Source organism: Carettochelys insculpta, chromosome 14, assembly GCF_033958435.1.
Source record: "Carettochelys insculpta isolate YL-2023 chromosome 14, ASM3395843v1, whole genome shotgun sequence".
Taxonomy (NCBI): domain Eukaryota; kingdom Metazoa; phylum Chordata; order Testudines; family Carettochelyidae; genus Carettochelys; species Carettochelys insculpta.
Genome location: NC_134150.1, coordinates 6,455,299 through 6,516,246, shown reverse-complemented (window position 1 = coordinate 6,516,246; position 60,948 = coordinate 6,455,299). Strand labels below are relative to the sequence as shown.

The 60,948-nt window shown below is 46.3% G+C and overlaps 2 protein-coding genes and 1 long non-coding RNA gene across 3 annotated transcripts; 1 reads left to right on the top strand and 2 right to left on the bottom strand.

Moving 5' to 3' along the window:
- Positions 1 to 370: 370 nt before the first annotated feature.
- Positions 371 to 42,087, bottom strand: HSF4 (heat shock transcription factor 4). The gene is made up of 13 exons (XM_075008389.1): positions 41,925 to 42,087; positions 29,238 to 29,346; positions 26,609 to 26,736; positions 26,002 to 26,126; positions 24,959 to 25,034; positions 22,543 to 22,607; positions 15,961 to 16,060; positions 12,256 to 12,380; positions 10,657 to 10,881; positions 6,672 to 6,777; positions 5,575 to 5,640; positions 3,622 to 3,709; positions 371 to 1,777 (listed from the first exon to the last, which is right to left on the bottom strand). Exons 1-13 carry the CDS (start codon positions 42,084 to 42,086, stop codon positions 1,590 to 1,592), a joined length of 1,563 nt encoding a protein of 520 aa, XP_074864490.1. The 5' UTR covers position 42,087; the 3' UTR covers positions 371 to 1,589.
- A 2,980-nt stretch (positions 42,088 to 45,067) lies between these two features.
- On the bottom strand, positions 45,068 to 51,450 carry FBXL8 (F-box and leucine rich repeat protein 8). Its single transcript, XM_075008388.1, has 3 exons — positions 51,350 to 51,450; positions 47,848 to 48,078; positions 45,068 to 46,057 (listed from the first exon to the last, which is right to left on the bottom strand). Exons 2-3 carry the CDS (start codon positions 48,009 to 48,011, stop codon positions 45,082 to 45,084), a joined length of 1,140 nt encoding a protein of 379 aa, XP_074864489.1. The 5' UTR covers positions 48,012 to 48,078; positions 51,350 to 51,450; the 3' UTR covers positions 45,068 to 45,081.
- A 422-nt stretch (positions 51,451 to 51,872) lies between these two features.
- LOC142020564 (uncharacterized) lies at positions 51,873 to 56,897 on the top strand. Its single transcript, XR_012647443.1, has 2 exons — positions 51,873 to 52,986; positions 55,908 to 56,897. It is a non-coding gene; the product is annotated as an uncharacterized LOC142020564 (long non-coding RNA).
- Positions 56,898 to 60,948: the final 4,051 nt, after the last annotated feature.

The following is a 60,948-nucleotide window of genomic DNA, read 5'->3' as shown; positions in this document are numbered from 1 at the left end:
ATGAGAGTGGCTAAGCATGTACAAGTTATGAAAACACGACTGAAAAAACAAAATTCTATCCAGCCCTTTCTCCTATTTTATCTACTGTTCTATATAGGTTATTATACTGCCCTCATCACGATACAGTAAACTTTGTCATATCTGGCCTTCTATTACCCTGAACTCTCAAATAACCGGCATTTTAACCAGAAGGAAATGTTAGTTACATTTTAGCTCAGGGGTCGGCAACCTGCAGCTCTTTAAGGAGTCTGTTGCAACTCTGAGCACTGCTGCCTCCGACTCCTCTTGTAGCTCCCTGCCCTGCTGCTGCTGAAATAAGGGAACTATATGTAATTGGTTTAACAGCTGGCAGGGCGGCAGGAAGGGATCCGGTCGTTAAACCAATTAAATGTAGTTCCATTATTTAAGCAGCAGCAGGGCAGGGAGCCGCCCGTGCTGCGGGGGGGATGCTAAACCCGCAGGAGAGAGTCTGCTCCTGTTGGAGCCACATGGCCCCCACTGAGGAGGCAGCGGCCGCAGGGGAGCAGCAGCAGCACGCGCAGCTGGAGGAGTTCTTGGGCTGAGGTGAGTTAACCTGAGGGATGGGGGGCAGATTTGGGGGCTGAGAGGAGTTAAGCCTGCAAACGGGGAGCGGGTTTGTGGCTCAAGAGGGGTAGAGCCTGGGAATGGGGGGGCGCATGAGGGATTAGTGCGAACATTGCTCCTGTCTGCTTAAGAGCCTGTTCCAGGTGCAGAACTTTCCTTGTCCTCATTTGCTCTCCAACGTAACTAACTTTCCAACTGGTGCAAATCATTGTGTGTGCACTGTTCTTAAAACGGGTTACAAAAAGTGTAGTTTGACGTTATTTATTAAGGACTGTCTCCTATTCATGTGCATTGTGGCTCCTGAAGTATTGATGTTGTAACTCGACTTGAAAAAATGACTCCTCTCGCTATTTTGGTTGCAGACTCCTGGTACAGTGAAATTACAAATAAATACCACAAATACAGTGTAAGCTACAGTGTACAATACTACTGTTGTTGGTACATAAAGTTCTCTGCATACATTTTTGTTTGTTTCTTAATATCTAATCTTGTTTTTCTGTAGTGTTATGCATTGCTAGGTGCACCTCTCTAGTATCTAGAATATTTGAATACCCGGCAACCTCCTGGTCTCAGGGCTGCCGGATATGAAAGAGTTTACTGTAGTATCTGAGTGCTTTCCAGAATTACATTAAGTGATGCGACTAACATCTGTCATATGTGGTTCATTCTTCCTCATCCTCTTCCCTGGTGGGGAGGAAAGAATTCTGTGTACAGTGGAGTGTTGTGGTTTGGTAGGTAGTTTGTTTCTTGAGCAAAAAGACTGCCCATTGTAAATTTTATCCAGTGTAAACACTGAAAAACGGGTAAGGATTGGGCAGCGCAAACAGTTATGGTGGCTGACTTTTCCATCGATCAATCAAAAAAGCCCACCAAAAATGAGCAACAACACTCTTTCACAGGTTCCTGAGTCATGAGTTCCTGTTGTTCGTCTACCTCCAGACCTGCAGAGGCTTTGTAGGGAATAAAAAGACACAATTGTCCTGGAAAGCTAAGTAGATCACTTGTTACTTTAGGTTGGAGAGCTCAGGTTGGATGGGTTGTTCTCCTTGGAGACCCACAGCGGACAGATAGCAAGCCATATTTTCAGATGGAAGATAAAGAGCTGCACTTTCAGGTAGGTTTATAATACGCTCGAAGCCTGCTTCACAACCAGTGAGAAACTGCTGGATGCTTTCAAGAATGACATCGATCCCTAGGAATGTAGAGAAAGAATGGAAAACACGATTACCAATGGGCAAACTACTTGTCCTCATCAACTAAGTGCTAGATCCTAGGAAGCGCTAAAGTTCAGGACTTTGCAGGAAGTGCTTGGAAACTTTCACGTTTGGAAATGGGACAGACCGAAAGTGCTTTAAAGTTAGTAGGAGTCTTTCTATTTGCCTCACTGGGCTTTGTATCATACGTCAATAGCTGAGATGCATGGGAATAAGTGAATACAAATGGCCTGAGACCTTCCAGAAGTGGGTAAGAGCAGCTGTTCTCCCCCACTTATATGTGGCTTCAGGGATTTTTCCATCTCTTCCACTGGCGGTACCCACCAGTTCCAATTTTAGCCCTATGTCATCCTTGCTATGCTCACATGGATATGAGCACAACAGGGATCTTGCAAAGAAGCAGCTAGAATCATCAGACCTTGCCAGGGCAGACATGCATGTTTCATGTAGCACCATCCTAGCATGCCAAGGAATTCTGTCTTCAGCACCTCTGGTTTTTAATGTATTTATTGCACACAGAAGCTCCTGGGCTGAGACTTGAAGTCCGTGATCCATACAAAAGAGCTTTGTAAATGGGGGTGGAGGGGGCAGTACCAGGAAACCACAAGGCTCTGTTTAGAGCAGGAAACAGACTGTTTTAAAATGCTCTAGCTCGTGGATTTCAATTAACACACCTCATGCACCACTAAGCACCTAGCATGGCATTGTGGTTGACCAGCTAGTACATTTTTAAAACCTTGTCTACAGTAGGTTCTCAGTGGACATTTCAAACTCATTTTTAAAACCTCTTTCTACTCTAGGTAAGGCACCAGGCTTTCGTACACAGGGAAGATTTTTCAATATAACGTAAGGTATGAATTTAAATCAGTATAGCTGTGCTAGTACAGATGCCCTATGTGGACAATGACTCTGTTTGAAGAGTGCCTTTATTGTGGTCTATTTTATGATCATAAGGAACAAATTTAAACTAAAGTGAAAAAGCCATTCTAATTCCAGAATATGAGTGTCCACATGATGGGGTTATATTGATATGTCTATACACTTTCCCAGGTAGGCAAGCCCTAAGACAGAAAGAAATGTTACAACACAGACAGCAGCGATGCAAGCACTGTGACATTGCTGAACCATTGTGACTCAATCCTCTTCTGGGAAGACCAGCTTTAGCAATAAACCAGAACTGAATTTCCATAGCCATTCTAGGGGTGGCCTCTCCAAAACTCCTATCAAGGGTTTAACGGAGTGGTTTATTCAAATGGAAGCATGTCTCTACTAGTTGAGAGGACAGATAAACTGGTCTACATTTCACCTAGGTGACCACATAGCAATCAGATGGCAATGAACAATCAAAAGGAGACTGTGGCACATACTGGCAGAAACCATAGATGTTTGCAGTACTATAGACATGTTGGTTCTGGGACAATGGAGAGACAGGATGGATGAGGTAACATCTTTTACTGCAACAAATTCTGTTGGACAGGGAGGAAGCTTGCAAGCTTACACAGAGCTCTCCTTCGGCTGGTCTCTCACCCACTTTGTTTCACAAAAGATGTTAGCAGGAGTGGATAGAGGTGAGTCACATTTAAATCTTGGCACATCTCCAGCACAGCCTGTTCCATATAGTAGCTAACTTAAACTGTCACTCTTAAACCATCATTGAGTAATAACCACTAAACCAAAACACAAGTTAACATTTCTATAATAAGCCTCTGGTCTGCTAAATGGTCGGTACTGGATATTTCACCTAGATATTAAAAATGCTTAACCATTAGTTTCTTTACTGAATTCCCATTCCTGTGTTCTCATAAGTAGCTATTGCTGGTACCTGGGGAGGAGGTGTTAAAATGAACATTTAACACTTTAGGAGATAGCTCATTTACATTCTTCTCCAGATCCACCATGAGACGCTGCATCTTGATGCAAAAATACAAACTACAATGTACAGTTATACAAAGACAGAGAGATGGTTAGAATTAGGCTGTTTATGAAGATCAGTGTCTCATTCCTATAGCAAATAACAACACAGAGAATTGATACAAGTAATACAACGTATTATCACTGTCCCGCTAATCCATCCTGCTGGCGTCTGTTCTAATAAGCAAAATGATGTGCACAAGAGGAATCTCTAGCAAACTGTCGTGCTCCAGTCTATCTAAACCAGGGGTGGAAAATCTCTGGCCCACACACCAGATCCAGCTTCTATTTAATTTGATCTGGCTCCTGGCAAGTCACCATGCTCTGGGCCAGAAGCCCCGAGCCTTGGCACCCCTGCATGGGGATAGAATGCAGGTGCCAGCACTCCAAGCCCTTCCCACTATAGGCAGGGCTAGATTAAGAAAGGGGTTTAAGTGATGCAGCTCTCCGGACTCCAAAAAAAGCAGATCTTTTTGCCAAGCCTCCTTAGCCCGGGGCCCTGGGCTACAGCCCTTAAAGCCCCTTCGCGTTATCTGTTCCTGCCTGGTGGGGGCAGGAGGGAGCAGGGAGGGGTGGCAATGGCTCCATGTGCTTCCCCCCACCAAAGGGGAGATGCCCAGATAAGTACCCTGCACCCCAACCCCTTGCCTCAGCCCTGAGCCACCTCCCACACCTTAACTCCCTCCCGCATCCTGCACTGCAAACGCCTGCCCCAGCCCTGACCCTCTTCCTGCATGCTAAGTCCCTCCCAGACCCCTTACTCCCAGCCCCTGCTCCAAGCCCCCTCCCGTACCCGAACTCATTTCTAGACCTCACACCCCAACCCTAAGCCCGCATCTTAACTCCCACTCAGATCCTACACGCTCACTCCATCTCCTGTCCTGAGCCCCTTCCTGCTCTCCAAACCCCTTGGCCCAAGCGTGGAGCCCCCACCTGTACCCCAAATGCCTCATCCCAAACCTCCTCCAGAGCCTAACCCCCCGCCGTTGGTGCCCTCATCCTTTCCTATTCCCACCCTCCTGCCTCAACCTAGAGCCCCTGCCTGAACTCTGAACCCCTTTGTATTTGGCCCCACCCCAGGGTCTAGGGGGCCCCACAAAATCTAATAGCGCCAGACCTTGAGAGGAGTCAATCTGACCCTGACTACAGGTGAGTTGAGTGAGGTTTCTCTTTTTTTCTCCTTGTGTGTGGCCCCGACTGATTTTTCTGAGGGTCAGTGGCCCTGGACAGAAAAAATATTCCCCACCCCAGACGTAAACCTCAGGTTATCTAGAGTTGGTTTCCATACCTGGCAAACCTACCCAGCACCAAATATGAGATATCCTTGAAGAAGCTTTATTAATAACTATTCTAAATACTACTACTAATAATAATCATAATAATAATTTACTTGTGGTAGTTTTCTCCCTCCTCTTCCACTTTACTCCATGTAGAATATGAGGCCAATGGTGATTGCTTCTTACAGCCAATTAGGAAGATGTGATTATCCTGCTCTTTTTTATTATCCACTCTTTTCAGACTAACTTTATAAGGAGAAAAATGATACCTCCAAAGATGGGGCCACATAAAAAGCAATTCAGATTCCAGCATGCTGCATTTTCATTATCCGAATCAGCTCGCCAAATGAGCTCAGATTTCTTTTAAGTTGGAAATAGGTTCAGATCTAATTTGGGTCACATGTTAAGAGTATCAGCAATCTCAATTTCAGCCCTGGTAGATGCTTATCCACTGTAAAATAAATTCTCCTCTCTCTCCCATAAAACAATGATTCATTCACCACCACTGTACCAGCTCTTTTAATATGAAATGCTGCTTCATAGCTACAGTATTGTTTTCACACAGACGCAAAAACCTCATCTCTTACCGGTGAAAAACTGGCTTCCGTGTCAGTCAGATTCCATTCACTCCCTGAAATATTTGGATTGAAGACCTGCTGGAAATGAGACATTTATTTTCCTGGTAAAATTAAAAGGATTCTACAGTGACTTGATTAATTTCCTTTTCTGAAGAACTGTCCTTAGACTTTGTAGCTTAGGGCAAGGTTTCCAGAAGAGGCCAGAAACCAACGACTCATGATGTGACACTTAATTTAGGATACTATGCTCTTTTGAAAATCAGGCCATTGATGACACGTTCTGATTTACTCACAAAGAGAAGACAAAAGTTATATTTTTGGCAGAAAAATTCCTATGAAGGAACAGTCAGAAGAATAAACAACAATCACTTAATCTTTCCATGACAATCAAAGGAAGTCACAAGTTCAAACACCTGTCAAGATTCAGCTCTACGAGCATAAAAGTGACCTCTTATTCTTATTTATCTACACATTTATTATAAGGATAAATAGGGCACATCAATTTAAGAAATCAATTTTCTTCTGACAAGGGTATTCGTTCCCTATATATGGAACTATCGGACCCTGCAAATAAAACATGAAGTATACAGGGTATGTATGAAACTCCATTGCAATAAAACTCCAATTTGCAATTAAAAATGTCCAGGAGTCCTAGACCGGTCAAAACCCTGATAGAGATAATGTGGCCTCAGCAGCATTTTTAGAAAATGGAGGCAAAGGTAAAAGTGTAATTGGTCCAGACATAATCTAATTGTATGAGGCTGGACAATGCAGATGGAAAATACCATGAAAGGAGAACAGCAATGAAGAATAGTATGAAAGAATAGTATTAAAATGATGTTTGATCTTATGACCTTTATCTCAGCTAAATGAATTGTGTTGTGATATAAGACCTTGGTATATTTGCCTTCACTAGAAATGAAAATGTATGACAAAGTCTGAAGGTGCTCAAAGTCACTGTTGTTGGAGTGCTCTGCAGAGGTGCCTGTATATACAAAGCTAGATAATAGATAAGGGGCCAGTAGATGTGCACAAGAATATGCCTAGAAAAACTATGAACAGGAAAGGTGACTGTCAGACCCAGAAAGTGAGCTCTTAGTACTCACATCCAAAACACTGGCAGGTTCCAGATTATACTGCTGGCTCCTCAGGAGCAGCTGCAGGCCCTCTAAACCAAAATCAGGGCCATCCAGTGGGTCAGAAATGTCTGTTCTGAGACAAGAGAAAAGGAACATTTGCCACAAATATGACAGAGACTCATTTATGTACAAAATACAACTTAGCAACTTCCCAGGCTAAAGCACATGACCAAATTTCATCTGGGAACTCGATGGACCATACTCACCCCTAGGTTATAGCCATTTTTCATGGACTCACCCCAGAAGCACGACCCAGCAGAATGGGGAGAAGACTATTGTGACAGTAAGCCGTGCAAAACTGTTGTGTGCCTCCTAAGGATCCCATGTGTCCGGGAATATATAAATTGGTCACATTCTCTCTGTGGCTCCCTCACACTGAGCTTCTAAGGACTCTCTGGCGAAATTAAAGCCACCTTTTCTGGAGGAAATGCTGAGGGAGGAACAGGTGATCGTACCCCTCCTGCCTGGCTCTGGGATACGTATAAGAGGGGGAGCTGTGTTAGTCTGTATCCACAAACACAACGAGAAGTCCTGTGGCACTTTATAGACTAACAGATTTAAGGATACTCTGGGATACAGCCTCTCTGGTTCTGAAGTCGCTGCAATACACACCTTTCTAGACCAGGCTCAGTTAATCTGATCCAAGGAGCTTTAACGCTGGTGCCTAACTGGTATTCAGGGAAAGGGCCCATGATAGAAAGAGTTTTACAACCCAACAGAGAGCGACACTCTGTGAAGGAGGGGACAGGAACAAGCAGCCAAAATTACGGACTGCCGCACTCCATACCTGCCCCTCCCACCGTCCCGTCCTCCTCAGACCGCTCCCCCTCCTAATCACCCTCTCCCCCCAAACAGCATGGCATTACCAAGGCATTGGCTACCACCACATTGTGCTCTCTACTGCTGTCTTCTCAGTCTTCCTCCACTGTGTGTCTGGTCTATCTATTTAGATTGTGAACTCCTCACAGCACAGCTCCATTCTTGGTCAGCCCTTAAATAAACATGATTTGCAAGAAAAGTACTATAGATCATCAGTGATTATTAGTCCTTGCACCAGTGGGGGGGCACCCTGCGGCCCACGGGGCACACGCTGCCCACTGGGGTTCTACCTGCAGCCCTGTCTGCTTTCCTCCCTCATGCACCTCTGGAGCCCAGCATCCCCTCCTCCCCCTCTCCCTCCCCAGCTCTTTCAGTGCGACACAAACCTGCTGATTCGCGCTCCATCCTCGCTCCTCCCGACCCTCCCAGAGCTTGAACAGCCGCGAACCAGCTATTCAGGCCTGTCCAACTCAGGGTGGGAGAGGGAGGGAGGATGGATCAGCAGCGTTTGTGGGACTCCGGAAGTGCTGGGAGGTCAGGGGAGGAGCAGAGAAGAAGGGGGCACCAGTGCCTGAGAGGCATGTGGGAGAGGAGGGCAGTGGGGGTGAACAGGCCGCACGCAGTCCACTGAGATGAAGGAGAGCCATTGCTGCCCATCGCTGCCTGACTTAAAAGTTCTGTAGAATACAACAGGTTTAGTTTAAAGCACAAGTGTTCTAGAGAAACCATTCTACAGGCCTACAGCACTTAAAAGAAAATTAGTTCTTCTATTAGCCATTTTAACTGCCCTCAAGGATTCCGTAGCACGGATTTGATTTTCTATTATATTCTAAAAATTTGCGCTCCCCGCCGCGATTTCTGTTAAATTCTATTGGACTTTTCAATACAAAACCCCAGAGAAAGGTCCCCCTTTGCAGCCATTCCTGCTCTATTCGCAGGCACCATAAAGAACCAGGTTTCCATGGGTGTCACCAGAAGCAAATGTCTGAACCTTTTGGGAAAAAAGCCTGACTTGTTAGTTTGGGCGAGTCTGCCCATTTGTGTGCCATATAAGAGAGAAGACAAATAGGCTGTAATGCATTTTGATTAGGGGGAAACGAACCGAACAGATTACAAGAAGGAACAAAATTCCAAAAGAGAGATGAAATAAGGGGACATTGTATATTGCAAGAAAACACATAGGCCAAATGGCATAATTAGGTTAGGTACACAGCGTGTGGCAGACAAAATTACTGAGAGGAATGACAGGATAGTTCCGTCTCTAAAATGATTTCCTTGTGCATTGTTTTTACACTGGAGTTATACTACAATTTTAATGGTATGTAAGGTATCACTGGAGATATTTAAGAGCAGGTTAGATAGACATCTGTCAGGACTGGTCTAGATGGTGCTTGGTCCTCCCATAAGGGCAGGGGACTGGACGCGATGACGTCTCGAGGTCCCTTCCAGTTCTAGTGTTCTATGATTCTAAGAGGGTAAATGACTTCACTAAAAACATTCTGAGACAGATTCTAAATTTGAATGTATATTAGTAGCTAATGGAATCTCCAGTGGCAGCCTTATGCGTCTATCTAAGGGCAGAATTTGAGATTTTTCATTAAGAGGAGCCATAGAGTTGGCAGAATGTGTTAAAATGGGATCAATACAAGGAAATGGTGAGTGTCCTCAGAGGCATCAGATTTTATGGAGATGCTTGTTTGCAGCAGTGGGTCAGACTCCTCTCTCTCGAGGATCCTCTGAAATAAGCAAGTTACAACAGGGATTTACTTAACCTTCTCTCTTCCCCTTTTCCATGACAGCCTCAGTTCAGCTCACCCCCGATAAAAAATTTCTCCTCTGGAACTTCCCAAGTCAGCTTGGATTCACTCAGAACCCTTGCTCCTTTCTGTTCTGGCTACCATGTGGTTGTCAGACACGCTAGCAGAGCAATTCTTCCGCTACTGGTTAAACATGCTGTGTATTCAACCATATAATATCACTGCAGTTGAGATAAAAGCCAGAAACGCTTATGGACCATATACAGCAGCTCTTACAAGGGAGCTTTGCAGGACCTCCCCTCTGTCTGATCCAGGAAGAGCTGTGCTAATGCCCTCTCAGCAGGGTTCCAGCCTCTGTGTATCCGCCAGGCCTCATAAATTAATCTGTAATGGGTCCAAGATTCTCAGTGATCCTTCAGGGTTTGGGAACAGAGCTGCATTCCTTTATACCTGGACCTCTTGGGTTCATTAACACACAGAGCTTTGTTCTCCATTCCATTAACAATAGGGTTACTTCATTGTTTCGAAATGTGTTTAAAAACTGCTTTTGAGTAATAGTGCGTGATCATTAATAGTCTCTTCCCAATAAAGGATAAAAGACCAATGAACAGATCTTCAGTCCCTTTCATAAAAGCATTTAGCTCTAGTCAGAGACGGACAGCGATTAAAGCCTGCCTGGGAACTTGTGCTTTACTAACACACGCACTTGCAGGAAATCAGAACCAATGGATGAAGGGACTGAGTACATGGTACCCAAAGGCCTCATCTGAATAATGACCTATGGCCAACAAAGAGTGACTTGTGAGCACTGACTTGTGTGCCAGGGCATGGACAGATGTTCCTGGATGCTTGAAATGTGATAGATTAGGAGATGAGAGGAGTTCAAAGTGAAGGGAGAAGAACCCACATGAGTTCACAGAGCTGGAGAAAGCAGAGAAAAAAAGAAGACATAACTGGCAGCTCTTTGCTAATGAAACATTTTCCCCATGATTTAAACCTGTGTCTGATGGGGGCTTTTTGTCATATCTTATCAGACATATTCCCTACTATGACCTAAGAGGCTAAAATGTGCACAGCTTGCTGTGGGCGGCCAGTGTTGTGTTTCACTGGTTTTAGCACGGTCTGCTGGCTCTGAAGCCCTTTGCAGCACAGAGCCTGCACTGCTACAGTTGTTATTAGTGACCATGATGTTCTTCAGCCACAAGCCATTTCCTGAAATCGGACTGCGACCTCTCAAGTACAGAAGAACCAAGGGACATCTGGAATAATCCTGAGCCCACCAACTGGACAGGAGGCAGTGTGTACTGAGCCACCTTACAGTTCTCCCAGGGTCATCCTATGCAATTGAAGGTGAATGGCTGCTGTCCTCCCCTCACCTGTTAAGAGGTTCCCTTCTGCCTCTTCTTTCAGCTTGCTGTGAACTTGCAGACTGTGATGCCTCGCAGCTCCCTCTGCCTTCTAAAACAGACTGAACCATTGCAACTGGAAGCACAGGGGGTTCAGCACAGGCACTACAGCCAGGCAGAGGGACATCTGGCTCAGATGTGGCCTTCGCTCCAGGGCTAACTGGTTCTTCCTTGATCAGCATGTGGCATTTTGCCCTGAACCAAAGAAAAATGTCAGCACCACACTCCCACGTAGGAGCACCAAGGGTTTGCTATTTGCGGGAACTGGAAGGACTGTAATATTTATTCCCCTCCGCACACGCACACCCACACCCACACTCCGTGTCCAGCTGCAACAGAGCTGGACACATGACCTGTGTCTACACCCATTCTTAAAATTTTAATTTTGGGCCCAGGAAAAGACTCCCATCGACTTCAGTGGGCTTCAGAATAAGCACCCACTTCCCTCCGAGATTCTTCCTCCTTGTGCATGCACTTTGCTCTTCTTATTCCCTCTGACAAAGAAAATGGCGTGGCCACTTTTAATCGATGGCTGCTGTCAAAGGCACAACCTCATGCAAGACAAGCTGTGGCAGAAGGAAAACACCACCTGGAGAGTCTTAGATTTCAACTGTCTGAGGAAGGGAAGTGCGCTGACATTTCACTTAGCCTCCCGCGAATGTGGAAAATACTACAGGCTATCCACCCGAGTGGTCCTAACCAGTGCTTCTGCCCTGGCTATGCCACTGGTGCCCCAAGACTTCTTGTTGTTCTGTGAGACTGTACGCTTTACTTTTCACTTCTGCATCAAACACGGAGACCACGCCGCTAAAAGGATTAAAGGAATCCTGGATGATTCTGGAGTCTGCTTCTTTACTGTTCCTGAATTACCCTCCTGTCTCAAATGCTCCTGATATCATCCCTTGTCTACAAGCAAGCGTGATAAAGGCATATTATAATTCCCGGAGATGTAGGACCAGCTAGAAGAACCCATGGGTTCAAGTTGCAGGAGAGGGCCATTAACACCAGTGGGACATGAATCTCTAAGGACTGTCCTGCATTAAGGTTATTACTACAATTGAAAATAGCCACAGAAGGCCAGATTGTCTGATGTCATAACTCCATTCGCTTTAACAGAGCTATGGCAGAGGGAGCTCTGTCCCGCTGGGTACTCTATGGCTATGTCTATGCCAGCCCCAAACTTCAAAATGGCCATGCAAATGGCCATTTCGAAGTTTACTAATGAAGCGCTGAAATACATATTCAGCGCCTCATTAGCATGCGGGTGGCCGCGGCACTTCGAAATTGCTGTGTCCCATGGATGTCACCTTCTCTACACATGTAGGCCGTGTCTACACTAGCCCCAAACTTACCATGGAGGGCAAGAGGACCTGACTACCAGAGAATGTCTAACTTCTTGGATAAGTATGTACTCAGGGAAGCTACACATCCCAAAGCTAAGGTTGCCATGGCTAGGCTTTATTTTTAGCACAGTGGCTAGTGTAGGTATGTCTTCCTGAGCTAGAAATTACTCCCAGAGCCCAAAATACAGACACACTTTTAGGTTATAATCACTATAAACTCCTTTACCTGTCACCCTCTGGAGGAGAGTGAAGCAACACCACATTAGGTGGCAATGCTTCAGTCACATCTGATATGACTGGCCCTCCAACAACAGCAGGACTGGTTAAGCAAGAGGAAGGTTCTGTAGATGGCTGAAAAAGAACATAGGGGACGATTGGTTGGCGATACACCAGGAAGAATTAAGAAGTTCGTCATGTCAGTTATACATTGATTCGTCCAAGGGCAAAGATGGGTTAACGTGCTTGGAATGGGAATTGTGGCTGATCTCCACCAAACTCCTGGAACAAACTGCCTTGTGGAACCCAGCAGTCCAAGAAAGAATAGGGCATTTTGATCTCCCAGACCATCGCCCTGAGGTGGGACAGCGACACAGCTTCTCCTATAGGGGTCAGTAGCTAATCTGGTCCTTATCACCAGGCGTTGTCCCACTGAATTCAATGGATCTATGTTTGGTATTAAGCACTATCTCTGGTGGTAGCAATTTGCAGGATTGGGCCTTATGTGTAAATCCTGCTACTGTCACTTGTGAGAACAATTCTCTTGCAGCCAATGCGACAGCTGGCAGAACTACTCACATGAGAAGGGTGTGTACCGCATAGTAATCCCTCAGACCCCTCGCCCATCCACACAACCATGACAATACATCTACGAAATAACTATCCAGTTGGGATGATAGTTCCAAGGTGGTTTTAAGGTAGGCAGAATCGGATTACCTACAATTAAGTCTTCCCGAGACTCCCCTTATCTTCCTGGTGGTTGAAGGATCCATGAGATCTTTAAATCACTGCTGGGACCTTATTTTTATACCACAGATGAAAGACGAACAACTCAGCATAAGCCTGTTTTTTTTCCGGTCTCTGCGCACCGCACGCACCGTATGGGAATTCACCTTGTTAAACCAAATATCATCCATGGCAGGGGTGTCCAATACACTCACCACTCACCACATGTGGTGAACAGGACACCACGTTGCGGCGAATCGGGGTTGGCCAACCCAGGGCTCTTGAGTCGCATGAGGCCCTTGGAGCCTTTAAATGCAGCTCCTCCTCAGAGCTGCACACAGAGAGTGCTGCCCGCCTGCTCCACGCACACCCCCCGCCACTGCTGAGTGGGAGAAGTGTGTGGCTGCAGCAGCGCTGGTGAGTCACTGGCATTGAATGAGAATGGGGGAGAGGGGCTGGGAGTGCCTGGCTCTGGGGCAGCGGGAGAGCATTTATTTAGAGTGGGGGAAACGGGGGGGTCCTGGGGTTGCCTGGCTCTAGAAAGATTTGTACAGTATAATGTGGCGAATGTGGAAAGACCACAAGCACAAGTGTGGCGATCTCTGAATTCCTGCTGGACGCTGCTGAGCTATGGAATCCATGCTGGGCAGGGTAACTAAAGAAATCACAGGCTACATAGTGATGATGCTCTGGACGTTTGCAAGGCTATTGTTTTCTCACATGGCCATGAAGCCTCACTTTCTAGCTGCTCCATCTACAACACGCTCCTGTCCTGGGGTTCTCCTGACCTGGGGAGCTAGGAAGAGGCTAGAGGCTGCCTGTCAATATGTAGGACTGCTTTAGATGGGATCACAGAATCACAAAATAGTAGGGCTGGAAGGGACCTCAGGAGGTCATGTAGTCCAGCCCCCTGCTTCAAGCAGGATCAACCCCTACAAAGTCATCCCAGCCAGGACCTTGTCCAGCTGGGACTTAAAAACCTCAAGGGATGGAGAATCCACCACCTCTCTAGGATCTTTATATTAAAGTCCACAGATGGGACTTTGGGACTTGTGCTCCCTAGAAACCTTAGGCAGGGTGGGAGACTCAATGATTAAAGGTAGATTACCAACTAAGAGGACTCTAACTACACAGATCTAACTCAGAACATAGTTCTGCAGGCCATTCACGGCCACAGACCTGGCTAGAATGACGCCTAGGTGTGCTCCAGCTGTCTCTCCTTCTCCTGCCCTCACGATCCTATAAAGAGTAATCAGGGACTACAGGCTGAGACTTTCATGTCTGGCAAACCCTTCTCTGGCAACATCCCTCGTCCAGCAAGGCCATGGATGTTGCTGGAACAGAGAGCACCTGCTGACAGGAAGCACCTGTGGCAGCGACTCCCAGTCGTAGCCCGTTCTGGGGAGCCCCAGGGGCACCTCCAGGGCAGGAAGGCAGGTCTGGGAGCCCGGCTGGGGTTGTGGAACCCCACTGTGGGAAGCCCAGCCCTGTGGCAGGCAGGTAGGCAGGCAGCCCTGCCAGCAGTCCCAGAGCCACAGAGACCCCTGGCAGGCAGGGGGAGCCAGCAGCCCCAAGGCAGGGAGCCAGCTGAGGGGACAGCCCTGCTGGCAGCCTTGCAGCTACCCCCACAGGGATTCCCAACCTATGGGTCGTGATTAGATTTGGTAACAGTCACCAGCTGGGCAGCTCTGAGCCACATGTGACTCTTAAAGGAGCCATTTGTGGCTCTGCTGCCGCTCAGTCCTTCGCCTCCCAGTCCCTGTTGTGCTGAAATGAAACTCAGCTTAATTGACGTAATGGTCGGCAGCAGTGATCCAGCCATTAAACCAATTAAATTGAGTCCCATTTCAGTGCAACAGGGCAGGGAACTGTCTGTGCTGCAGGTGGGGGATGGGACCTGGAGGGCTGAGGGGAGCCACGAAGAGTGGGTGGCGGCAGCGGCCCAGCAAAAGAGTAACAGAGGGCAGCAGCAGTGTGCAGAACTCATGTGAGGTGGTGGGGGGCAGGGGGCTGAAAGGAGTTTAAGCCGGGGGGGGGGGGGCGTGTTCTTCTCCTTTTGATAGGGAGTCAGCTGGGGCATGGAGCCTGCTTGCAGCCCCAGCCAGGCCATGGGAGACCCAACCCCCAGCAGTGAGGAGGCAGCTGGAGTGAGGAATCTCACTGGCAGCCCCACAGCCATTGGCTGGGGCAGAGACCTGCAGACCCGTGGCAGGAAGTCCCCCGCCTGACAGCCCCATAAAGAGAAGCAGTCACAGGGACCCCGGCTGCGGCTAAGGGAGACCTGCAGCCCCACAGCAGGGAGCCAAGGGAACCCGGCGGGCAGCCCAACACCAGCAGGACCCCAGCCAGGGCCAGGAGAACCCTGCAGCCCCATGGAGCTGGCTGGTGTGGGAAGCCCCACTGGCAGCCCTGCAAGGCCTGGCAGGGCCAGGCCAGGGGAGCCCTGAACCCTCCATGGCAGGGAGCCGGCTGGTGCTGGGAGCACCTCCCTGCAGCCTTCAGGACCCCATCTGGGGTGGGAGAAACCAGCAAGCCCATGGTGGAGTCCACCAAGAGCGCCCCCCAACTCCAGGCAGTCTGGAGGCCTGACCTCCCTTCCTCCAGCAAACACCCTCGTTCGGGACCACTCAGGTCCCAAGGGTGCCAGACGAGGGACATACAACCTGTAGTGGCCAGAGCCTCTACCCCTACTACAGCAAGAGCCCCGTCATGTTCTCCTCCAGCCAGGCAACAGCAGGAAAGGACAACCAGAGAGTGCAATGGGCACTGTTCTGCTGCAGAGCAACAAAGGCACAGATAAATACAATGTAACTTTGCAAATCTCTCTCTCCAGCAAAGCTTATAGGCCACATTGGCAAAACATTTACTCTCATTAACCTGAGCTAACAGTTCATGCACAGAAAGATCGCCTTTCCCATAACAGATAAGGACAAACCAGGACAAAAAGAAGGAGTGGAAACAAGGGTCCGCGTTTTAGAAGCAAACCTACCGACTGAATGAAATAGGAATCATGAAGGGGATCCACAGACAAATGTTGGCTGAACTTCGATACTTGTGGAGCTGAGCTTCCATCATCTAGCATCAGAGGTCTGTGATGAGGAGAAAAGATACTTTGTCTCAGCCTTGTGTTAACTGTCTGCCACCTAATTACAAGTGCAAGAAGCGCTTCAATCAATGGTTGACATCACTTGGTAGCTTTTAAATGTTTGTGCCTTATTTATTTCTGATGACCAGTGCTCTCCTGCCTTGTGTCATGGGCAGTGAATTGAAAAGACTGTGTAATAATCACTTTGAATAGATCACCAAGCACCGGGGACCTTTCATGTCCATGCAGAGGAACAGCATCTTGCTTTTCCAGGTCTAGTCTGAAAGATCACCATGGGGTAAATAATGCAGAACTCTATTTATATCCCCAGAAGAGAGAACATCTGAAAAACTCCTGCCAGGATTAGAAATTGCAGTTCTAGGCACATCATACATGAGGCTTGAACCACCAAATTATCCACCCTCTTTGTTTTCCTTTGCACGGTCTGCAACATCTAACATGCAGCTGACGAAGTGGGTCTTTGCTCACGAAAGCTTATGCTCCAAAAAAATCTGTTAGTCTATAAAGTGCCACAGGACCTCTCGTTGTTTTTGCAGCTACAGACTAACTGGGCTCCCCCTCGGATATCTGCAATATCTGTGATTTTAAGCATTTAAATGAAGTGCTGGGAGGGGTTATATGACTCACACTCGAGAAAACCTATTACCTCAGCAACACTGTTAAAGGGAAGTTCAATATGAGTGAAGGCCCTGGCAAGCTCTCAGCGACACCCAGCCATCTGATGGGGACCGTCAAGAGCAGCTTTTGCCCTCTCACCAGAGGATTGAAAAGAAAGTTTCTGTTAACTGATATGGCTGGTTTACTGGTGGCCACATAGCCTAGTGGTGAGGTCACTGACTGAGCAGGCCAGAAAAGGAGGGCACTGGCCCCCTGGCCTGGGAATTCCAAACCTCTTCCTAGTCAAGTCCTTACATTTGGGGCATGGCCCCTAGAGTCCAAATATCCCTTGGTTGGAGCTTCTTAATCGGTTCCCCCTTTTCCCAGAGGGTAAGGTGGGGCTCACTTGCTTGACAGACTATAGTTCGTGTCCTTAGACTGCTGAACAGGGCTCCTGCCTCCTTGCCAGTCAGCCCCCAGACTGAACCAGGCTCCTTCCTTTTCTCCTGCTTCAGGCCGGGCATGGGTTGTAGGTAAAGCAGGGCGGGGCTAGCTGGGACATCTTTAACCCCTGGGACATCAGGCCCTCCCTTCTCCACTCCCTCACACTTGCCCATTAGATTTAATTGTTTTTTTCTACATTCTGTGCTCAGTTTTAGGGTCTCATCCCCATTCTGCCCAGACATGCAATGCAATCCAGTGCCCAAGTATTTCAATAAACCACATTTCTGTTCAGTCAGACTGGAGTCTAAATTCACTACAGTCCCATCAGTTACACATACACATTTCACACAGAAAGGTCTGATTGGAAATCATGTCTCTATTAATGAAAGGAATAGAGAACATTATTAGAACATGTGGGAATGCAAATGTCCAGATGAAGTGCAATCTTTTCTCAGTGTGCCACAACGTGTATTTCAGAAGGTATTTTCATTAAGCGCTGTACATTATCCAGGAAAAGAATTTCATAGAGTCTCATCAATGGCAGAATTTCAGCCTACCTGATTATACTGCATATTGCCTGTTAAAGAGATTACCATGAAGGGAACATTTTGAACTGCGCTGTTTTCTTTGGGATGACCTTGGCATTTTACTTAACCTTAATTTGGGAGAATTTGGGCTTAACGTCAACTGCCATAGCCCCATCCTAAGTTAATCTTCCATTCTTTATAGTGCACAGTAGCCAGGCCCCTGTACACAGATGCCACTCAGGAATTATGTCAAAAGCGACAAGCGGGCTGAGGACCCATCTGAAAATCAGATCTCTTTACAGGGTCTCAAGCTGTGACCCTGAAAACTGAGGTGATCAACACCACTGGACCCTTTTGAAAATTCTGGCCAAATTGACCTCCCCTGGGTACTAGGATATTGCCTTCCCCACGACAGTATTTAAGCACGCCACAATTATTTAGCCTCACACTACCCCTGTGAAATCGGCAATTATCACCCCTTTGTGCAGCTGGGGAACTGAGGCACAGAGAAATTAAGTCACTTGCTTGAGGCCACACAGAATGTTTGTGGCAGAGCAAGGAACCAACTCTCCTAACCACAAAGACACCCATCCTTCCTCCTCTAAGAGCTTCATGTCTTTCTTTAGATTCTGAGTGCAACAGGTCTTGGGAAGTCTTTGTTCTCCCTCCTGTGCAGCTTAAAAGAGTCAGCGCTTACTAATAGGGACAAATAATAAATGAGGAAAAGGACAGTGGGCAACTGGAAGTCCAAGTGGAAAGCTTTCTCAGGCAGACCCCAGTGGTTTTACTCTGGAAAAAACAATGGGGGATGTTTCAAATTGGTATATGGAACAAGTGACTATTTCAGGAAACCTTAGCACATTAATTTTTAAAAAGCAGCCAAGCATATTAATGTCCTTGAAAAACAGAATCTGATGCTGAATGGCAGACAGCTGAGTTTGCAAGGGGTCAGTAATCCTCCTCACAATGAAGCGGCCTATAGATCTAACTTCATAGGTTAGCCCATTCTTTCTGCATCCTCTTGTCATGCCATTTCCCCATCATTGCTAGTCAGTGGAGCTGACAGCCTTGTGATTCCCCTGGGTAAGGTGAGGGGTGGACGGGGTGGGGGGGGGAGTTCCACACTCCCAGAAGGGGTGGGGCCTTGGGCAAAGGAAGAGGGGTTTGGCAGTCAGCCCTGAGCACTGCTAAGAGCGTGCCATGCGGCACCCTCCCCACCATTCCTGCAGCCCTCATGCGCTTGGAGGATGCCACGGCAGCATTTCAGCAGCAATTTAAAGAGCCCAGATACCCAGATGTCACCACTGTTGTAGTAGCAGCGGTGGCAACAGCTGGACAAAAGAATTTGCCATACCAGGGGAGGTCAATGTTGTCTAGCACATTACCAACACCTCCACTGCTTGCAGGCTCTTAGAAGACACTTAGGGGTACATAACAGCTAAATAACAGCACAGAACACTGACAACCAGGACTGGGGGCTGTAAACAAACTTTATGGCACCACAAGAAATTTGGCCACGCCCATGATAAACAGTCACTGGGCTAACTAAAGTCACGCCAGATTGTGGAATTTGCTGGACAGGAGAGTTCCAGATTAGAGAGGCTCAACCTGTCCTTAAAACAGACGAACAAAAAAACAAACCAAGTCTTGCCTGGCTTCTTCCTCTCACTTTCTTGCTTTAAAGAGAAACTGGCTCTAGTCCTCCCAGAGCAGCAGATTGGTTTGCCACGAACATAGAAAGCCTACAGCTAGGGGTGGGGCCAAGGGGGCCTGGCAATTCACAGGGGCCACTGCTGCTGTAGTGGGGGCTCCCTTTAAATTGCTGCCAAAGCCCCACACAGTGCGCTCCAGGCAGCGCTAAGGGCTGGAAGAGGGGGTGCCACTACGGTGCACTCTGGGCAGGGGTAAGGACTGGCTGCCCTTGGCCCTGCCAGCTCCATCTGCCCTAAGCCCGCCCCACCAGCCCCCCTCCCACTCCTTGCCCAGGAGCTGACAGAGGTTGTTGGCTCCCCTGCCCATTATATTTAGCAACAAGTGTGCCTTTATCTCTGTGTATCTTCATGCACCAGCAAGTTTGTAAGCTTTGTAAATAATATTATTTTCAAGCCGGAGAGGACGTTCCAGGTCAGGGGTGGGGAACGTTTTTGGGTCGGGGGACATGCGAGTGAGAAGCGAAAAAGCAAAGTAAAACAAAACCTCACAGATGTGCCCCCAGCTGAAAAGCAGAAGCAGGAGACATTCACCTCACTCCCCCCAAGCTCCACCCCAGAGCCCAAGGGGATGTAAGGCCTGGGGTAGGGTCAAAAAGGAGAAGTTCAATGCACAGGAGGGGACTTCTTGGGAGTGGGCTGAGGTGGAGATGTGGGGTCTTGGCAGGTGGTAGGGTGCAGGAGTGGGCTGGGAGAGAGGCTGTGGGGTCTGGGAGGGACATAGGTGCAGGGTGGGGTCTGTGCGGGACAGAGGGTGTAGGAGCAGGGTGGAGATGAGAGGTCTGGGTGGAAGGGAGGATGCAGGAGTAGGCTGGGGTGGAAGGCAATGCAGGAGCAAGGCAGGAGGGTGCAGGGTCTGGCAGGAAGAGGCAGGAGATGGGGGCATGGGCACCTATCTGGCACGGCTCTGGTGGGAGGGGGAACAGAATGCACATTGGTCTGCAGGGCTCTCCATGCTTCAGCAAAGTGCCCCCACCAGCTCTCCCACTGGCTGCAATTCAGCCAATGGGAGCAACGGGGCTCGCTGCAGGCACGGAGTGCTGCCCTGTCGCTTGCGAGCTGCTTCATCTCCCAGCTACACACAGGGGAAGGGAAGCTGACAGGCTGGATCCAGCCTGTGGGCTGTAGGTTCCGCACCCCTGTTCTAGTGGCGATGGTCAGCGTCTGACTTCAATAGCACTACAGCATCCGCGTTTTGCCTGGCCTTGGTGCAGAATATGCAATTAGTTTCCCAGACCTGAAGCAGAGCTCTGAACATTCCTAAACTTGTCTCTTTCACCAACAGAAGCTGATCCAATAAAAGATATCACCTCACCCACCTTATCTGTCTAATACCCTGGGAAACATCCCCACACCCACACTGGGAGGAGGCGTAAGTGTTTACCGCCGGGCTCAATATTTTATTAATTCTAAGGCAGACTCCATGACGTTATGGCCAGCTAACTGCAGCTTGAACCCCTAATTAGGCTGATTGCCAGAGTGGCTGAACCACATTCCCGGGCCTGCTTTTAAGCCCAGCAATAGCGGTAAGGCAGTAGCTGTCCAACATTTAGGCTGTGTCTACACTAAGCAAAGCGAGTCAACTGCAGACACGCAACTCTAGCTCCGGCAATTGCATAGCTAGAACTGACCGATCTCCACTTGGCTACTTGGCTTTCCCTACTGAACAAGCTCAATAGACGAGTTTCCCCCGTCGACCTCCCTTACTCCTCACACCCCATGAGGAGTACAGGGGTTGACTGCCACCCCTGAGAGATTGATTTTGTGTGTCCCTACTAGACATGCAAAATCGAACCTGAGCAGGTCAATCTCCCAGGCTAGAGCAGACGTAGCCTGACACTTGCAGCTGCAGCCACTCCTGTGCCTGCCTTGTTCTTAGACTTGCCCCACCAGCATTTCTGCTTTGTTTTCAGTCCTGCAGCGATTTCGTTCCTGCTCTGCTTCAGTCTGGCTCCCCGACTTGGTTCTTAACCCGTAGGTCCGGCTCTGACCACAAGGCCTGACTGTCCACGCTCAAGTCCATGACACATTCAGGATGCTTTCATTTACGACCCACAGCAAGCTACCAAGCAGGGAGTGGAGACTCTTCTCGTGAGCCAGGAAACATCACTCCTTGTTCCTTCAGTTCATCCTAATACACAGACGTGCTTCTTCTCGCGTCCAAATGCTACACTGCAGCTACCATAGATCAAAGATCGCCTCATCAAATGGAGATGAGATAAAACTGGAAGACAGGATCCACCTACCCATGAATTTGGAAAAGGCTGCATTTGGATCGGGATCCAAACTTGACAGCTCAGGCCCATTTCTCATCTTACCCAGACAGCATGGCATAGACTGAGCCAGGCTTACACCAAGCCTGAGAACACAGACATACACGGTACAAGGGACCAGTTCTCCACTAACACTAATAGCTGAGAACTGGTGCATCAGATTCTCCTCTTACTTACTCCCCTGATACTGTGGTGTACCTAAACTGGCTTCAGTAGCCCTATTCCAGATTTATACTGGTTCAAGTTAGAGCGAAGTCAGGTCAAAGCTGTATCAGCCCATCACTGTGGTATCCTTGCACTCTGAGTGAAATTCACCCCAGTGAAGGTGGTCAGTGGTGCCCCATTTAAGACCATTTAAGATAAGGCCTGAGTTTCAGCCCTTGCACCAGGGTGAATTTTATGCTAATACCACACGGTTATTGCCGAGCATCTATTACGACAATAAAGAGCAAAGATCACAAGATGTGCGTGTCATCCGCGACCTCCACACAACAGTAATTTACCCTTAAAATGAAAGCTTTAGAAGCAGAATCAGTAACCACATGCAACCAGAAAGATTTTATGTTCATTTAATTTCAGTGACCCTATTTTAATTGCCTGTTTTGGTTGCTCCCACTGATGTCAATGAGAAAATGTCCATTGGCATCAAAGGGAGCTGGATCAGGCCCTCAGTTAGTTAGTTTTCCCTCTTTCAAATAAAGGTCAGAGCAAGCTGACATGGTGGTTCTCTAAAGGCCTCTGAATGAGGAATGTCAGCAGGTCTGACTCAGCCATTCTGCCCCTTTCATTTGTTATCACCATGGTGCTTGAGTCAGGTGACTTCCCACCCCACGCTGAGCTGAGCTGAGCTGGGGTTTTTAATGAAGTGTGAGCATTATCCAGCCGCGTGTGTGTGCGCAACACAAGGGTACGTACAGTTTTCTCTTTATCCCAGCACCGCTCGGGTTTGATTGGAGCTGGCCAAACAGAAACTGAATCAGCTGTTAGGAGAGATCAGAGTCAGGTGTTAATCAGCAGTGGTTCAGCATTCCATGCTCCACAGCACCTTTCATATAATGTATATCCCCCACCCCCATTTTACTAACACACCCTTCCCCCCACAAATGGGATCTGCCAGGCAGAATATAGAATCATAGAAATAGTGGGCTGGAAGGGTCTTGCGTGAGGTAGGACCAAGAAGACCAGCCCTCACAGGGGTGATGGGGATCCCCCATCCTCCTTGGAAGCATATTCCAGAATTGAAAGTACCCTTAGAGTTAGAAAGATTTTCCTAGCATGGGATGGAATATCCAAATCAGACTGTACGAAATGACTTAGCCTGAAAAGGTTCAGGAGCAACCCACACACTTAAAACCAATGGGTCTAATTCTCAGTGAGTGTTTCTGTGTGTTCTCTTTGCATGCATACGACCAGATACGCATAAACAAGGCGAGCTACCCACCACGTGCATACACAGTCCCCAACTAGCCCCATCGTAATCAGGAATATTTTGCAAACAGATACATAATCATATGTGCATCAATGTGCACAGATCTGCTTGACCAGAATCAATCTCTGTTTAAGGTAATGGGCTATTTACAGATTAAAAGGCAATACCCTCTGGGTAGTCCTGGACTGGGCGTCTTGGCCATTTCTGCTGGATTTTTTTTAACTGAAAATCAACATTTAAGGACACCAACCATAAAGCCAAAAAGCTTTTGTAGAGAGAAATCCTTCCTCAGACAACAGCTGACTCAAGCCTCACACAACACTTTCACTGTGGGTCTAGTACAGACCGGGTATTTGTCTCAACTCCTGCATCCAATGTCTACCCATTTCTTGTAGTACAGAAAAGAAAGCAGTGAAAATGCAATGACTGTGTGTGGAGCTTTCACTGTGTCATTGTGTTCAAACATGACTCCATTTTGGAAGCTGGGGAATCACGGTGGGCTTTGCTGTTTCATTTACATGCTGTCCCATAAGTGCTTTGGGGAGCCTCCCTTCCCCCCAGGGAGGCTACATAAGAACACACACGCTGGGTCAGACCATAGGTCCTTCAAGCCCAGTATCTTATCTTCCAACAGTGGGTCAATGCCAGGTGCCACAGAGGGAATGAACGGAACAGGTACTCATCAAGTGATCAATTCCCTGTCACCCATTTCCAGCCTCTTTCAAACAGAGGCTAGGGACACCATCCGTGCCCATCCTGGCTAATAGCCATCAATGGACCTATCCCCCATGAATTCATCTAGTTCTTTTTTAAACTCTACTATAGTTCAGGCCTTCACAATATTCTCCAGCAAGGAGTTCCACAGGTTAACTGTGCGTTGTGTGAAAAAATATTTCCTATTATTTGTTTTAAACCTGCTGACTATGAATTTCATTTGGTGACCCCTAGTTCTGGTGTTGTGATAAGGAGTAAATAACAATTCCTTATTTATTTTCTCCACACTAGTCATGATTTTACATGCCTCTATCATATCCCCCCCCAATCATCTTTTTTCCGAGCTAAAAAGTCTCAGGCTTATTAACCTCTCCTCATATGGCAGACGGTCCACATCCTGAATCATTTTTATTGCCCTTTTCTGAACGTTTTCCAATTCCAATGTATCGTTTTTGAGATGGGGCGACCACATTGATACACAGTATTCCAGATATGTACCATGGATTTATATAAAGGTAATATGACACTTGTGCGTGTAAGCACTCACACGTAGGAGGAAGGGTTGCACAACCTAGGAATGTACAGCCTTTGTGGCAATTTTACAGCAAATTACACAAAGTGCTAGGGAGAAACTGGGCAAGCCCAAAAGTCTATAGCCCAAGGTATTAATGATGGGGAACACCTCTGTGCAAAATAGAAAATGCAAAAAATTTCTCCGTCTTCTTCCCAGTGAAACCAGTGAGAGCTGTGCCACTGGTTTCAATGTAAGCAGGATCAGGGTCAGATTGCCTGTGAGTTACATACAAATACTGTGCCCTAAAGTCACTGGCCTCACTAAGGAGCAATACAAATTCATAATATGAAGGATTTTACCCTTCTTTCTACATGGGCACAGAGCTAGATGTTGAGTCTGAACTTTCCCAGTGCTACCCTGGGCTGCCTGGTTGTACAACCAGATAAAGACGAAGACAGTACAAATATCCATCTGTCAGGCAGAACTTGTTAGCACCCAGGTCAATGATATGCAATGCAATTAGGAAAGAGGGAAAATGCACACGACAATGAGAAATTGAAAATATAATTTAGGATCTGGACAGGAACAGGAGACAGAACTGCATCTATCTGAGAGTTTGCAACACACAGTCCAATACTTTACAGACAACTGAGCCGAGCTGGTCTGATCTCTACCTTGTGGATCACTTTCTGTTGCTGAGAATGATTCTGCCTGAGAGATACAACTTCCCGCCAGAGGACTTCATTCTGTCTGAAAGAGAAAGAGAAACATCCTCTGAACACACAGACATCTCCATCCACAGGCCCTGAATTTGCTACCATGGCACACAGGGCTGCTGACTCTGTGTGATTTTATCTTGAAATATTTTATATTTTTCTTAAAACCCCAGACACTGGAGTCATGATAATCTGAGAGTCTCAACCTTTGCGTTACACATATATATTTAAAATAAATATATATTTAAAATTTTCATGGCTGCAGAGAAAGCATGAAGATACAACATTTCAAAGGCTCAGCAAACATAAGGCACATAAGAAGACTCCAAAATAATCTGTGGTTTCTGACTGGCTTGAGCTGGCAATACTGTACTTCTTTCCACTTCAACTGAAAAGGCACTCCTGTAAATTCAATCCCTCGCAACCCTGAGGAGATATTGTTAAAGGACATATACAGCGGGCCTCTCAGATTGTGCCTCAAAATCCTATTGCCCACATACACCTATCTTGTATGAAAACACAGGTTTTATATGAGCCATTTTATAGGTATTCTTGAAAATTTGGCATCAAGGATCCTCTTTTGAATGCTAAGAACAAGTGAGTACAGCACAGAGGCACCATCTTTAGCTAATGCTCCTGTGCCCTCATTCTCAATGCCACAGCACAAGACAAATTACAGATGGAGCTGACTGAGTAAGTCATTGGGAAAATTGGACTATTCCTCATTATTTGTGATGTGTGATTTTAATTCATTTAAAATTTGCATTAAAGTTCCTCCTTATATAAAGACAAATTCAAAACAGAAAGGAAGACCAAAACCCAATATTATCTCACTGAACACAAAACAAATATTTTCAGTACAGAAAAGATTCATTTGAAAGGTCACACTGGATTTGAATGATATAATCCCCAGAAGTCCAAAGATCTTATAAATACTCCCCAAGATTTGCAACTGTGTTACGAAGCAGAAGTGGCGCAGAACCTGAATACGATCAACTCACTGCTTCATGTCCTGCATTTGACACTCCATGTTCTCCTGCTGACTTCTCAGAATCTGGACTTCATAGAGCAACCTGCTGAGATCCTCCTGGCGCATCTTCGTTTCCTCGCTTTTCACAACAGACACCTGACAAGTGCACATGAAGCAGCATTTACTATAAGATGCTGGGCACAAGAATAAGAGCTCTGTGACAGTTTCTAACTAGGAATATCAGCTAATAAATGATGATATATTAGAAAAGGAGATGCAGTTTTAAGAGTCCAGTGTGGCCCCCGGGAGGGGGATAGAGGCTGAAGAACATGAAGAATACCTTATTAGTGAGGCTAGGGACTAGCATCCTAGTAGATGTGATGGAAGTCTCATCACTGGAGTTATTTAAAACTGAATTGGACAAAAAAGGTACTGCGAGGATCAACGCAGCACTAGTGCCAAGGAAACAAACATCCCTAACATCAGCATTTCTAGAAAGTGGGGTTAGCTAATTTTGTAAGTTTTCTAGCAGCCTTCCAACACCCTGCCCATTTCTTTAATGACATCCTTAGACTCCATGAATATCATCCCCTCCCCTGCCCCCAGGAGAGGATGCACATCTGTCACTCAATTCCCACCTTCCTTTTGATGTGTTCCAAGAGGTGTTCATGGCCTTGTAGGAAATAGAGATGCTGGAACTCAGTGTCATCACGTTCAGGCTTGACAAGACCACCCTGCTCTATATTTACCACTTTCCTGAAGCCATCTAAATGTAAACAGAACTGGTGAGAGTCACATAGATCATACAGGTTGGGAAGAACAAAGAATCCCAATATATGAATTAACTTCCCTCCACTTATTTTAAAGTGCAGTTCCCTTTTCCCTGCTTCTAATCTTTGCCTGAATGTTATGTTAGCTGTTCTAAAAATGCTGCAAGGCACAAGCAATTCATTGCTTAGCTCACATGGTCCTTCACATGCCAGTGGGACAGTCAAGCCTGAGACATTAATGTGTCTAGACGAGTATGTCTCAAACCCAAAACTGGAGGCACCTGATGCTAGCACAGTAGTACAGTCTCAAGAGTAGACCCCAAATTACGCGAAGGTTGTGTTCGAGGACGACCATGCATATCTCAAATTTTGTGCAAGTAAGGAGGAGCTGGAAACCAGGTGTCCTAGCTCCTAGTTCCCCTCTGCTTGCAGGAGCTGGGAAACTGACCAGCACTGCTACACTGGTCAGTTTCCCTGCTTTTGTGAGTAGCAGGCAGCCCAGAGCCTGGCTGTGGGCTGGCCACCTCTCACAGGAGAGGGGAAACTGACCAGCTGCTGCACGGGTCAGTTTCTCCACTCCTGTCAGTGGTGGCAGCCAAGAGTCAGGCTCCCATCCCTGACAGGAGTTGGGAAACCGGTCCTATCAGTGGCGGCAGCCTGACTCTTGCTGCCCCTGACAGGAGCAGGGAGGTGGCTGACCCTGATAGGAGCAGGGAAACTGATCCTGTCAGGGGCAGCAGCCACTCCTTGCATTGGCGGCATCTCAGCTGCTGCCACTGACAGGAGTTGGAAAACCTTGTGTCAGCGGCGGCAGCCAAGTTGGTTGCCACCCTTGACAGGAGTCAGGAAACTGAACAGTACACAGCAGCGCTGGTCAGTTTTTCCTCACTCCTGTGAGTAGCATGGAGATGGCACCTGGATCTGGGCTGTGTGGAACACTGAGTTTCATATCTGAGTCTTGTATCTTATAGTAAGGATACGTCTACACTAGGAGATTAGGTCAAACAGAAGCGAGTCGGAATAGCTCTGTGGAAGCTTGCAATGCCAGACAGCTACTGGTTAGTGGGCAATCAGTTCAGAACAAGCAAATCTACAGTAGGGTCTGCTGTCATCCAAATAGCCAAGGGAATTGATGCCCTTCTGCTATGAAGGAGACTGACTCTGGAAAATGTGCAGGACATAGTGGATGGTTTTGCCGCAGTGTGGTTCCCTAACTGTGGTGGGGCAATAGAAGAAATGCACATCCTTGTCTTGGCACCAGACCACCTTGCCAGGGTTCATAAACTGCAAAGGGTATTGTTCCATGGTGTTGCAGGGATTGGCAGATTACAAGGGTTGTTTCACTGACATCATTGTGGGATGACAAAGAAAGGTGCATGATGCCATATCTTTAGGAACTCTGGCGTGTTCAGAAAACTGCACTTGCTCAGCATGTATTTGAACTGTTCCTTATTGTGGTCCAGGCTGCCTGTGTGTGGCTTCATGAGCCAAGAGAGTAAGGAATAAGATGGATCTCCCAGGATCACTACTGGCATCTCCATGTCTCCAAGGGTATTTTCTGGTCTGGGAAGAAAGTTCCATTCTTCAGTTTTCTGTGTTTCTTCTGCTGCTTCATAGTTCTGCCAGCACAGCTTCATTCCCCCTCACAGCAATAAGGTCCCGGATCTCCTGCATACTCCATGCTGGAGCTTGTCTGTGACCCTGGGAATTCATGACCAGATGTGCTGCCATGGTTTGCTGCTTGCTCCACTCACCATGCTGACCAAACAGGAAATGAAATTCAAAATTTCCTGAGCTGTTTCCTGCACACCTGGAGAACAGCAGAGCTCAACATATTGGCCAGAGTGGTCACACTGGGGCATTCTGGGACCCCTCCATGAGGCCAAGAAAGTCAAATTTTGCAACACTCTGTACGCTATCCTAAAGCTGACCATGCAAGGTCAGTTTTGGTATTACTCCTCATGAAAAGCAGGAATACCAAAACTAACCTTAGGAGCCCTTGAAGGGCAGGTCTAAACTAGTCCTGAAAGTCTATCCCTGATAGACAGTTCCAGCTATGACAATTGCATAGCTGGAACTGACTTATCTAGGAGCGATTTGTCTGGCCACCCTCACTGAGGGAGGTCGATGGGAGAAACTCTTCCATCAACTTCCCTTACTCCTCGCAATAATGAAGAGTGCAGAGGTCAACTGTCAAGCCTGAATAGTTCGATTTTTCTCATTCCCACTATGTACATGAAATTGAACCCCAGAAGATCTAACCTGACAGGGTCAATCTCCCAATAAGTGTAGATATACCCAAAAACATCAGAACAGACGCTGCAATGCGGACTGATTGCTTAGAAAATCAACCTAAGTCAGGGTAAAGTTGACCTAATCTCCCTAGTGTAGACCAGGCCTTAAATTTGTCTGTTGTTTTTATGCTCCTTTTATTCCCTTCTTTCTGAGGTGATGTCTCCATTCTACAATGCTCTCCAGGCATTGGAGTTTTACTTACACATGTTCAGCTGCCGGACGAAGCTGGCCATGTTGTTGTGTTTGAAATACTTGGGCAGGACTTCCTTGGCAAACTGCCCTTGATCAAAAACATGGAAGCTGGTGCCATTCTGCAGAGACAACAGAAAAGATTCACAGAGTCATTCTGGAATCCCCAGAGGCATATGTAAACCAACAAAACGAGAGCCAGGACTCTCAAGGTACAATCAAGTGATCAAACGCAAAGGGGCTGACATACAAAGGTGGCAATTATTGGGTAGCAGTGTGATCCAGTGGATAGGATATGAACCCAGGAAATCTGGGCTCTATTCTGGGCTCTGCCTGTTTGCAAGGAGCTCTTGGGTAAGTCACTTCCCTGCTCTTTGTCTCAGTCTCCTCAGCTGCAAAATGGAGATAATGATATGAACTCTCTTTATAAAATGCTTTGAGATGGACTGAGTTAAAATTATGTCTAACAATTACATGGTAGTTATACTTGACAGATTTCCTCCACAGGAGTTTGATTTTGAGGCAAAGGTCTCAGGGAATAGCGTCTTGACTTCATTTCCGTGCAGATACGAGGATGGCAAAGCCATGCAAGCTGGGATGCAAAGTTAAGTGTATGTGCCAGTATGTGAGAAAGCCGAGGTAGTAATCAGGGTGGCAACCATTCAGACTTGATTCTGATGCTCAATCAGAGAGGAACTGGTTGCAAATCAGAAGGTTTCAGGATGCTTTGGGTGAACGTGGCTAAGCTTGGTTTAACAAAGAAATCTGTGAGCTTAAACACAAAAAGAAAGATTACAGGAAGTGAAAACTTGGACAAATGACTAGGGAGGAGTATAAAAATACTGCTTGAGCATGCAGGCCTGTAATCAGGAAGGCCAAAGTGCTGAGTTGCAGCTAGCAAGGGATGTGAGGGATAACAAGAAATGTTTTTACAGGTATGTTAGCAACAAGAACTTGGTCACGGAAAGTGTGGGACCCTGACTAAATGGGAAAGACAACCTAGTAACAGATGATATGAAAAAAGCTCACATACTCAATACCTTTTTGCCCCAGACTCAAGGGTGCTAGCACTAGGGGTGAGGGAGGTGCAGCAACTCTCCCTGATTTGAAATTAAAAAAGCAGTAAAGTAGCACTTTAAAGACTAACAAAATAATTTATTAGGTGAGCTTTCGTGGGACAGACTCACTTCTTCAGACCATAGCCATACCAGAACAGACTCAATATTCAAGGCATAGAGAACCAAAAATAGTAATCAAGGTTGACAAATCAGAAAAGAATTATCAAGGTGAGCAAATCAGAGAGCAGAGAGGCGGGGGGGGCGGGGAGTCAAGAATTAGATGAAGCCAAGTATGCAAAAGAGTCCCTATAGTGTCCCAGAAAATTTGCATCCTGGTTCAAACCATGTGTTAATGCGTTGAATTTGAACATGAAAGAGAGTTCAGCAGTTTCTCTTTCCAAAGCAGAGTGAAAATTCTTCTTCAGTAAGATGCAAACTCTTAAGTCATTAACAGAATGGCCCACGCCATTAAAATGTAGCCTAACTGGTTTGTGGATCACGAGTGTTTTGATGTCTGTTTTGTGCCCATTAAAGAGTTAATGGGCACAAAACAGACATCAAAACACTCCTGGCAGATGACATTAAGCTGGGGGGAGAGATAGAGATGCTGGAGGGTAGCAATATGGTCCAGAGTGACCTAGACAAATTGGAGGATGGGGCCAAAAGAAATCTAGTGAAGGTCACCACAAGCAGGTGCCGAGTTCTGCACTTTGGAAGGAAGAATGTATGCACTGCTTGCTACAGGCTGCGGAGCTAAGTTCCCCCTAAGCTGTTCAGCTTCCCATTAAGCAAGCTGCACAGGGAAGAGGAGCTACAGAGGAGAAGAGATCTCTCCTCAAAGCCAGAAGCTGCTGCGGCTGGTGCGCCATCTTGAGCACACTCCTGTATCCCAAAGCCCTCATAGCTGGTCCCCCTCCAAATCCCACACCCTCAGCCAAGCACCTGTACTCCTTCCTGCAACCCAGTCCCCAGCCCAGAGCCTGTATCCCCTCCTGCACACCAACCCCCAGCCTTGAGCCCCTCCCCAAACCTGAAGCCCCCTCCCCTCCTGCACACCAAATCCCTCACCCTGGGCCCCCAACCATCTATTCCAGCCTTGAGCTCCTCAACCTCAAAACCACACTAGAGCCCACACCCACAGCCAGAGCCCTCACAGTCCTCCATCCAGCCCTCCACCCCAGCCTTGAGCCTCCTTCCCACACTCGGAGCTTCTTGGCCCCACTCCCACCACATTAGTGTATATATAAACAGGTATTCCGCTCAGGGTGGGAAAAATTTGAGGGAACACTGCCGGGGAATGACTGGCTAACTTGCAGTTCTGCAGAAAAGAACCTGGGGTTACAATAGATGAGAGGCTGGATATGAGTCAATGGTGTGCTCTCATAGCCAAGAAGGCTAAAGACGTATTGGGCTGCATTAGCAGAAGCATTGCCAACAGATCAGGGAAAGTGATAATTCCCCTCTATCTGGTACTGGTGAAGACATATCTGGATTCTTGTGTTCAATTTGGGGTCTCCCACTACAGAAAGGGTGTGGACAAATTGGAGAGAGTCCAGCAGAGGGCAACAAAATGATCAGGGAATTCGGGCACATAACTTATGAGGAGAGACTGAGGAACTGGGTTTGTTTAGTCTGCAGATGAAAAGATTGAGGAGGGATTTGATAGCAACCTTCTTTAACTACCTAAAGGGCCATTGCAAAGAGAATGCAGCCAGGCTATGCTCAGTGGTGGCAGATGACAGAACAAGGAGCAATGGTCTCAAGCTGCAGTGGGGGAGGTGTAGGTTGGATATTAGGAAAAACTATTTCACTAGGAAATTGGTGAAGCACTGGAATGGATTACCTAGGAAAGTAGGGGAATTTCCATTCTCGGAGGTTTTTAAGGCCTGGTTTGACAAAGCTCTGGGTGGAATGACTTAGTTGGGCATTTGTCCTGTTTTGAGTTGGGGATTGTAGTAAATGTCCTCCTGAGATCTTTTCCAACACTAATTTTCTACAATTCTTTATTCCATTATTTTAAGGAAGGCAACAGCAAAACAGGGACCAGGTGCATAGCCACAAGGATCCACCCAATTTGGGGCTGAACACCCCCAAATCCACAGGCTGGGACTCCCAAATCCTGCTTGGTGTCACTCAGCCTGGTCACATCCCCACATCCCCCTCCTGCTGGCAACGTGTACTTTTGGCTCAGTCTCTGACCCTACATAAGAACATAAGAATGGCCATACTGGGTCAGACCAAAGGTCCATCCAGCCCAGCATCCCATCTGCCAACGGTGGCCAATGCCAGGTGCCCCAGAGAAGGAGAACAGAAGACAATGATCAAGTGATTTATCTCCTGCCATCCATCTCCTGCCCTTGTTCTGAAGGCTAGGCCACCATACTTTATCCCTGGCTAATAGCCATTTATGGACCTAACCTGCAAAAATTTATCAAGCTCTTTTTTAAACCCTAATAGAGTCCTGGCCTTCACACTAAACCTAGCACCCTAGCACTAAACCTGCTGGGGGTGTGCCTCCTGAGGGAAAGATCTGGGCAAGGCTGGCACTAGGGCTGGAGACCAGAGCAGCAGCACATGGTGGTGGCAGGAGAGGGACATATCTGGGCTGACAGATAAGGGCCGGGGTCAGGCAGGGTGGGTGGAACTTCCACGACCGCATGGGTGTACACCACAGCCTATGTACCCTAGGTGCCTGCTGAAGAAAAAAGAGGTCGGGAGGGGAAAGCCCCCCGATCCCTTCCACTTCCTGCTTTCGCAGGGCACCAAATCATTCCTGCTCCCCTCCCTAACCCCCTTCCCAGGACCTCCAATCCCCCCGGCCCCTCTCTCTGCCCCCTCTCACCCTTTTTTGACAAGGATAGTAGCCTAGTGAATGTAGGGAAGCAGTAGACATGACATATTGATTTCAGTAAGGCATTTGACACAGTCCCACACAACATTCTCATATGCAAACTAGGGAAATATGATATAGGTATTGCTATTAGAGAAGTAAAAAACTGATTCAAATACTATACTCAAAATGTAGTTATCAATGTCTGATACCAAAATAGGCAGATTTATCTAATTGGCTCTTAGAAGAATCTTTTATAGGTCCAGTACTACTGCCCACCCCCACAAAAGCGGGGACCCACCCAGATATTCTGTCCTCTCTACGCGATTGCTAGGACAACAGATTTCCAAAAGGCAGACTCAAACAAACTTGGAGAACTGGTAGGTGAGGTTCCATGGAAAGAAAATCTAAGGAGAAAAAGGATTTCAGGAGACCTGGCAGTTTTTCAATGGCTCAACAGCAAACTATCCCATGCAAAAGAAAGATTGCAAGAATAGTAAGAGGCCAATATAGCTTCACCAGATTAAAGAATATTCAGGTAAAAACTGAATCTGCACAAATCAGCAAAGTGGGCTGATAAAATTCATCATAGAGTAGCGAAGGAATCAGCTGAAGCAAGCTCAGAACTGTTAGAGATTATCTTCAAGAACTCCCGGGGGATTGGTGAGGTGTTAGAGTGGTGGAAAAGGATAAATAAAACACCTATTTGTAAAAAGGGGAACGAAGAGGACACTGGGAATTGCAGACCAGTGAACCTAACTTCAATACCTGGAAAGACACTGGAGTAAATGACTAAACAATGAAATTGTGAGTACCCACAGGACAATAATAAATGGGCAGCCTGGATTTGTCAAGAAAAAAATCATGCAAAACCAGCCTAATTTTCTTTCCTGACAGGGTCACTGCCCTAATGAATACAGGGAAGCAATAGACATGAGCTATATTGATTTCACTAAGACATTTGACACAATTCCACATGATAGTCTAATATGCAAACTAGGAAAACATGATATAGATGATATTACTACAAGGTGAGTGTATAACTGATTCAAACACCATACCCGAAATGTAGTTACCAATGCTCTAATACCAAAATAAGCAGACTTATTTAATCGGTTCCTACAAAGTTCTTCTGTAGGTCAAGTACTATTCAATGATGACTTGAACAATGGGGCAGAGAGTATGTCTCTCAAATTTGTGGATAGCAAGCTGGGAGGGGCAGCAATCACTTAGGAAAGCAGGATTAGAATTCAAAATGACCTTTACAAATTAGGGAACTGGCCTGAAATCAACAAGATTAAAGACTGATGCAAATTACTGCACTTAGGAAGAAAAAAAAATCAATGCACAGCTACAAAATGGGAACAAACTGACTGGGCCGTAGTAGTTCTGGAAAGGATCCAAGTGTTACAATGGATCACACATTAAAGATGAATCAGCAAGATGATGCAGCTGCAAAAAGGGTAATATTCTTGGGTGTGTTATCAGGAGTGTCAGATGTAGGACAGAGGAGATAATTACACCTCTCTACTGAGCACTGGTGAGGGCTAAGCTGCAATATTGTGTCCAGTTAGAAGTAGTGTGTACACATTGCAGAGGAGAGCAGCAAAAATTATAACAGGTTCAGAAAACCTCACTTATCATAGAATCACAGGGTTGGAAGAGATCTCAGGAGGCAGTCGAGTCCAACCCACTGCTGAAAGCAGGTCCAGTCCCAACTAAATCAACCAAGCCAGGGCTGTGTCAAACGAGGCCTTAAAGACCTCTAGTGAAGGAAATTCTACCACCTCCCATGGTAACCCATTCCAGAGCTTCACTACTCTTAGGCCATGTCTACACTAGCCCCCTCCTTTCAGAGGGTACATGTTAATGAGGGATTTCGAAAGATGATAATGAGGTGCTTCCATGAATACGCAGTGCCTCATTAGCATAATGGCAGCCATGAACAATTCAAAAGTGCCACTTTTGAAACACATGCCACCCGTGTAGACGGGGGCCTTTTGAAAGGACCCCTGATTTTGACAGCCCCTCCTTCCCAAAACCAAATAGGAAGAAGAGACTTTCGAAGTCAGGGTGTCCTTTTGAAAGGCCTCTGTCTACACGGGCGGTGTGCATTCTGAAAGCATCACTTTCGAATCACGCACTGCCACCATTATGCTAATGAGGCACTGCATATTCATGGAAGCGCCTCATTAGCATCTTCCAAAATCCCTCATTAACAAGTCTCCTCTGAAAATAGGGGGCTAGTGTAGACACGGCCTTAGTGAAACAGTTTTTCCAATATCCAACTTAGACCTCCCCCACTGCAACTTGTGACCATTGCTCTTTGTTCTGTCATCACTGCAAACAGCCTCTCTCCATCCTCTTCAGAACCCTGTTCAGGTAATTGAAGACTGCTATCAAATCCCCCCCGCCACTTTTCTGAAGGCCAAAGAAGCCCAAATCCCTCAACCTCTCCTTGTAATAATGTGCTCCAGACCCCTAATCATTTTTGTCTCCAGTGAGTCCACATCCCTGCCAAGAATTGGACACAATACTCCAGATGTGGCCTCACCAGTGCCAAATAAAGGGCACTTCCCTAGATCTGCTGGCAATGCCCCTGCTAATGTACCCCTAGTACGCTGTTACAAGGGCACACTGTTGTTTCTCATCCACTCTCACCACCAGGTCCTTTTGTGCTGAACTGCTACTGAGTCAACCAGTTTCCAGCCAGTACCAAAGTTTGAGATTCTTCCACCCGAAGTGCAGAACTCTTCACATTTCCTTGTTGAACCTCATCTGATTTTTTTTGGCACCATCCGTCAACTTATTTAGGTTTCCCTATCCCTACCCTCCAGGGCATCAACCACTCTCACTAGTTTAGTGTCACCAGCTTATGAGGAAAGATTTTAAAAACTGAATATTTAGTCTTGAGAAGACTCTGGAGGGTTAAGGGGGAACTTGAAAACTATGTTAATGACCGTTACAAAGTGGAAAGGGATCTATTGCTCTCTGTCCACTGAAGATAGGACATGAAGCAACAGGCTTAACGTGTAGCAAGGGAGATTTAGGTTAGATATTAAGAAAAGCTTACTCCCTAAAAGTATCATTGATCTCCAGAAATAGGCTTTGGTGGGAGGTTTTAAGGAACATATTGGCAAACACCTGTCACGGATGGTCGAGGTTTACTTGTTCCTGCCTCAGTGCAGAAGGCTGGCCTAGATGACTTTGTGGTCCCATTCTGTGTTTCTATGAAAAGCATGTGCAATGCCTCCAATAGAGAATTGCAGGAAAGTTATGTCTACACTTTTTTCAGAGGTGTGACAGCCATACATGTAGGCAAGCCACAGATATCTGTGTATTGGCTAGTTTGAATACAATAGTAAGGAAGCAGCAGTAGCATGGACTAGCCAATCAAGTAAATATCCAGTTAGAGGCAACCTTTCTACAGCCTGTGCTGACAAAGCTTCCCTGCTATTGTTATGCAAGCCAGCTGCTAGATCCACATTAGCTCCAATTGCATGACCTTATTGGAAGGGCCACTATCTGAGTTGGGATTGCCAGTCAACATGGTATTCATCATCTGCCAAATGGGGAATGACAAACCCTACAGCCTGTTCGATCAAGAGGATTGATACTGAGTGGAGCGAAAGATGTTGGATGTTGCTATGCTGCATTGGCTGGACTGTTTCCCAGCGAGGTAACATATTTTCATAAACAGGTCTCCATTATTCTTGTCTTCATTGCTACACTGGAGACACAGATATATGCTGATCAAACACAATTTGGGGGTAGGCCAGAAGCCTGGCACTATGCCAGCGATGAGGAAATGATCCACTGTTTAGACAAGCAGGTGTACTTGGCCCTGTCTTACCACACAGGGCTGGGCTAGGTGAGCTCTTAAGGTCCCTTCTAGCCCTACATTTCTCTGATACCACATCATCTAACCTTAACTCTTCATGCCCTTTGTTTAGATTATGCTTCAAGATAACCATAGATAAGTCACAAATGGTAACAATGCAATGAAGACTATAGCTAAAATACAAGGGCTCCGCACACACTTGCATTTCTCTTTCGAAAGAGGAATGCAAATGCGGGAAATAAAATGCAAAGAGGCACCAATTTACATAGCTTGTGCTTCATAAGCATACTCTCTTCAGAAGAGATTCTTTTGAAAGAAAGCAAGTAGTGTGGATGGGGCTCTTTTGAAAATAGACCCCATCTTTGAAAGAGACCACCTTACTATTTTGGTTCAGGAAGAGGGCTTCTTTGGAAGATGGGGTTTATTTTTGAAAAAGTCCCATCTACACTGCTTTTCTTTCTTTCAAAATAATCTCTTTTGAAAACAGATTATGCAAATGAAATGCAAGATATGTAAATCAGTGCCTCATTTGCATTCCTCTTTCAAAAGAGGAATGCAAGTGTAGATGTAGCCAAGGAGTAATCTGGGGTTCTCTACTATGAAAGCTATACCCGTGCAGTCCTTCATGCTGATGTGGCTGCAGTTTTCCACAGCTGAGCACAGTATTACCATTAACAGTATCATACTGGCTTCCTTGTCACAGCCAAACCTAACTTCAACAGATTATTTAACAGTCATTATTTGGTCTTTTGCTCTTTAGAACGGTGGTTCCCAACCTGGGCTTCATGAGGGAAGTCAGTGAAAGATAAATAAATCAATAAATATTAGCATACAATGTAAGTTTTAAATAAATTACAAAGTTACAATCAATTATTTTAAGTTAAATATCTGCCAGTAATGTCATTGCTGTTTGAAAATCTATGTTGCGGTTTCCTTTTTCATTTCATGTGTACATAGTGGCTAGAATTAGCTTTGATGGGAGTCTGTGAAGAGCTGGGGGGCGAATGGGAGTCTGTCAAAGGGAGGGGGATGGAGCTGCAGCTCCACTCTAGTGAAAGGTTGGGAGCCATTGCTTTAGAATGTAAGAAAGGCCATACTGGGTCAGACAAAGGTCCATGTAACCCAGTATTCTGTCTTCATGCAGTGGCCAATGCCTGGTGACCCAGAAGGAATGGGGAGCTAATAATCATCAAATATACCCATCCTCTGTTGTCACCATGCCTGCCAATCCTCACTAATAGCCATGGATGGATCCATCCTCCATTAATTTATCCAGCTCTTTTTGGAACCCTGTTCTAGTTTTGACCTTAACAGCAACTTCTGACAAGAAGTTCCACAGTCTGACTGTGCATTGTGGGAAGAAGTACTTTCTTTCATTTGTTTTAAACCCACTGCCTGTTAATTTCATTTGGGGACCCTAGTTTTTGTGTTATGGAAAGGAGTAAATAACGTTTTATTCACTATCTCCACACCAGTCATGATTTTATATACCTGTATTATATGCCCCCTTAGTCATCTTTTTTCCTCAAGATGAAACATACCAGTTTTATAGATCTCTCTTCATACGGCAGCCATTCCATACCCCTAATAATTTTTGTTGCCCTTTTCTGAAGTTTTTCCAATCCCAAGGTATCTTTTTTGAGATGAGGTGACCACATCTGCATGCAATATTCAAGATGGGAGCATACCATGGATTTATATAAAAGTAATCAAATATTCTCTGTTTTATTCGCTCTCCCTTTCTTAATGATTCTCAACATTGTTTACTGTTTTGACTGCCACTGCATATTGAGTAGATGTTTGCATAGAACTATCTCTAATGATTCCAAGATCTCTCTCAGGAGGTAACAATTTAATCCCCATCATTTCCTGTATGCAGAGAGAGAGTTGGGATTATGTATTCTAATACATATTACTTTGCATTTCTCAATGCTTTATTTCCTCTGCCACCTACCTCTTCAGTCCCTTCCAGCCCCACATTTCTCTGACACCCCATCATCTAACCTTAACTCTACAGGCCACCCTGCTCTTTGTTGCCCAGTTACCTGATTTTGTGAGAACCTTTTGAAACTCTCTGCAGCATGCTGTGGACTTAAGCAGTTTTGTATCATCTGTAAATGTTGCCATGCACTGCTTATTCATAAATGATCTGGAGAATGGGTATGTTGACTAGGATAGAGCTCCCCAGGGTCCATACTGGGACCTACTAGTTACCTCTCTCCATTCTGAAAAATTCCTACTCTTCATTTCCTATCTTTTAACCAGTTACCACCATGAGAGGACCTTCCCTCCTATCTCATGACCACTTACTTTACTTAAGACCTTTGGTGAAGGATGTTGTAAAAGGCTTTCTGGAAATATAAGTACACTATATCCACTGGATCCCCCTTATACACATGCCTGTTGACTCCTCAAAGAATTCTAGTAGATTGGGGAGGCATAATTTCTCTATCAAGGAACCACATTGACTCTTCCCCAACTAATTATGTTCATCTATGTGTCTGACAATCCTGTTCTTTTCTCTACTTTCAATCTGTCCAGTATTGATGTTAGACTTACCAGCTTGTAATTACCATGATCACTTCATCTAAAATTGGCATCACATTAGCTATCTTCCAGATATTTGGTAGAGAACCACAGTTCTGCAATTTCACATTTGCCTGGTACTGATGTTAGATATACTGGTCTGTAATTGCCAGGATCAGTTCTAAATCCCTTTTTAATTATTGGCATTACATTAAAGACTGGAAGACAGCTAGAAACAGAAGATGATTTGAGAGATAGGTTACAAACCACAGTTAATAGTTTTACAATTTCACAACTGAGTTCTTTCAGAACTCTTGGGTAAATGCCATCTGGTCCTGGTGACTTATTATTGCTTAGTTTATCAATTTATTCCACAACCTTCTGAAATTACACCTCAGTCTGGGACAGTTCCTCAGATTTGTCACCTAAAAAGAATGGCTCAGGTTTAGGAGCCTCCTTTAGGTCCTCAGCTGGGAAGACCAATGCAAAGAATTCATTTAGTTTCTCCACAACAACCTTATCATTCTTGAGTGGTGCTTTAACACCTGATCAGACAGTGGTCCCACTGCATATCAGGCTTCCTGCTTCCAGTATACTTTAAACAATTGCAATTACTTTTTAAGGTTTTGGCTAGCTGTTCTTCAAATTCTTTTTTGGCCTTCCTAATTATAGTTTTGTACTTCATTTGCCAGAGTTTATACTCCTTTCTATTTTTTCTCACAAGGATTTAACTTCCACTTTTTAAAAAATACCTTTTTATGTCTCATTCCTTCTTTTATTTGGTTGGTATGGTATTGTATGATGCGACTTTTTTGGTTCTCTATGTTTGTTTGGTTTTTTTTGTTTTGTTTTTAATTTGGGGTATACATTTAAATTGAGCCTCTATTATGGTGCCTTCAAAATGTTTCCAGAAAGCTTACAGGAATTTCACTTTGGGAACTGTACTTTTTATTTTCTGTTTAACTAACATCATTTTTGGGTAGCACCATTTTATGAAAATAAATTCCCATGGTGTTGGGCTGCTGTGGTATTTTTTCTGCCAAAGAGATGTTAAAGGTAATTATATTATAATCAAGTGAACAACCTGTGAATAGCCGTGTTTGTTCTATAAGCCCAAACTGCGGATGGTCCTAAAAAGACGTGGCCACGCCACCTGGCACTGGAATTCATCTTGCACCTGTTATTTTCCCGTGGAGATGGGGCATACTCAACAAAGGAGCGTCTATTTAAGCAATGGGAAATAATCTGTCCTTTGTCTTCAGCAGACCTTTGAAACTGCCTGGCCCACCCAAAGGGCATAAAGAACTTTAAAGATTTATAGACCCAGCTCAGAACACATATCAACTCAGATTTGATTTTTTTTTTACCTGAGATAAGACTGTCTGCTTAGGGTAAGAATTTGCATGTAACAAGTTTCTTAGTGGATTAATGCTAGCTAGCATTTTTGTTCATTTTAATTTAATAACTTATTCTGATCTGTTTTCACTTGCAACCACTTAAATCCTACCTTTTTGTGCCTGGTAAAGACATCTTGTGTTTTTTTTTAATCAAGCCCAATATAAGTAATTTGTACTTATGAAAGTATTTCTCAAAAGTGAAATATATAAATGAAAGGATAAATGGAAACAGGCCTATAAAACAGGCTTCACGTGGTGGTTAATGAATGACATAACTTTCCTTTTAGAGACAGAAATACAACTTACATCCCATTCCATGAATTCCGAATGAAAACTGTACTGAACAATATTTCTGTGGCTAAAACATGTAAAAGTCTGCTTTAATTATAGCTCCTTTTGTGGAAAGTGTTTCCAAAACACAACATACTGGATAATTCTCCACTGAAAAATAAATCACATCTGTTTATAATCTTAACAGTCAGTTCAAAATATTATTTCAAAATACTGCAAAGTCAAATGTTAGTCCTTTAATTGCACTTAACATTTAGAATCACCAAATAATACAGTAAGAAACATCACAAAAATAAAACAGACCTATTAAAAATAAGACCAACCAAACTGCCAAAAATATGCATGTCCCCTTGTCCACAACATGAACCAGTTAAAGTGCTTAGTAAAAGTAACTAATGACCCGGGAGCCCAACTTCAGAGACTTTAAAGGACCCTGATTTTCAGAGAGGCGACATTTATTTGCAGAAAAATCAAGCCCATTTAATGTGTCACACCCAAAAAACAAGATAGCCCCCCGTCTCACAATCATTAGTCAATTTAGAAAATCTTGGCTTCTCTTCAACACAAAGCATAATTTTCAGCGTGTCTATAAAAGTGTCTCATGAAAATTCTGTCTTTTTCAGTTAACAAGCTGATGCTGGCAACATATTTTGAAAATGTAAAGTGCTAGATAAATGCTGTGAAATATGTTTTAGATGCACTGGACTTGTCGATGGCTCGTGCAGTTTAAGTAACTTCTGGCATTAGCTGTACTTACAGTGCTCCAGCAAATTAGATGATTTGTTTCAGGATCTTCCACCAGCGTCCACAGCTTAGTCAGGAATGCTGGCACATTACTGGAATATCCATCCATTGCCAGGGAACTGGGTGAATCTTGCATATTTTTTTCAATGTTTTTCTCACACTGGCTCCATCTCATTCAATATGCCTGTCTCGCCCTGTGTTTGGGTCACAGGGAAACTGAACCATTTAGTTTCATCTAGGTCCAGCTGAGAGTAGGTCCCCACTGAGTCACATCATCAGTGCTGTTTGCACTCTTAAAAACTCAGCACAATACAGCAGTATCACCAGCCCCAGGGAACAATGCACAGAATTAAAACACATGCAGCTGATTGCACAATGCTGTGAATAACTGTGCAGTGTCATGCAAAGAGAACACAGGCTTACACCTTAGGCTGTGAGGTTAGCAAATCACTAAAATAAATTTAAAATCATCTGGCTGGCATGAATTCAGGATGCCAGGAAGCAGTGACCCTGGATTGTTAAGATAATTGAGTTTAAACCTTTGTTAGGCAGCTCGTTTTGAATGTTGATAGGCACAGATAGGCAAAATCTAGACAGGCTGTGCAAATCCAAAGCTGAGTCCCATGTTACCTGAGCCCCAGAACAGTGGTGGCTCCAGAGGGACACCAGCCATATGCCCTTTGCCACCCCAAGCCCCTCCTTTGCCCCACCCCTGCTCCGTGCCTACCCGCCTCTTCCTCTGGAAGCACAGCACTTCAGTGAATGCAGGGGTGGTCCCATCCCTCCCCTCGAGCGTAACAGCCCAAGAATACCACAAACTGCTCCTGCTCACACAAGAAGGTGCTCCAGAGGCTGAAGAGCTGGTTCCTAAGTAACCAGCAGGAGGTGCCATGGCAGTGAGTCATGCCCCATTATACAACTGAAAACGTGGGTAGCTGCAGTCCACCCCGATACAAGAGGAACTGAACAAGAACTCGGTAAACTGTGTCCTGTACATACTGAATAACTGAAGATTGCCGGCAACTGCAGTCCACCTCAATACAATGGGACATGTCACAGGACTAGGTGAATTGCGCTGCTCAGACTAAGGCACTGAGAGATGCTGTGGGTGGAGAACTGAAAGTGGACTATTAGTGGAGGCCCTGGGTGGCTCAGCTCACAAAGAAGCAAAGGTGACTATTCCGGCTGCTGTGGAGGTGGACCCCCAGATATTGTGTCAGGCCAGGGACCAAGGGCAGGAAGCCAGTGCTGAGGCTGAGACTACTATGGCTGTAGGTGCAGCGGACACCTGAGAAGGGAGTGCGCCTACCGGGATGAAGCATGGAGGCCCCATCTGGACAATGAGAAATGCAGGAGAGAATCGCCTGTGAGGCCAATGTGGGGGCCTGAAAATGTTGGGCCTGTGGGGAGCCCAGGCCCATGAAGAGGGAGTGCTCTCAGGGGACCGGCGAGGCCCAACTAGCTCAGAGGGAAGGGATACGCCAAAAGTAGTCGCGGGAACTGTGGCAAAGGGAAGGCACAGGCACACCATATGAAACGGCACTATGTCCAGGGAAGCCAGAGAGGAAGGCTCAACTTGAAGTTAGCCTGAAGGAGTAATGAATGCAGAGACCTCAATCTGGGGAGTGTCTGAGGCACATGGGCTCTGGACAACACGGGGAACACCCACAAGCGTGGGGAGAGCCACTGTGGGGAACCAGTCCTTTGTGGAGAGGAGCAGGCTGCTCCAAAGTATTGAGAGCCTGCAACAGGACATACCTTACAAACCCAGCTGAGGGGAAAGGTGGGGCATGGAGATACTTAAGGGGGAGGGTGTATGCTGGGGCAACTGCCACCTTCCACCAGGAAAAGGGTTAAACTCAGCCCTGAGAGAGGGCTGAGGCTGAAAGAGATACCAGATGGGGCAACTGGCTGACAGTTACAGCTAATTAGGGCTCAGCTGGGACTATATAAATAAATGGCTCATTGAGAAGATGAAGACTCTTGCTCTAGCAGCGTACATGAGAGACCTAACAGTTCAGGAAGCTACAAAAACTTCTTAACCCAGACCAGGGCTGGAGAAAAGGCCAGCAGAGGTGGAGGAGCTCTGGCCAGGCAAGCTCCCGGGCTGCAGAGCTTGAGACAAGGCCTGAGATTACTAAGGCTGCACTGAGGCAGCCAGGACAGCAGAAGGCAGCAAGTCCAACCACTTGCCAGTAAGAAGTGGCCATTTTACACTGCAGTTCACCCCAGGGTAAGGAGCTAAATGATGACTGGTAGTAGGTCACTGAGGCAATGTAGGAATAGGGTTTTGGGGTTCCCTTGGAAGGGAGGGCCCCCAAAGGATATGGGGCACTGCACAACAGCAGCAGCCTGAGGGAGGACACTGTGGTCTGAGAGGGACACAGGTGTTGACATAGGTGGTGGAGAAGAAGCAGGTAACAACGGGCAAGACACTGGCCAGAGGAGGGCACTTTAAAGGTTGAAGAGCTGATTCCTTAAGTAACCAGCAGGAGGTGCTATAGTGGTGAGTCACACCCTGTTACAGGATCCAACATGGTAGTCCTCCAGGTGCTACTACAATGTAAATGGTAAATAAATTAATCATCATCATCATCCCTGAGGTCCTCTAGAAAATCTCAAAGAGCAAACATGACATTCCTGACATTCATGATTAAAAACAAAACACAAAACCCATGGACACCATGCTTTCTCTATGCGAAATAAAGAAACAAAAAGCATTAGTCTGTTTCTTTGAAAACTCTTTGCACTTCCAAATCTACATGCTCAGTTTCCACAGCAAGAGAAATTGTGCTTTCTACAGCAGTTGGGTTGGGATTGAAGAGAGAAGGTTCCTATGTGTGTCTGAATGTGAGGGCATAAGTAGTATGGAGGCAATAAAAGGAACAAGAACCATGGCCTGAACCATGATTCACCTGCCCCGCTTGGAAAATGTTGCTAATGTGACAGAGTTTGAGATTCCAGAATAGGACACAGTGGGCACACAGATAATCTGAAATGGACAATCCATGGAAGACAATCATCCTAAATTTTGAGGGATTCCTGATGGTGAATTAGTAGTGAGAGATGCGGGTTTTGAGGCACTACCCTAAAATCTCCAAAACTCCATTCATCTGAAATCTGTGTTTCTGCATTTTTTTACAGACTGGCTTCTAGTCAGAACAGATACATCACTGAACAACTATTGGTTTCCAGGGGTGATGTTCTTTGACAATCTTCAGAGTGTATCGTTTCAGACTGGTACAGTGAACAAGGAAGGCATCTATCACCTCTTGACTAACCACACAGAAACAATGAATCTCTGTTAGATTGACACACTTCCTTGCCAGATCTATCAGGGAGGAATTCAGATCTTCAGAGGATGTAGTTTTGAGCACCAGCCTCTTTAAGGTCCTGCTATAACTGCTGGTAATAAACCTAACTTGGTTCACCATATACGTAAAAGTATTCAGTCGTAAAGTATCCACAGGAATACTGGGCTTTAAGATCCGTGGTATCTTCCAGGCAGGAACTGTGTGATCAAACTCCAGGTCTACACAGAGTTGAGGATGCTTCTGGCTCACAGCAGCCCAAAGCTCTTCTGAGATGACTGGAATATATTTGTCCAAGCGCTCACAGAAAATATTTAAGCGTTTGAAAGGCCCCCTCTCTGGCTTGATCAGTTCTGCAAACACATCATTAGACAGGCTGGCATAGTAAACTCCCAAGGTAGACAATTTAGTGCATCCATGCAGAACCTCTCTGATAGTTTCTGGCTTCACATTGCAAACCAGAGTGCGGTTGTTGATGAACAAACTGCATAGGTTTGGGCTGCTAGTGGCTATAAGTCCAACAAGCGCATCATCAAGGGTGAAGGGCATTCTCCGAAAATCAATATGCTGAAGATCTATTTGATTTTCTCTCTGGCATATATTTCGTATGCTCTGAAGGATATCCTGGCCAGAGTAGAAATACGGGTTCTCACCTTTGCACACGATGCATAGCTTCTGCAGCCTGTGGTTCTGCCTGGCTAGCATGTCTAGAATACATGTGACATTTTTCCGGTTTTTTTCTTTGGACTGATCGAACACAATTGTCAAGTGTTTGATCTGGCTCAGGAACGGATGTAAATACTGCAGCATATCTTCCTCATTCTCCAAATCACAACTGGAAAAGCATTACAAACACAGTTAGCTGTTTTGCTGGAGTTGCAGTAAGTGAGCACAATATCTATATTTTATTTGGATCACTGTCCATTATTATTAATCTCCTCTGCTGCCTTAGAAGTTAGTTCTCACTTACTGATTAGGGGAGCAGTGTGATTTTCAGGAAACATGGGTTTTACTTAAAAGCCAACCACTGACTTATGTGATGCTGGACAAAACTTTGTGCCTCTGCTTCTCCTTCAAACCCTGATCTGTCTTCTCTATTTAGTATATAGCACCTTGAGAACAGGGACTCTCTGTGTGTTTGTACGGCACAATGGAGCCCCACTCTCTGGTTGGCTCAGTAGTTGCTACTATAATATAAACAACAGATAACATAATTATTTGGGCTCTGTCACTATGTACAACTGAGGAGATAGGTTTTGGTCTCATGGGGCTTACATTCACACTCCCTTTTCCCTCCGTCTCATGCACTGCAGCTCAGACCACCAGCTTCAGCAGTAACATAATAATAATTCCAGTGATGCTGGCTAAAGCTTTCTTTTTGCACCTGAATGTGGCCTTGTCTGTAGAGCAGTATAAACAAGCAGGGGTGCTGGAACATTTTTTATAGTGGAGGGTCTGAGAGCCATTTAACCAAACTGTAAACTCTACATACACAACAGAAACTTCAGGTGAGCGAGTGCAACAACACCTCCACTGCTCCTAGTCACAACAGCAACATAAAATAACTCATTTGTATGAAATAGGAATGCTAATGCTTAACTGGTGGGGGCTGGAGCAGCCCTGGTCCGCAACAGGCAGGCATAGCCCAGGAGTGTTGCAGGCAGGCGTGTTCCAGCTTGGCCAAAGTAACCATTGTCCACCAGGCCTGGAGTGGCCCCTACAGCCACCTCCCATTTAGTTGGTTAACTGATTAAACTTAATGTTTAACTGGTTAATTAAACAGGATTTTATATCCCTCGTATGAAATTTTAGTTTGTACCAATTTTACAGCCTGTTATAAAACTAGGAAAATACCTAGATGAGTTGATGTACCCCTTGGAAGACCTCTGTCTGCCCCCAGGGGTAGGTGCACCCCTGGCTGAGAACCACTCATCTAGCCTGACCAGTATAACACAGGCCATAGGAATCACAGAGGCTGCCGTGTTAGTCTGCAGCTTCAAGAACAACAAGAAGTCTTGTGGCACCTTATAGACTAACAGATACTTTGGAGCATAAGCTTTCGTGGGCAAAGACCCGCTTCATCAGATGCATGAGTGGGGGGGGGTGGTTTCAGAGGGGTATTTAAAGAGTGGGGTCCCAGTAAGAGGGAGGGCTAGAGCTGACAAGGTCTATTCAGCAAGGTAGAAATGGCTCAGTATCAACAGCACTTATCAAAAGAGGAAAAAACAAGTTGTATCAGACAGGGGGATGTGAGCCTTTGTCAGAGTCTAATGGGGAGCCTATTAGCACCCAGAGCAGAGAAACTGCATTTGTAAGCTGTAATCCACAGGCCATGGGACTTCTCTTGACCTCCTTTAATTAATTCCTGATTGAACTAGAGCAGATCTTTTAGAAAAGCAGCTAATCTTGATTTTGAAATGGCTAATGCTACTGAATCCACCACCACCCTTGGTAAGTTGTTGCAGTGGTTTACAAGTATTCATATCTATATGCTATAATCAGCAAAATTTTTTTTACTGAAGAACAGTGGTATAAGATACATAAGTAGTACAGTAAGATTTATTTGAGGTGATCTATACTTCACTGCACAGATACCTTCAAACAGTAGAAACTACCTCCTCTCACCTGATCTCTGTGAAATGCCACACGGAACTAGTGGAAACAGCTGCAGCCCAATGTTTGCACACTTGAAAGATTGTGTATCTATCTCGAAGAGACAGGTAGTAAAATATTTGGATCAGGATTTCTTCTGGGACATAATTCCAAAATTCTGAAGTTACAGCACGCATCTCTCTGATCCAGTAAGCTGCAGCACTGAGAACCACTTTCCAGACTGCCAGTAATTCCTGAGGCTCCCTGTTCCAGAGAAAGGAAATCCATAAACACAGCTTCAGTTTAATGCAATGATATTGCAGTGGGTCAACATTTTTTCTCAAATTTTGTGAATTTCACCAACATTTTGACATTTGTACAAGGAAACAAAAACATCTAGGTTACAAAGTTTGTGGGGATACAAAACTACTCTAGACACTAAGCTTCAAAGCAGACTGAAAAGTTACAAAGGAATCTCACAAAACTGGGTGTTTGGGGAACAAAATGGCGGATAAAATTCAGTGTTGACAAAAGGAAAGAGATGCATTCTGGAAAACAATCACAACTATACGTAGAATATGTTGGATTCTAAGTTCACTGCTACTGCTCAATAAATAGATCTTGGGAGACATTAGCTACAGTTACACTACAGCTATCTGTCGACAGAAGTCACTGTTGGGAGAGTCTTCCCCTCAAAAATCTCTGTCGACAGATCGCACGTATACACCAAAGCAAATCGGGAGAGCGCTCTGCTCAGTCAACAGAACAGCCAGACTGCCTGGGTTCTCTCTCCACAAAACAGGCACCGGGAAGCATAGCAGACAGGGCTGCCCATTGCTGTGAATGCCCTGTCTGTCAAAAGAGGGCCCCTGGGGGTGTTTACACAGCTGTTCTTTCAACAGAAATCTGTAGACAGCAGGGTTCTGCCTCTTTGAGGCAGAACACTGCCAGCCAAAGTGCTGGGTTTTGTCGACAAAACCCATTTTGCGTATAAATGCTCCACGAGTTATGTCGAAAAAACTCTCTTGTGTAAGCGTAGCCATTGTGAATCGTTTTCTGAAAACTTCTACTCAATTTGCAGTGCCAGTCAAAAATCTAACTGAATGTAAAGAACCATTTGGAAGGCAGACAGGTAAGCTGACAGAACTTACTGTAGTATCACTATATAAATCCAGGGTATGCCCACATCTTGAACACTGCATGCAGTTTTGGTCACCTCATCCCCAAAAAAGATATATTGAAACTGGAAAACAAACAGAGACGGGCACCAGAAATGATTAGGGGGATAAAGCAGCTTCCACGTGAGGAGAGATTTAAAAAGACGGGGTGTTCAGCTTAGAAAAGAGATGACAAAAGGAAGACATGGGAGGTCTATAAAACCACGAACGGTGTGAAGAAAAAAATGTTATGCGCACCTTCGTAGAATAGGGGGTCAACTCAGTTAATAAGCAACAGGTTTAAAACAAAAGGAAACATTTTATTCACATAACACACAGCCAGAGGCTGCTGCAAAGGCCAAAAATAATTAAGTATATTCATGGAAGCTAGGCCATGGTTAGCCAGCATGGGAAAGAATGCAAAGCTATGATTTGGGTGTACCTAAATCTCAGACTTCCATAAATTGCTCTGCACTGTTCATTGCCTATGAAGGATCTGGCCCTAGCCACTTTTGAAAGACATGATAAGAACATAAGAATGGCCATACTGGGTCAGACCAAAGGTCCATCCAGCCCAGTATGCCGTCTGCCGACAGTGGCCAACCCCGGGTGCCCCAGAGAAGGAGAACAGAAGACAATGATCAAGTGATTTATCACCTGCCATCCATCTCCTGCCCTTGTACTGAAGGCTAGGGCACCATACTTTACCCCTGGCTAATAGCCATTTATGGACCTAACCTGCAAAAATACTGACCTAGATGGACCATTGCTCTGACCCAGTACAGGCAGTCTTACGTTCTTAAGCACACACAAAAAGAGAAGTTCAGACAAGCGTTTGCCAGTTTTCTCCCTCACCCACTCTATTTTTAGACCAAACATAGAAGCTAGTTGATTTTTTTTTAAATGAAATCCACATTTAAAAAATTCAAAAGTCTGGAAAAAAGGATAACATTTTAAAGATGTGATTCTTTTCTTCATCACCATTTCTAACCCTACAACTTCAAAAAACAAAAGCCAGTGAAAGGTCACAATAGCTATATTAAGAAAAAAAGACAATTTTTAAACAACTCATGATTTTTGAGGCCAAACACATGACTTTTTTTCCAATGTCTTGAGGGTGACAGTCTTGTCTGATATTTCATCTGCTTCTGCCCTATCTCTCACTCCACTACCGACTGCTCAGCAAGATGTTCCTGCTTCCTGCCTGGGAGAAGCCTTCCCACTTTCCTTGTCTCCTGCCATTTTTCTGCTTTCTTCCCTCTGACAATCCCTGCCACAGCTTGCCCTCAGATCTCCTACTTTCGTTTCAGTTTGATGCCGTTTCATTATCTCAGCACTTGCCTAAATCCCAGGACTAATCATTGTCCCTCCTCCTCTATTACAACTGTTGTGACCTTAACAGGAGTGGTGATGCCGGCTTTCTAAATGCTCCGGTTTCTGGAGTGCTGGGAGAAATCTCACATATTTTTTTTCCTCCCCCTCCCCACCCAAAGACAGATCCAGGGGCACCCCAGGGACACAAACTACACACACACATATCCTAGAGCTGGAAGGGACCTCTGGAGGTCCTCTAGTCCAGTCCCCTGCCCTGTTGGCAAGACAAAGAACCATCCCTGACATCTATTTGCCCCCATCCCTAAGTGGCCTCCTCAGGGATTGAACTCACACCCCTGGGTTTAGCAGGCCAAAGCCAGCCCCACCAAGGGAAGCTACAGCGATCAGGGCACATCTACACAACGAAGGACCAGAGATGGGTCAAGACCCTGGTATTGGGCACAATGGCCGGCTCGCACAGGAGGGGCAGACGCCACAGAGAATGGGCGGATGATACAGTAGATCGGTGCGGAGCTGGTCTGCGGAAACTAAGCCGCCCCGCACTGGGCCGGGAAAGGTGGAAGGACACAGCGAGGGGGACACTGGGCCCCACGGGCACCGCGCCAGCCCCTCGTTGCTGACGACGACGGGGGCGAGTCGCGGCCTGAACGCGGGACGGGCAGTGACGGCGCCTCGCTCTCCGCCATCCACAGCCCCAAGCGCTGCGCGGCGGCAGCGCGGCTGCTTGACGGGGATTTGCCGTTAACCGTCCAGCACTGCTGGGGCTCGCCCCCAACGACAGCCCGGCGCCCGGCCGAGGCGAGACGCGGCGCGCGAGGGCCTCAGCAACCCGCGCAGCGCCAGGGGCCCAGCTGCGCCCGCGGGGCCGCCCAACGCGCGTGGGCGCCAGCCCGGGGCGGGGGGAGGGGGGCGACTTCTCTCAGGCGTTCAGCGGCCCAGCTCGCGAGCGCCCCAGAGACGCGGCGTTGGCGCCCCCCCGGGAGCTGGGGGTGGGTAACGCGGACCCCGCCCCGCGGCTCCCCCAGCCCGCCTAAGCGCGCTACCTTCAGAGGCTGGTGCAGAGGCGGCGCTCGCTAGGGAGGGAGCCCCAGGCCCGGCGCCGCGGAGCAGGGCTCTGGCTGCGCAATGTCCGCAAAGGCTGCCCGTCAGATTGCGCAACCGAAGGTACCCGGAGCAAGCGCCGACGAACTGCGCAGGCGCAGTCATCAGGGCTGTAGCCGCTGCCCTTACTTTTGCCCTTACCGGGCTTCCCAGCTTGCAACCCTGTGTCTACACTTACATCCCCCAAAGCGTCCCCGGGGGGTACTGCAGCGGGGCGGGAGAAACGAACCAAACTGGGGGGGGGGGGTCAGTGACCTGCCAGGTGCGGCCAAGGAGCGGCTGGAGGGGGGAGAACAGGCGGCGGGGGTATAGGAGATGAAGACGGACTCTGGAAGCCGCCCCCCGCCGCCTCCTCAGCCCAGGAAGAGACCAAAGCGGGGGGGGGGGGGGTCGCAGCTCCCCAGGGGTGTGAGCCCCCGCTGGGTGTGCACGGCCCGGAGGGGGGGGACACAAAGGGGAGTTTTTATTGCCCCGCTCAGTTTCACACGGTTTCTGTAGTGCGCAGCTTCCTGTTTGCTCTTAAAGCTACGGGTGCACTAAAACTTTGTCTCTCCCGCCTGCCTCAGCCCCCAGATATCCCCCCGCCGGCGCTGGGAGCTGCCCGCAACAGCGTTATCAGTCCTCAGCTAAGCTCACAAGTCTCTCAGCAGGTCTTATCAGTTGCCATTGTCTGAGCTCTCCCCCTCCCTCTTCCCTGCATTGCACTCCCCCTCCTCGTAACCCGTTCCGTGGGAGTTTTGTTCCTTCACAAATGTCACCCCTGAGGCGCCCAGACCACATGCAAAGTAAACAAAGTAGAGTGAACTGTTTGGCACGGGAAACGTTATCATATTCTGATCTCATAGAGACATTGTTTTGTAAATGAATGCTTACTGATGTTCTCATAAGGTTCAATACTGAATTTAGCATTGTTAGTGAATCCTCCTTAATTTTCAGTATTGTTTTGTTAATGAGATCCTGTTCCTGTTCTATACGACCGAATAACTCTACCTTCCTGTAATTTACTTTTTGTTAATAATCTATTGGTACTTGACCTCCTGCTCAATAGGGAATTACCAGAGCGGAATGGCATAAGACCAGTAAGAATTCAGTTTGAGCTGGGGGAGTGGATAAGGGAATTATGAGAGACTCTCCCCTGGTTTGTTGGGAGGGGGTGAACAAAGGAGGAGAGAGGTATAAGTATTGCTCACTGCTTGTTGCAAGGTGTGGAGGCTTTGAGGAGAGATCCCCCTGCACCTTACTTGGCATGCCAAATAAAGATTCTTCTTCCACTCTCGGTGTGTTATTGGGCCAGCGTTGCATACCGGGCACGAACTGCCACTGTGCCACCTTAAGAAGGAGGCAACAGTTTTGGCGTCCCTGGGTGGGCACTCTAAATTAAAGCCTTGCCCGGCTCGCCTCTTGGCGGGGGTAGCGGGAGACGGCGTCAGACTTCCAGCGCGCACCGGTAATTTTACCGGGGAACTCGGCGTCCGGGTTCCGCAGCCCCTGCTGGGGACGACACAACGGTGCAACGCAGCAACGTGGAAGAGAGAGAGGAAACAGAGGGTGGAGCGGCGAGAGCCGGACCTCTGGACAGGTAAGACCCAGTCCCTTTTTGTGAAAGGGACTTCCGGGACGCCGGACGGCCAATATAGGGTTGGGGCGATAGGTTGTGATAAGGATGTGACTAGGTCAAAGTAGCCCCAAGGATAATACTCCCTTGGGCTGTGTCTTAAAACATTGGAAAATTATAGGGGGGGACCCCATGACTAAATCTAGACTAAGGAGACTGTGCACAGTAGAGCGGCCACAGTATAACCTAGAAGGGCAGGAGCGGTGGCCACCAGAGGGATCCCTAAATTATAACACCATATTGCAGCTGCTTTTGTTCTTACAACGTACCGGTAAATGGGAAGAACATATGTATGGCCAGTGTTTTGAATATCTTAAAAATAGACAAGACCTGCAGGAAATGTGTGGATTATCATGTGCAGTACAACCAGCTGTAAATAAGCCTAATGTAAACTGTCACCAGGACCCCCCTTCGGCTTCTGCACCCACACCCCCTCCATACAGGGAAAAGGTTTCCCATAATTTGGGAATAGCCCCCTCAGTTAAACTGTATCTATTAGTGACTGAAACAGTGGTTGACAGACTGGGAGCTGCGGATCAACAGGCTACTACTATGCAGGTGTATTCCCGTGTGCCCTTTAATCCGATCGATTTGGCAACTTTTAAACCCCAAGCCGGGGAGTTTTCCACAGATCCTAGCCGCTTTATTTCAATTTTCAAAGGGTGTTTAGCCAGTCACAAGCCTGATTGGAATGACTGTCAGGTCCTAATGAGAACCTTGTTGTCTGAAGTGGAGCGTAACCAGGTTGTAACAAAAGCCAGGGAGAAAGCAAGAAAAAGGCATGAACTTGGCAGGAGCAAAAAAAAGCAATTTGTCAAATCCCTAAGCCCAGCAATAGGAAACAACTGCGTGCCTTTTTGGGAACAGCAGGATTTTGCAGATTATGGATACCTGATTTTGGGGTACTGGTTAAGCCTCTGTACGAGTGTGTTAAAGAAAGTAACAGAGACTTGTTCTGTTTTAAAAAAAAAAAAAAGAGGCTCAACATGCATTTAAAGCTTTAAAATTGCGTGTAATGGAAGCTCCAGCCCTAGGTCTATCAGATATTACTAAACCATTTCACTCGATTTATGTGCATGAAAGGAAGGGAGTGGCCCTGGGAATATTAACTCAAAAGGTGGGAAGTTGGAAGCAACCTGTGGCTTACTTCCCTAAACAAATAGATACTGTTGCTAGAGGCTGGCCAGCGTGCCTGTGGGCGGTGGTGGCTGCAGCCATCGTCTTAGAGGAGGCAGGAAAACTCACTTTGGGAGGGGAAGTTGAGGTCAACACCCCACACGCTGTCCAAGACCTGCTGGAGGCAAAAGGAGGGCTTTGGCTCACGCAAGCCCGACTCACAAAGTACCAAGCGTCGTTGCTAGAGAGTGCAGAAGTTATGTTGGTAACCAGTCCAACTTTGAACCCAGCCACCCTGTTACCTGAAAAGGGGACAGAGGAAATTGAGCATGACTGTTTAGAAACTATTGACACTCAATATTCGAGCCGCCCTGACCTTAAGGACCAACCACTTTTAAGTGCGGACTTAGAGTGGTTCACAGATGGCAGTTCCCAGGTGATAAACGGAAAAGGAGAGCTGGATATGCGATAGTCAGCCTGCACGAAACTATTGAGGCCCGTCCTTTACCAGTGGGTACATCAGCTCAGCTAGCAGAACTTATAGCCCTCACTCGAGCCCTGGAAATGGCTAAGGATCTGCGAGTTACAATTTGGACAGACTCTAAGTATGTATTTGGGGTAGCACACGCCCATGCTGGAATTTGGAGAGAAAGGGGAAAGCTCACAGCACAAGGGGAGCCTGTCAAATATGGAGAACAAATCCAGGCTTTCCTCCAGGCTATACAGGAACCAAAGGAGGTAGCTATTGTCCATTGTCGAGCTCACCAAAGGGGGGATGGAGATGTAACTAGAGGTAATGCCCGGGCAGACCGAGAGGCCAAACGGGTAGCGAATACGGAAGATATTGCTCTTTTGCCTCTGATTCCCACTCTCCCAAATCCCCACGAGAAGCCAGAATACTCTGCCCAAGAACAGCAGTTAGCTGAGCAGTTACAGCTGAACCTGCGAGAAGGATGGTATGTAAGTGAAAAAGGACAAGTGTTGCTTCCCGGACCCTTGATAAGGCCGACGGTTATGAGTTTTCATCAAGGGACACATGCAGGTCAGGAGGCCCTGATCCAATTATTAGAGAAGTACTTTATAGGAGATGGAATAAGAAATGAAGCCAGACGGGTGGTTAGAGACTGTATGGTATGTCAGAAAAATAATCCCCGAGCAGGAAGACCCGTGGTACCCTCCCCACTACCATCAGCCCCGGGACCGGGACTCGTGTGGCAAATTGACTTTACTGAACTACCTCGCGCCTGTGGGTTTCGGTACCTACTGGTACTTGTGAATCGTTTTACAGGATGGATAGAGGCATTTCCATGTAAAAATTGTACGGCCAACACGGTTATCACTAAAATTTTAAAGGAGATAGTACCCCGGTTCGGAGTTCCAGAATGGATTGAATCAGACCGAGGAACCCATTTTGCGGCCTGATGTGTGGAGAAAGTAGCAGATGGACTCAATATTCTGTGGAAATACCACACTCCATATAGACCACAGGCCAGCGGAGTGGTGGAAAGAGGGAATCAGACTTTGAAAAGACATTTGTCAAAATTGTGCCAGGAAGCTCAGCTTAAGTGGCCAGAGGCCCTCCCCTTAGCCCTCTTAAGGACCCGAATATTACCCAAAGGGAGGTTAGGATTAAGCCCATTCGAAATCTTGTTTGGGCGACCATGGCCAATGAATGGGGTGCTTGGTACAGGTATAGAATGGGGGATAGGGGAGGGGTTTTTAAAGAAATATTTGCTGTCGCTGTCGTCTGTTATGTCTTCAATCCACAGGTTTGTTTGTGACAATCAGCCCATTCCGTTGGACCAAGCCCTTCACGATATTCAGCCAGGAGACAGCGTGTTGCTTCGGACGTGGAAAGAGGAGCCCCTTCAAGAGAAGTGGAAAGGATCCCACCTCGTTTTATTGACCACAAAAACTGCTGCTAAACTAGAAGGAGTCAAACCGTGGGTCCATTTCACTCGATTAAAGAAGGTCGAACTGGCTGAGGAAAAGGAGTGGACTGTGAGCCGTGTCACCCCAGAAGCTGAAGAGGATTTAGGACTGAAATTGTTGTTTAAGCGAAAGTAATTCTGTATGCTGTAGCAAAATGCGTTATTTGCTAATATGTAACTGTTTGTTAGGATTCAAGTAGGTTTGCCATTATTTAAAGGGTGTGTTGGCCTTTTCCACCAATCAGTAGGAATGCATGTATTAAGAGATAACACAATGGGAATGCTACCCATAAATCAGGTTTTAAGTAAGGAATATGAGAAGACTCAATATGGGACATCTTGAGTGTTCTCAAAGGGGGGAAATGTTGGCACGGGAAACGTTATTATATTCTGATCTCATAGAGACATTGTTTTGTAAATGAATGCTTATTGATGTTCTCATAAGGTTCAATACTGAATTTAGCATTGTTAGTGAATCCCCCTTAATTTTCAGTATTGTTTTGTTAATGAGATCCTGTTCCTGTTCTATACGACCGAATAACTCTACCTTCCTGTAATTTACTTTTTGTTAATAATCTATTGGTCCTTGACCTCCTGCTCAATAGGGAATTACCAGAGCGGAATGGCATAAGACCAGTAAGAATTCAGTTTGAGCTGGGGGAGTGGATAAGGGAATTATGAGAGACTCTCCCCTGGTTTGTTGGGAGGGGGTGAACAAAGGAGGAGAGAGGTATAAGTATTGCTCACTGCTTGTTGCAAGGTGTGCAGGCTTTGAGGAGAGATCCCCCTGCACCTTACTTGGCATGCCAAATAAAGATTCTTCTTCCACTCTTGGTGTGTTATTGGGCCAGCGTTGCATACCGGGCACGAACTGCCACTGTGCCACCTTAAGAAGGAGGCAACAGAACTCTCTGCTCTGCGGCCTTAGCCGAGCGACAGCAGGCTCTGAGCTCACGCGGTAGAGCACAGGGCTTTAGTGCATGAGGTTTTAGGTTTAATTTTTTTCTTCCCCGGTGTTACCAGATTTGCCTCGTTACTCTGGGGGACGCTTATTTATGTGGGGGTACAGAGTGAAGAGGTGAATAATTCTATCAGTGTGCTGCTTGTAACACTCGTTCCTAAGGAGCTTTACCTTTCCTTTCTGCTAATTCCCTCTAATGGAGCTATTCTGCCTGGCCCAGGGTCCACGGGATTAAGTTCTTCCCACCCTGGTCTTAATTACACACACACATTCTCTCTCTGTGCCAGAGCAGTTGTACAGCAGTGCCAAGCTGTGGCCGTTATGTGCCCTTGGACTTAGTGGCTGTGTTAAACAGCAGTCTTGGCTGACAGCTTCATATGCCACCCGGGTTCAGCACCCCCTCCCCAACCCCCGCTTTCACTGCATAATCATTGTAGCAATGACCCACTCGATGGGCAACCCCACAGGACTTCTGGGCTTCACAGGGATCTTTTCACTGAGGTATAAGAAGTGTTGTTGCAGAGTGAATGGGGAAGCCAAAACAACACCCCTGAGGAAGAGTGAGCCAGAGGGGAAGAAAAAGAGAAGTGGCCAGTGTACCATTGAAAGTTATTTATTTCTTGGCAGTGAATATAAATTTAATAGTTACAATAGTAAATAAACTGATTACAAATGTTAGGGCTACCAAACCATAAAATAATTACATAAAGCAAGGTTAGGAGGCTATGCTGAGAGGTGAGGAGAGAGAGAGAGAGATCTCACCACTGTGTGGAACTTGCACTCATCGGGGGTCCTGAGATCAGGAGGCAAGCAGAGCCCCCAGCACCATCAGCCAGGAGATAACGAGGTCTCAATGGATCTGATGTAGAGTTTACATCCAGGCATCAGAACAGTTTTGTAGAGACAAGAGGATGGTACAAGAACACTGGATGTGATTACGGATACATAGGCTGTGTCTACACTAGCCCAAAACTTCGAAATGGCCATGCAAATGGCCATTTCAAAGTTTACCAATGAAGCACTGAAATACATATTTCAGCACCTCATTAGAATTCCGGCAGCCATGGCACTTCGAAATTGACACGGCTCACTGCCATGCGGCTCATCCAGACGGGGCTCCTTTTCAAAAGGGCCCTGGCAACTTCGAAATCCCCTTATTCCTATCTGCTGTTAGGAATAAGGGGATTTCGAAGTCGCCGGGTTCCTTTCAAAAAGGAGCCCCATCTGGACAAGCTGCGCGGCGGTGAGCCCCGTCAATTTCAAAGTGCTGCGGCTGCCGGTATTCTAATGAGGCACTGAATATGTATTTCAGCGCTTCATTGGTAAACTTCAAAATGGCCATTTGCATGGCCATTTCGAAGTTTTGGTCTAGTGTAGACATAGCCATAGAGACAGATCAGGTCTGGCTATGGGTAATGTTCCCTGAAGGAGCTCACAATGCAACTAGACAGTTTCATTATATTGCGTATCAATAGGATCATATGCTAGAAATGGTCCGTGAGCAGGCCTGGGTTTATTATCATCCGGAGCAGAGGTTTCCCATCACGTAGTGCTTCTCTGCTTTGGGTATCCCATAGTTGATTGGGGTTCATGGTATGGAAGAGCTGTTCTCCATTCATTATGCTAATGGAGATGTGTTTCTGTTCCATCTTCAATGCAGAGGAGGCTAGGGGTGTTTCCTCAGTCTAATCATTCTCCTTGGTAGGATTTAGGTGTGTCCACCCCTGCCATTTTCAGTGTTTTGTCTTTGATTTAAGCAGAGGCCTGGGGGAAGGGGATTTATTTTTCATGAGTGTCATTCCCAGGCTGCCCAAGAGCACAGGGCTGGGAGGTGGTCATGCTCTGGTTCCCCAAAAACAGAGAGCTGTTAGGTAATAGAGAAGCCAGCTCTGCTGGCCTTGCACAAATGCTATTTTTATTATTTTGCAACCAAATCTGCCTCTAGTCTGGGAGTGACACTGAGCGTGATAGCAGTGCGCGGTTTCAGCTTGGGAGGGTGTAGGCCAGAGATCCCTGAAAGGTGAGCGCTGGGGTGGATGCCCAGGACAGCGTGTGGATTCTTCTGGGAAAAGACTGTAAGCAATATTCTGTGTACATTTTTGTTTGTTTCTTAATATCTAATCTTGTTTTTTCTTCAGTGTTATGCATTGTGAGGTATGCCTTTTTATTTTTCCAAAACAAGAAGAAGTCTTGTGGCATCTTATAGACTAATAGATATTTTGAAGCATAAGCTTTTGTGGGCAAAGACCCGCTCACCTGTCTATTATTGAGAATCTTTTATTATCTGTCTAGGGGTGTTTCCTCAATCTAATCACCATTCTTATACGGTGAGACTGTGAGTACTTCCTTATTTATCTGTATTATGGTGCAGTGCAAGTGCAGCCCAAGGATTACTGGATTCCAACATCAGACGAGGAAAATACAAGTTGAAAACTACAAACTGTGGCATATTGAATAGTAACAGAGAGGGAGCCATGCTAGTCTATACACTATCAAAACAAAAAAGCAGTCAAGTAGCACTTTAAAGACTAACAAAATAATTTATTAGATGAGCTTTCGTGGGACAGACCCACTTCTTCAGACCATAGCCAAACCAGAACAGACTCAATATTTAAGGCACAGAGAACCAACAACAGCAATCAAAGTTGACAAATCAGAAAAAAAATTATCAAGATGAGCAAATCAGAGAGCAAATTAAGCTAATCTAATTCTTCACTTCCTTCCTCCCCCCAGCTCTCTGATTTGCTCACTTGACAATTTTTTTTCCCAGGTTGTCTGTGGATCTGGGATGCTCGCCCCCAGCTTGACCAGCGTGTAGCTCTGTATTTTCAGAAGCACCCGGTGAGGCGGGGTCTCCAGCTTCAGGGCCCACCGACTTGATCTCCGGAATAGTTAAGCGGCTACAATTGCAGCTGAAATCGATAGGCATGGTATATAGGAGGCTCAGCCCTTGAAAAATCAGGCCCTAACCTGGGGACGTCCAAACAGAAGGTGCTCAGAGAAGATGCTCATGTTTGAAAGTGGGGAAACGTACCTCGATTGTACCTGCCCTCCCCATTGTGAAATAGGGAGTAAGAATACTTACCCACCCCTCACATGTAGCTCAGGCCCCAATCCTGAAACTGGCTTTTCATTGGGCATGCCTCAGTGTCTAGGCATAGCTTGCAAGATCAGGGCTTTACATTGGCAATTACTCGAAGCAACTTGGATGGCAGCTGCTGTAGAACTGCAAGGTTCTACTATTCAGTGTCCCCCAGTTATCTCCTTGTGTGCCAACCTGAAGTGTATTTCCTGGGACAGTGTTACGGTGGGAGGCAGGCTTCAAGGAATAAAAGCACGTTGGGAATCCCCCGACCAATTAGCATGATGTCCTACGTTATGGGCTTAACCCTTTCAAAAGAACAGGTGATTTTTATGCCTAGTCTTAATCTCCAAATCAGGGTTGCTGCTGCCAGGCCAACTTTCTGGGCATAAAGCTTTGAGACAAGAACTATCCTATGATCTTAGGTTAAATAACATAATTACCTCTTTCCCTTCAAGTACAGTTTGGTTTTGAAAGATAGACATATGAACGAAAGTTCAGACCAGACTGCTACATATATCAGACAGCAGCAGAGGACCCATCTATGAGCCAGAGAAGGTGAAAATGTACTTGGGTTCACTTTTACAAGGTTATTTCTTGGTCTTGATTGAGGTAGAGTAACGGGGCTTAGTTCACCTGTGGGATGTTTGGACTTTGCAGGCAGGAGCTTTAAACACATTGAAACAGCTGCTTGTTTATTCACCCCTTATCTTCAAAAGGAGTCCAAGCGAGGCTTTCTTACCAGGTCCTCAGGCTTTGCACTATGGAACTTTCCAATCACTAGGGAATATGTAAAATGTCCCCTGGTCCTTTGCTCCTCTCCCCTAGCAGCTGTT

What these genes read in the sequence shown, in the direction of transcription:
- HSF4 (XM_075008389.1), bottom strand. Translation starts at nt 42,086, where the DNA reads ATGAGATGGAGCCAGTGTGAGAAAAACATTGAAAAAAATATGCAAGAT. An exon ending in AACAGAAAGTGATCCACAAG is followed by an intron (nt 22,608 to 24,958) that starts GTAGAGATCAGA and finishes CTCTCCTAACAG; the next exon opens with CTGATTCAGTTTCTGTTTGG. An exon ending in GCTGGGATAAAGAGAAAACT is followed by an intron (nt 16,061 to 22,542) that starts GTACGTACCCTT and finishes TCCTCATCACAG; the next exon opens with ACCTCTGATGCTAGATGATG.
- FBXL8 (XM_075008388.1), bottom strand. Translation starts at nt 48,011, where the DNA reads ATGCGTGCTGTAACTTCAGAATTTTGGAATTATGTCCCAGAAGAAATC. An exon ending in TGGCATTTCACAGAGATCAG is followed by an intron (nt 46,058 to 47,847) that starts GTGAGAGGAGGT and finishes ATGCTTTTCCAG; the next exon opens with TTGTGATTTGGAGAATGAGG.